Below are 58,048 nucleotides of genomic sequence, written 5' to 3'. Positions count from 1 at the left end.
TGGGGGCTATATATAATTATGGACCGATATGGACCAATTCTGTCACGGTTGCTAAAGATCATATACTAACACCATGTTCCAAATTAGAACCGGATTGGATGAAATTTGCTTCTCTTGGAGACTTCGCAAGCTAAATCTGGGGATCGGTTTATATGGGGGCTATATATAATTATGAACCGATGTGGACCAATTTTTGCATGGTTGTTAGAGACCATATACCAATTTCATGTACCAAATTTCAGGCGGATCGGATGAAATTTGTTTCTCTTTGAGGCTCCGCAACCCAAATCTGGGGATCGGTCTATATGGGCGCTGTATATAATTATGGACCGATGTGGACCAATTTTTGCACGGTTATTAAAGACCATATACCAACACCATGTACCAAATTTCAGCCGGATCGGATGAAATTTGCTTCTCTTTTAGGCTCCGCAAGCCAAATCTGGGGATCGGTTTATATGGGGGCTATATATAATTATGGACCGATGTGGACCAATTTTTGCATGGTTGTTAGAGACCATATACCAACACCATATACCAAATTTCAGCCGGATCGGATGAAATATGCTTCTGTTAGAGGCTCTACAAGCCAAATCTGAGGGTCCCTTTATATGGGGGCTATACGTAAAAGTGTACCGATATGGCCCATTTTCAATACCATCCGACCTACATCGATAACAACTACTTGTGCCAAGTTTCAAGTCGATAGCTTGTTTCGTTCGGAAGTTAGCGTGATTTCAACAGACGGACGGACGGACGGACGGACGGACGGACGGACGGACATGCTTAGATCGACTCAGAATTTCACCACGACCCAGAATATATATACTTTATGGGGTCTTAGAGCAATATTTCGATGTGTTACAAACGGAATGACAAAGTTAATATACCCCCATCCTATGATGGAGGGTATAAAAATATCTATAGGAATAAAATTTTGAAAAAATTTTCTATAGAAATAAAATTTTGAAGAAATTTTCTATACAACTAAACTTTTGGCAAATTTTTCTCTTAAAAAAAAAAAACATTTTTACCAAAATTTTACAATACAATACAAATAAAATTTTGAAAAAATTTTCTATAGAAATCTATACTTTCTATAAGAATGTAATTTGGAGAAAATTTTTCAGTAGTACTTAAATTAAAAAAAAAATTTATAGGAATACAATTTTGAAAAAATTTTCTATTGAAATAAAATTTTGAAAAAATTTTCTATAGAAATACAATTTTTACAAAATTTTCTATAGAAATAAAATTTTCAAATAATTGTTCAATAAAAAAAATTTTTTAAATCTATAGAAATAAAGTTTAGAAAAAAATTTCTATAGAAATAAAATTGTGACAAAATATTGTATACAAATACAATTTTGACAGAATTTTCTATACAAATAAAAATTTGACAAAATTTTCTATAGCAATAAACTTTTGACAAATTTTTCTATAGAAATCAAATTTTGACAAAATTTTCTATAGAAATCATTTATCGACAATTTTTTCTATAGGAATAAAATTTTGAGAACAAGTTTCAATAGAAATAAAATTTTGAAAAAAAATCTATAGAAATAAAATTTTGAAAAAAATTTCTATAGATATAAAATTTTGAAAAAATTCTCTATGGACATAAAATTTTGACAAAACTTTCTATAGAAATAAAATTGTGACAACATTTTCCATAAAAATAAAATTGTGACAACATTTTCTATAGAAATAAAATTTTGATTAAATTTTTAATAGAAATAAAATTTTGACAAAATTTTCTATACAAATAAACTTTTGACAAAATTTTCTATGCAAATAAACTTTTGACAATTTTTTCTATACAAATAACATTTTGACAAAACTTTCTATACAAATAAAATTTTGGGAAAAATTTCTATACAAATAAAGTTTTGGCAAAAATTTCTATACAAATAAAGTTTTGACAAAATTTTTTATAGAAACTAAATTTTGACAAAATTTTCTATAAAAATAAAATTTTGACAAAATTTTCTATAGAAATAAAATTTTGACAAAATTTTCTATACAACTAAACTTTTGACAAATTTTTCTCTAAAAATTGAAAATTTAAAAACAAAATTGTATACAAATAAAAGTTTGAGAAAATTTTCAATAGAAATAGAATTTTGACAAAATTTTCTATAGAAATAAATCTTTAACAAAATTTTCTATACAAAAAAACTTTTGACAAATTTTCCTATACAAATAAAACTTTGTCAAAATTTTCTCTACAAATAAACTTTTGACAAATTTTTCTATACAAATAAAATCTTGACAAAATTTTCTATACAAATAAAATTTTCCAGACAAATGAAATTTTGACAAAATTTTCTATAGAAATAAAATTTTGAGAAAATGTTTTATAGATATAAAATTTAGTTTGCTAGTTTTTGTAAATTTTATCCAAATTTTGTTAGAATATTTATGGCTCGAGTGGTAACCGTGGTCCTGGACCAAATATCAAAATAATTTCGGCGGTGGTTATTCCCTCTCAGAACTGCTGGCGACATTTCATAGTGTTTCAAGTCTTCTCTAAGTACTTTCACCGTAATGTGAAACGCCTTTCTTACTCGACTATAAAAATGGTGAAAGGAAATTGAAAAGGCTATCACTATGGACATAGACAAGTAGGTTTGGGTTGTTTTTTTTTCTGCAGGTAGATCAAATTCTATGATGGGATATTTTGGCCCTTGTTACGCAACCATCTAAACCGGCCCCCGATTTGATTTATTGAGCATAAAAACGCCGGTACTTTTATATGCCAAACTTGGTATATATCGGACCATATTTAGATGAGACCCAATCTTGAGATTTTACTTTTTGAGGGTGTCGAATCTGCAATTTTCATCAAATTTGCACGAAAGTTTAAATGTTTAAAGTTTCTTGTTTTATGTTAAATTTGCTTTATACCGATCCATAGTAACAATTCTTAATGTAGTAATCTTTTAGTCGACTCCATTTAATTTTAGCTGTTTCTTTCTGGTTTTTATAACGCCGAATTATAACGAATTATGATTTCTCAGGAAGGATGTAATAAAGAACTGATTTCCATGAGTATTGTTTGCCAATTGTCTGACAGATGCTGGTTAAGGCCTAAAGGATGATGGCTTTAAGATGCAAAAAGCAATGATGACAATGGCCTTTCAATTTCTTCTAAAGCAGGTGGAGAAGGCATGAGTTCCCCAAAGGATTGGGGAAAAGAATATTGTAGCTAAAAGGCATAATCTTGGATTTTAATCACATTTTCCAAACCGTTTGCTGTTGAATTACAAAAAGAAAATAAAAACTGTAGAGTTTTATTTGGCCATAAAGCATCATCTAGCTGCCACAAAGTTTCTACTTTTAAACAAATTAACATAATTTATAGAGATATGATGGTAGAATTTGGCCATTCTATACTTCTTCTGCCTTTTTCACTCTTTTACCATGCCATACTTCTTCTATGGCTCTATGTTTAGATGTCAATGACTCAATGAATTCTAGGCATTATTTCTATTTATTTCCAAAACCTTTGGAATTCAGATTTTTTTTTCGTCTACTTAGTTTTCTGTCTGTTGGCATTCATGAAAATTATATGCCTCTCTGGGGTGGATAGCCCAAAATTAAAAGCCTTTGCGGAAACGGAAATGAAGGTGGAATACTGTTGGGTTTCGCATTCTCTTGAAGTTTTGTGCATTTTCATAATTTAATCAACAAAGTCAATATTTGCCCAAGCCAATGATGATGAATTATGAGACGAAAAACAAGGTTTAATTTCATGCAGAAATTTATTTACATATACAGATGAAATGTTTTCTTTTTTATTCACATTCATTTATAAATAGTGAATTTAAATGTAAAACATCCTGTAATAGTAAATAAATCCTGGTCTTTTTAAAATCATCCACCAATGGGTGGATGATTTTATATCTATAGAAAATTTTGTCAAAATTTTATTTCTATAGAAAATTTTGTCAAAATTTTATTTCTATAGAAAATTTTATCAAAATTTTATTTCTATAGAAAATTTTGCCAAAATTTTATTTCTATAGAAAATTTTTGCAAAATAATATTTCTATAGAAAATTTTTTCACAATTGTATATCTATAGAAAATTTTTGCAGACCATTTTGTTAAAATTTTATCTCTATAGAAAATGTTGTCTCTATAGAAAATGTTATCAAAGTTTTATCTCCATAGAAAATTTTTTCAAACTTTTATCTCTATAGAAAATTTTGTCTAAATTTTATCTCTATAGAAGATTTTCTCAAAATTTTATGTCTATAGAAGATTTTGTCAAAATTTTATTTCTATAGAAAATATTCTGAAAATTTAATTTCTTTAGAAAATTTTGTCAAAATTTTTGTTCTATAGAAAATTTTGTCAAAATTTTATTTATATAGAAATTTTTGTGAAAATCTCATTCCAATAGATAATTTTCTCAAATTTTATTTCTTTAAAAAATGTTTGCAAAATTTTATTTCTAAAAAAAAATTTTGTCAAAAATTTTATTTCTATAGAATATTTTGCAAAAATTTTATTTTTATAGAAAATCTTTCAAAATTTTATTTCTATAGATAATATTGTAAACATTTTATTCCTAAAGATAATATTGTCAAGATTTTATTTCTATAGAAAATTTTGTCGAAATTTTATTTCTATAGAACATTTTGTCAAACTTTTATCTCTATCGAAAATTTTGTCAAAATTTTATTTCTATGGAAACTTTTGTCAAAATCTCATTCCTATAGATAATTTTCTCAAATTTTATTTCTTTAGAAAATTTTTGCAAACTTTTATTTCTATAGAAAATTTTTGCAAAATTTTTTCAAAATATTATTTCTATAGAATATTTTGCCAAAATTTTATTTCTATTGAAAATTTTGTCAAAATGTTATTTCTATAGAAAATTTTGTCAAAATTTTATTTCTATAGAAAAATTTGTCTCTATAGAAAATGTTGTCAAAATGTTATTTTTATAGAAAATTTTTTCAAAATTTTATTTCTATAGAAAATTTTGTCAACATTTTATTTCTATAGAAAATTTTAGCAAAATTTTGTTGCCGTAGAGGATTTTGTCAAAATTTTATTTCTATAGAAAATATTCTGAAAATTTAATTTCTTTAGAAAATTTTGTCAAAATTTTTGTTCTATAGAAAATTTTGTCAAAATTTTATTTCTATAGAAACTTTTGTGAAAATCTCATTCCAATAGATAATTTTCTCAAATTTTATTTCTTTAAAAAATGTTTGCAAAATTTTATATCTAAAAAAAATTTTGTCAAAAATTTTATTTCTATAGAATATTTTGCAAAAATTTTATTTTTATAGAAAATCTTGTCAACAAACATTTCATTCCTAAAGATAATATTGTCAAGATTTTATTTCTATAGAAAATTTTGTCGAAATTTTATTTCTATAGAACATTTTGTCAAACTTTTATCTCTATAGAAAATTTTGTCAAAATTTTATTTCTATGGAAACTTTGGTCAAAATCTCATTCCTATAGATAATTTTCTCAAATTTTATTTCTTTAGAAAATTTTTGCAAACTTTTATTTCTATAGAAAATTTTTGCAAAATTTTTTCAAAATATTATTTCTATAGAATATTTTGCCAAAATTTTATTTCTATTGAAAATTTTGTCAAAATGTTATTTCTATAGAAAATTTTGTCAAAATTTTATTTCTATAGAAAAATTTGTCTCTATAGAAAATGTTGTCAAAATGTTATTTTTATAGAAAATTTTTTCAAAATTTTATTTCTATAGAAAATTTTGTCAACATTTTATTTCTATAGAAACTTTTAGCAAAATTTTGTTGCCGTAGAAGATTTTGTCAAAATTTTATTTCTATAGAAAATATTCTGAAAATTTAATTTCTTTAGAAAATTTTGTCAAAATTTTTGTTCTATAGAAAATTTTGTCTAAATTTTATTTCTATAGAAACTTTTGTGAAAATCTCATTCCTATAGATAATTTTCTCAAATTTTATTTCTTTAGCAAATTTTTGCAAACTTTTATTTCTATAGAAAATTTTTGCAAAATTTTTTCAACATATTATTTGTATAGAATACTTTGTCAAAATTTTATTTCTATAAAAAATTTTGTCAAAATTTTATTTCTATAGAAAAATTTGTCTCTATAGAAAATATTGTCAAAATGTTATTTTTATAGAAAAGTTTGTCAACATTTTATTTCTATAGAAAATTTTGTCAACATTTTATTTGTATAGAAAATTTTTGCAAAATTTTGTTTCCATATAAAATTTTGTTAAAATTTTATTTCTATAGAAAATATTCTCAAAACTTTATTTTTTTTAGAAAATTTTTAGCAAAATTTATTATTTTTAGCAAAATTTATTTATTTATTACCATAGAAAATTTTGTCAAAATTTTATTTCTATAGAAATTTTTGTCAGAATTTTATTTCCATAGAAAATTTTGTCTTTATAGAAAATTTTGTCAAAATTTTATTTCTATAGAAAATTTTGTCAAAATTTTATTTCTATAGTAAATTTTGTCAAAATTTTATTTCTAGAGAAAATTTTGTCAAAATTTTATTTCTAGAGAAAAATTTGTACAAATTGTATTTCTATCGAAATTTTTGTCAGAATTTTATTTCCATAGAAAATTTTGTCAAAATTTTATTTCTATAGAAATTTTTGTCAGAATTTTATTTCCATAGAAAATTTTGTCAAAATTTTGTCTCTACAGAAAATTGTGTCAACATTTTATTTCTATAGAAAATTTTGCCAAATTTTATTTCTATAGAAAATTTTGACAAATTTTGATTTCTATAAGAAATTTTATCATAATTTTATTTCTATGGAAACTTTTGTCAAAAATTTATTTCTATAGACAATGTTTTCAAAATGTTATTTTTGCTGAGCACGATGACAAATTATGCTGTCCGACGAACAGCAGTAGGCCACAAGGGATCTATCTCGTTAACCTCTGCATATATTTTTCAATTGCATTACCTTTTAATAATATTACTATTAGGCATTTGTAAAATGAAATTTCTTAATAAAAGTGGTCATTAAATAAATGTCCACATTTAATACCCACATAATACGATATGACCAAACAGATCTGTGAATGCACTGGCAATCAGGGTTCAAAGGACATCATTATCAGTTTTCCACAGAAATGTTAGTGGATGCAATGTATTTAAATGTACCCATTTAATTACAATTGCAATGACAATCTCCAGTGGAAAATACAATATCTCGTCCCCAACATATTCCCATATGGAACCTCAATGTTGCGAGGAGTTTCAGACCATAGGGAGACACCAACAAACATGGCAATAACAAGTGAATATAAAAAGCCTTCACCAAACGCTTGACCGTAATGATTATATATGTGATGTAAGCATATACACTAAAAAAAAATCAGTATGTCTTGATTGTAGTATATGTATTCTCTAACCATGCAAAAATTGGCTCTTATCGGCCCATAATTACATATTGCCACCATACAAACTTATCGCAGATTTTGCTCCTTGAGCCTCCTGGAGCAGGAAATTTGTACCTGTCAGTATATACTCTCAAGTAAATATGCAAAAATTGGTCCATAAACCGACCTCCATGTTTGATTTCTGACCCTAAAACTTAATTTTTTCTTAAAGCACCCGCTAGTGTTACTGAAAATCATTACCAAAATCTTCACATAAGGATTTTGGTATTGTGTATATTTTTGATCCAAAAACAATATTTTTTGAGTGTACCTTCCATTGCTATCTGTGAACATTTTCATCACCACACCCAAGAGGCGGTTCCTCGAGGTCATTTGCAGTTTGTTTCGATTTTTATACCACACTCCAGATAATTTTGGCTGTCATGCAGGTCCAGAGACTGCAAATGGGTAGGGTGTTGTTGCGTAGTCGCTGCTTTTATGGGCACATTCATCCTACATCCTCCATTGTGATAATTTTACGCTCAATTATTATTAAATATTTAATACGTTCATATTGACCATGGGCAGGGTAGACCTCAGTGGGCTTGAAAATGTAGCAAAATGTGGCGAAAATGTATTACTGGAGATAATTTCATCTACGGAGTGTGTTTAGATGAATGCAGGAAATATTGTAAATGTGGATCATAATAAAATTCTAAATAAAACTTTTATAATTTCTAGATAAAAAAAATGCGAAAACTAATGTACAAATATTTTACAATAAATCTACCAAATTTGAAAAAAATATTTTCAAGTTTTTGATCAAAATTTTCTAGAAGTATACTTGTATAGAAAATTGTATCAAAATTTTATTTCTATAGAAAAATTTGTCAAAATTATATTTATATAGAAAAATTTGTCAAAATTATATTTCTATTGAAAATTTTGTGAATATTTGATTTCTATACAAAAATTTTGTGAAAATTTTATTTCTATAGAAAATTTTGTCAAAATTTCATTTTTATAAAGGGTGATTCTTTTGAGGTTAGGATTTTCATGCATTAGTATTTGACAGATCACGTGGGATTTCAGACATGGTGTCAAAGAGAAAGATGCTCAGTATGCTTTGACATTTCATCATGAATAGACTTACTAACGAGCAACGCTTGCAAATCATTGAATTTTATTACCAAAATCAGTGGCAGAAAATCCGCTTTTTTATCGACAAATTTTGTTCAGCGATGAGGCTCATTTCTGGTTGAATGGCTACGTAAATAAGCAAAATTGCCGCATTTGGAGTGAAGAGCAACCAGAAGCCGTTCAAGAACTGCCCATGCATCCCGAAAAATGCACTGTTTGGTGTGGTTTGTACGCTGGTGGAATCATTGGACCGTATTTTTTCAAAGATGCTGTTGGACGCAACGTTACGGTGAATGGCGATCGCTATCGTTCGATGCTAACAAACTTTTTGTTGCCAAAAATGGAAGAACTGAACTTGGTTGACATGTGGTTTCAACAGGATGGCGCTACATGCCACACAGCTCGCGATTCTATGGCCATTTTGAGGGAAAACTTCGGAGAACAATTCATCTCAAGAAATGGACCAGTAAGTTGGCCACCAAGATCATGCGATTTGACGCCTTTAGACTATTTTTTGTGGGGCTACGTCAAGTCTAAAGTCTACAGAAATAAGCCAGCAACTATTCCAGCTTTGGAAGACAACATTTCCGAAGAAATTCGGGCTATTCCGGCCGAAATGCTCGAAAAAGTTGCCCAAAATTGGACTTTCCGAATGGACCACCTAAGACGCAGCCGCGGTCAACATTTAAATGAAATTATCTTCAAAAAGTAAATGTCATGGACCAATCTAACGTTTCAAATAAAGAACCGATGAGATTTTGCAAATTTTATGCGTTTTTTTTAAAAAAAAAAGTTATCAAGCTCTTAACAAATCACCCTTTAGAAGATTTTGTCAAAATTTTATTTCTGTAGAAAATTTTATCAAAAATTAATTTCTATAGAAAATTTGGCAAAATTTCATTTCTATAGAAAAATTTGTCAACATTTTATTTCTAAAGACAATTTAATCAAAATGTTATTTATATAGAGGATTTTGTTAAAATTTTATTTCAATAGAAAGTTTTCTCAAAAATTTATTTCTATAGAAAATTTTGTCAAAATTTTATTTCTATAGAAAATTTTGTCAAAATTTTATTTCTATAGAAAGTTTTGTCAAAGTTTTATTTCTATAGAAAATTTTGTCAAAGTTTTATTTCTATAGAAAATTTTGTCAAAGTTTTATTTCTATAGAAAATTTTGTCAAAATTTTATTTCGATTGAAAATTTTGTCAAAATTTTATTTCTATTGAAAATTTTGTCAAAATTTTATTTCTATTGAAAATTTTGTCAAAATTTTATTTCTATTTATTTATTTTTTATTTTTATTGTATATTTTAATAACCAGCACAACAAGAATTAATTCTTATAATTACAGTACAGGCATTTAGTGTCCAACAATAACATCCTTATATTATTAATTTAAAATTATTAAATTAAAATAAAATAAATTGAACATAAAAAAAAACAGAAATGAACTTAACTACAACAATTGTTTGTTTGAGTAAAAACGAAAATAAAAATGACAAAGTGTATAAATAAATTAAAAAAAAAAATTAAAATAGAAATTAAAGTAATAAATTAAATGAGTGAAAAAGTAATGAATGAATTAATATATTGAACATTTTGTCAAAATTTTATTTCTATAGAAAATTTTGTCAAAATTTTATTTCTTTAGAAAATTTTGTCATAGTTTTACTTCTATAGAAACTTTTTTCAAAATTTTATTTCTATAGAAAATTTTTTTCAAATTTTTATTTCTATAGAAAATTTTCTCAAAATTTTATTTCTATTGAAAATTTTCTCAAAATTTTTTTCTATAGAAAATGTTCTCAAAATTTTATTTCTATTGAAAATTTTGTCAAAATTTTATTTCAATATAAAATTTTATTTCTATAGAAAATTTTGTCAAAATTTTATTTCTATGCAAAATTTTATTTCTATAGAAAATTTTGTCAAAATTTTATTTCTATGCAAAATTTTATTTCTATAGAAAATTTTGTCAAAATTTTATTCTTTAGAAAATTTTGTCAAAATTTTATTTATGTAGAACATTTTGTCAAATTTTATTTCTATAGAAAATTTTGTCAAAGTTTTATTTCTATAGAAAATTTTGTCAAAGTTTTACTTCTATAGAAACTTTTTCAAAATTTTATTTCTATTGAAAATTTTGTCAAAATTTAATTTCTATAGAAAATTTTGTCAAAATTTTATTTTTATTGAAATAAAGTTTTGTCAAAATTTTATTTCTAGAGAAAATTTTGTCGAAGTTTTACTTCTATAGAAACTTTTTCAAAATTTTATTTCTATAGAAAATTTTCTCAAATTTTTATTTCTATAGAAAATTTTCTCAAAATTTTATTTCTATTGAAAATTTTCTCAAGATTTTATTTCTATAGAAAAATTTTTCAAAAATATTATTTCTATTGAAAAATTTCTCAAAATTTTATTTCTATAGAAAATGTTCTCAAAATTTTATTTCTATTGAAAATTTTGTCAAAATTTTATTTCTATAGAAAATTTTGTCAACATTTTATTTCTATAGAAAATTTGTCAAAATGTTATTTCTATAGAAAATTTTGTCAAAAATTTATTTTTATTGAAATAAAATTTTGTCAAAATTTAATTTCTAGAGAAAATTTTGTCAAAGTTTTACTTCTCTAGAAACTTTTTTCAAAATTTTATTTCTATAGAAAATTTTGTCAAAATTGTATTTCTATAGAAAATTTTGTCAAAATTTTATTTCTATAGAAAATTTTGTCAACATTTTATTTCTATACAAAATTGTATACCTCTGTTTACCTAATACAGACTTCCTGGCATCATCTGGTATCTGAGGTTGACCTCTTTTAAAATGTTTAAATATGGACCTCTCTGACTTTCATTGGTTATTCCAATTCAATTTTTCGATTGACCGTAATTTATATACCGTCATGTCCAATATTAAATTTTATGACCTTAACCGCGGAAAAACACACACACAAAAAAGCAACCCCCTCACTCCATGGATTAATGGAAATTGGCGTGTAATGTTGGAAATTTTATGAGAGTGTCGGCCAAAAATGTTGTCCCTCGCTTCAGATCTATGTGTGGAGTTTTGTGATAGCTCCAATATACACCGTATGTGTGAATACTCTTGGATCACCGCACACACACTTACGAATGCACGCACCACAGCTGATGGTCACAGCTATCGCAACGATGGCATACATGGCTATTGCCCTAATGAGATTGCAATTATTTTGTAATAAATTTTTATTATTTCAGATTTAAAAGTTCATGTTTTAACGATAAATTGAGATTTTTTTCCACTAATGGCTGGGGCTATGGTGCTCTGATTATGTTTGCAATATAGATAGCTTCCGTTTTTTTTTATTTTGTCCCGAGGAGCAGTGGTCTCAAAAGGAATGATACCATTGGAATTGGTATGACCTTAGCTATAGTCCAGGATAATAGGCGAGAAGTTTCATTAAACTTTTCATCAGGGTTGCGAAAGTGAGCAAAATTCTATCTATACTTACTATAGAAAATAGCTACTTATGCGGAATATCCTAAGTTTGAGAATTGAAAAGTAGTTTTTTTTTCACTATGTGAAAAATCTACATTCGGTGGTTTACAAAAATTGTTGAAAAAAAAACGTTTTTCACTAAAAAAAATTGAAAAAATAAATTTTCCACTTTCAAAAGAACCTAATACAATTGCCTTTAATATTTTTAATTTGCTTTTAAGGCAAATTTGTTAGCGTCAATAGAAAACTTGTCTTCAGAAAAGAAAACTCTTCTTATAGGGTGTGAGTGTGTAAGATTAATTCAAAAAAGTTGAATTTTTGATTTAATTTTTTGTTAATTCTAAGATCTTGATTTTGACAAAATTTTCTATAGAAATAAAATTTTGACAAAATTTTCTATAGAAATAAAATTTTGACAAAATTTTCTATAGAAATAAAATTTTGACAAAATTTCTATAGAAATAAAATTTTGACAAAATTTTCTATAGAAATAACATTTTCACAAAATTTTCTATAGAAATAAAATTTTGACAAAATTTTCTATAGAAATAAAAATTTGACAAAATTTTCTATAGAAATAAAATTTTGACAAAATTTTCTATAGAAATGAAATTTTGACAAAATTTTCTATAGAAATGAAATTTTGACAAAATTTTCTATAGAAACCAAATTTTGACCTTTTCCAAATTATGTCTGATGAAATGTGCAAACATTTTTCCATCTCTCTACTTTTATTTAAATACCAATATTTTACAGTGTAATGTGGTACAATGTTGGTTGGAAGGTTGGAAGGGATTGCAATGATGCATTTTTAATTGTAGTTGACAAAGGTTACAATTAATTCATTTAAAATACCGGACATGCATTCGTTAATCGAACAGAATTAATTTAATTAATATTATATGTTAATAATTGCAAATTGTGATGGGTTCACCCCCACACCGCATTGGAAGCTCTATTCATCACCATTATCATCATGGTAATGAAGAGCAGATGTAGCATTTGGATAAAGTTGACATGAGCAGCTCATCAAAAACAATTGAAATGACATTTTGATTAAAATTTATTGTAATACTTATGGGGCACGAGCCGTAAAGTCTATATAGAGCTTTACGATGTGAATAATAAAGAATTCAATAGATTACTATAATCTCTGTAAATGAATGATGTGTTAAACATTTTAAAAATTCCATTTTAAGGTAGCAATTTAAATATGATTACCATATATTCGCAGAGTGTTCAAAGTATTTCGTCGAAAATTTGATTTTTTGGAGGTGGTCACGAGTTAAGGTTCTTTTGGCTCTAGGACGCATATTAAAGGAGTTGTGGCCAAAATAAATTTCTCATATAGAAATTTGGATTTTTTGAGGATTTTCGTCGAAATTTGAATTTTCTGGGGGTGGCCACGAATTAAGGTCCCTTTGGTCATTCCAAAAAAGATTTTCATATAATTTTTTTTTTCATTGAAATTTTAAGTTTTTGGGGGAGGCCATGAATTAAAGTCCTTTTGGCTCTAGAACGTATATTTGAGGAGTTATGGCCAAAATAAGTTTTTCATATAAAAATTTGATTTTTTCAGAATTTTAATTTTTTGGGGGTCGTCACGATTTAAAGTCCTTTTGGCTCTAGAATGTATATTTGAGGAGTTATGGTCAAAATAAGTTTTTTATATTTAAAAATTTATTTTTATGGACAATAAACCGCAAGAAATATATCAACAGAATTTAAAGAAAATACAAAACAAACTGCAACAATACACGGATTAAATTGTTCTATTATAAAAGAATTTGTTTTAATAGGTGGCACAATATGAAGAAAAGGTGGCACAAAACTGAATAAGGGTACGAAACTAACATCGATTAAAAGCACGTAACAATTTGGCTTAACATTGTATATCTCACTCACAATAAATTATTGAATACAAAAGTAATCGAATATCTGTTAAGTAGAAAATATGCGACAAAAATCTAAATAAACATTTCACAAAATTTTCTCTAGAAATAAACTTTTGACAAAATTTTCTACAAAAATAAATTTAAAAAAAAAATCTATAGAAATGAACTTTTGACAAAATTTTCTCTAGAAATAAAATTTTGACAAATATTTCTCTAGAAATAAAATTTTGACAAAATGTTCTATAGAAATAAAATTTTAACAAAATTTTCTATAGAAATAAAATTTTGACGAAATTTTCTATAGAAATAAAATTTTGAAAAAAATTTCTATAGAAATAAAATTTTCTATAAAAAAATAAAATTTTGACAAAATTTTCTATAGAAATAAACATTCGACAAATTTTTCTATAAAAATAAAATTAAAAAAAAATTCTATAGAAATAAAATTTTGGCAAAATTTTCTATAGAAATAAACATTTTCTATATAAAAATAAAATTTTGACAAAATTTTCTATAAAAAAATAAAATTTCGACAAAACTTTCTATAGAAATAAAATTTTGACAAAATTTTCCATAGAAATAAAATTTTTACAAAATTTTCTATAGAAATACAATTTTGACAAAATTTGCTACGTTAATAACATTTTGACAAACTTTTCTATAGAAATAAAATTTAAAAAAAAAAATTCTATAGAAATAAAATTTTGACAAAATTTTCTATAGAAATAAAATTTTGACAAAATTTACTACAGAAATAAAATTTTAACAAAATTTTCTATAGAAATAAAATTTTGACAAATTTTTCTATAGAAATAAAATTTTTACAAAATTGCTGTAGAAATAAAATTTTGACAAAATTTCGTATAGAAATAAAATTTTCTATAGAAATAAACATTTGACAAAATTTTCTGTAAAAATAAAATTTTGAAAAATTTTGTATAGAAATACAATTTTGACAAATTTTTCTATAGAAATTAAATTTTGACAAAATATTCTATAGAAATAAAATTTTGACAAAATTTTCTATAGGAATAAAATTTTAACAAAATTTTCTATAGAAATCAAATGTTGACGAAATTTTCTATAGAAATAAAATTTTGACAAATTTTTCTATAGAAATAAAATTTTGACAACATTTTCTATAGAAATGAAATTTTGACAAATTTTTCTATAGAAATTAAATTTTGACAAAATTTTCTCTAGAAATAAAATTTTGACAAATTTTTCTATAGAAATAAAATTTTTACAAAATTGTTGTAGAAATAAAATTTTGACAAAATTTTGTATAGAAATAAAATTTTCTATAGAAATAAACATTTGACAAAATTTTCTGTAAAAATAAAATTTTGAAAAAATTTTCTATAGAAATAAAACTTTGACAAAAGTTTCTATAGAAATAAACTTTTAACAAAATTTTCTATAGAAATAAAATTTTGACAAAATTTTCTATAGAAATAAAACTTTGACAAAAGTTTCTATAGAAATAAACTTTTAACAAAATTTTCTATAGAAATAAAATTTTGACAAAATTTTCTATAGAAATAAAACTTTGACAAAAGTTTCTATAGAAATAAACTTTTAACAAAATTTTCTATAGAAATAAAATTTTGACAAAATTTTCTATAGAAATAAAACTTTGACAAAAGTTTCTATAGAAATAAATTTTTTACAAAATTGCTGTAGAAATAAAATTTTCTATAGAAATAAACATTTGACAAAAGTTTCTATAGAAAAAAACTTTTAACAAAATTTTCTATAGAAATAAAATTTAGACAAAATTTTCTATAGAAATAAAATTTTGACAAAATTTTCTATAGAAATATAATTTTGGCAAAATTTTCTATAGAAATAAAATTTTGACAAAATTTCCTATAGAAATAAAATTTCTATATAAAATTTTGTCAAAATATAATTTTGACAAAATTTTCTATAGAATAAGCTTTTAACAAAATTTTCTGTAGAAATAAACTTTTAACAAAATTTTCTATAGAAATAAAATTTTGACAAAATTTTCTATAGAAATAAAATTTTAACAAAGTTTTCTATAGAAATAAAATTTTGACAAAATTTTCTATAGAAAAAAAATTGTGACAAAATTTTCTAAAGAAATAAAATTTAGACAAAATTTTCTATAGAAATAAACTTTTAACAAAATTTTCTATAGAAATAAACTTTTAACAAAATTTTCTATAGAAATAAACTTTTAACAAAATTTTCTATAGAAATAAACTTTTAACAAAATTTTCTATAGAAATGAAATTTTCTATAAAAATAAAATTTTGACAAAGTTTTTTATAGAAATAAAATTTTGACATGACATTCTATAGTGGAGTTATTACCTTTACGTAGAAGGGGCAATACACCGCAAGAAAAAGGGACAAAACTATAATCGAATAAAAACAGGTAACAAATTATTTCCAATTGCTTTATTTCATCTCAACATTAAAACATTAAAGTTAGCTTTAAAAAATAAATTTCTTATTTTATAGCCAAAAATAATGTTAGATTTCCAATGGAATCCTTTGTGGATCCTAACCGAAAATAGGAATTCATTAAAATCCTGTATTGAGAAGGTGGAAAAAATTGGGGGATTTTGAAGCTATTCGCATCCAAATGCCATGAATAATTTCCCTTTAATTTTATAAAAAAAAATATTAATGAAATGATTTTAATATGACTTTATTTAATCTCTTTTACCTTAGTTATGGGACACTTCCTAGGCATATTGCCTTGTTGAAGAAATGTGTCCGACAAATCCGATATTATTTTATTATCAGTTGTTGCAAAAACTTTGCATAAATTCAAATCATATTTCAATAATGTTCGATATGATTTGGCATTGCGATGTTTTAAGGCAATATCAACCATAGACCATTGATCACGTTTATAATCTTGGGCAACAGTGATGATGAGATCAAGCTTTCCATCTTGACTTATGTCAAAGCGATTATCTGCCAAATACTTGGGATTATAGGAAACTTTTGTGGACAAAAAATGTAGAGATTTTCCATAGATTTGACAAACCGAGAGCAAAAGAAATAGCACAAATTTTACTTCAAATACAATAAACATTTTGATTCTAAATGAATTGTATAAATGCAGAGTTTAGGAAGTTTTTTGACTACCAATCGATTTCTGTCCATAGTTTTAATTGGTCAATTGAAATAAATTATTTAACCAATACAGACCAATACTAACACTAAAATAAATATTGTTTCGTTTTTAATTATTCAAAAAAATGTGGAAAATAATGACCACTTAATTTCATTCACAAATATTTCGGTTATATAAGCTCTTAATGCATTTTTTTGAGTGCAATTATTTTTTTCCAGAATGACAGAACATTTTAATGTGAAAACATTTTATTCTATTATACCATACCTAAACTGCCTCTACTCAGTGTTACGGTCGTGCAACTTTTGTTGCAAATATTCAAAACTTTTGTGGAACATTTTTGTTGTGGCACGGAATGTCATACTTTTTAAATTTTTGTGCCACCTTTTTGCAGGATTGTGCAATCTTTTAATTAGTTTCTTTTCTAGTATTTATTTATTGTTCTTTATCTGTCCATAATTATATATGGCCGCTATATAAACCGATTCCTAAATTTGACATTTTGACACTAATGGAGGAGTACAAAAATATAAAAGCAACCAACAAACAAGTATATAAGACCGTAAGTTCGGCCAGGCCGAATCTTATGTACCCTCCACCATGGATTGCGTAGAAACTTCTACGAAAGACTGTCATCCACAATCGAATTACTTGGGTTGTGGTATGTTAAAACTTCTTAACATCGTTTTCTAAATTGTGAGTTAGTCCATACGCAAGTCTACAAATAATTACGAATCGATATGGACTTTTACACGGTACGTAGAGGGCCAGAATTGAAATATGGGGGTCGCTTATATGGGGGCTATATACAATTATGAACTTGATATGGACCAATTTTTGTGTGATTGGGCATCGATTTATATATAACTATAGACCGATACGGAACTAGTTAGGCATGGTTGTTAACGGCCATATACTAGCACAAAGTACCGGATGAAATTTGCTCCTCCAAGAGGTTCCAAAACCAAATTTGGGGATCGGTTTATATGGGGGCTATATATAATTATGGACCGATTTCGACCAATTTTTGCATGGGTGTTTGAGGCCATATATTAACACCACGTACCAAATTTCAACTGAATCAGATGAATTTTGGTCTTCCAAGAGGCTCCGGGGGTCAAATCTCGTGATCGGCTTATATGGGGGCTATATATAAGTATGGACCGATATGGACCAATTTTTGCACGCTTGTTAGAGACCATATACCAAATTTCAGCCGGATCGGATGCAATTTGCTTCTCTTCGCAAGCCAAATCTGGGGATCGGTTTATATGGGGGCTATATATAATTATTGACCGATGTGAACCAATTTTTGCATAGTTGTTAGAGACAATATACTTACACCATGTACCAAATTTCAGCAGGAGCGGATGAAATTTGCTTCTCTTATAGGCTCCGCAAGCCAAATTTGGGGATCGGTTTATATGGGGGCTATATAGAATTATGAACTGATGTGGACCAATTTGTGCATGGTTATTAGAGACCATATACTAACACCATGTACCAAGTTTCAGCCGAATCGGATCAAATTTGCTTCTTTTAGTGGATCCGAAAGCCAAATTTGGTGGTCCGTTTATATGAGGGCTATACCTAAAAGTGAACCGATATGGCCCATTTGCAATAGCATCGGACCTACATCAATGACAACTACTTTTGTCAAGTTTCAAGTCGATAGCTTGTTTCGTTCGGATGTTAGCGTGATTTAAACAAACGGACGGACGGACGGACATGCTCAGATCGACTCAGAATTTCACCACGACCCAGAATATATATACTTTATGGGGTCTTAGAGCAATATTTCGATATGTTACGAACGGAATGACAAAGTTAATAAACCCCCCCTCCTATGGTGTAGGGTATAAAAACAAAAGCCTAAAAGTAGGCACGGATGGGATGTAGACGAATAACATATGACAATTGTAAAACATCCTACGTATTTATTTCAATAGATTTTTTTTTAATTTTATTTTAATAGAACATTTTGTCAAAATTTTATTTCTATAGAAAATTTTGTTAAAATTTTATTTCTATAGAAAATTTTGCCAACATTTTATTTCTATAGAAAACATATTTGACATTTTGAGACTAATGGAGGAGTACAAAAATACACCTAAAAGTGAACCGATATGGCCCATTTGCAATAGCATCGGACCTACATCAATGACAACTATTTGTGCCAAGTTTCAAGTCGATAGCTTGTTTCGTTCGGAAGTTAGCGTGATTTCAACAAACGGACGGACGGACGGACGGACGGACATGCTCAGATCGACTCAGAATTTCACCACGACCCAGAATATATATACTTTATGGGGTCTTAGAGCAATATTTCGATATTTACGAACGGAATGACAAATAAAAACAAAAGCCTAAAATTAGGCAAGGATGGGATGTAGACGAATAACATATGACAATTGTAAAACATCCTACGTATTTATTTCAATAGATTTTTATACCCTCCATCATAGGATGGGGGTATATTAACTTTGTCATTCCGTTTGTAACACATCGAAATATTGCTCTAAGACCCCATAAAGTATATATATTCTGGGTCGTGGTGAAATACTGAGTCGATCTAAGCATGTCCGTCCGTCCGTCCGTCCGTCCGTCCGTCCGTCCGTCTGTTGAAATCACGCTAACTTCCGAACGAAACAAGCTATCGACTTGAAACTTGGCACAAGTAGTTGTTATCGATGTAGGTCGGATGGTATTGAAAATGGGCCATATCGGTCCACTTTTACGTATAGCCCCCATATAAAGGGACCCTCAGATTTGGCTTGTGGAGCCTCTAACAGAAGCATATTTCATCCGATCCGGCTGAAATTTGGTATATGGTGTTGGTATATGGTCTCTAACAGCCATGCAAAAATTGGTCCACATCGGTCCATAATTATATATAGCCCCCATATAAACCGATCCCCAGATTTGGCTTGCGGAGCCTAAAAGAGAAGCAAATTTCATCCGATCCGGCTGAAATTTGGTATATGGTGTTGGTATATGGTCTCTAAAAACCATGCAAAAACTGGTTCACATCGGTCCATAATTATATATAGTCCCCATATAAACCGATCCCCAAATTTGGCTTGCGGAGCCTCAAAGAGAAGAAAATTTCATCCGATCCGGCTGAAATTTGGTACATGGTGTTGGTATATGGTCTCTACTAATCATGCAAAAATTGGTCCACATCGATCCATAATTATATATAGCCCCCATATAAACCGATCCCCAGATTTGGCTTGCGGAGCCTCAAAGAGAAGCAAATTTCATCCGATCCGGCTGAAATTTGGTACATGATATTGGTATATGGTCTCTAACAATCATGCACAAATTGGTCCACATCGGTCCATAATTATATATAGACCCCATATAAACCGATCTCCAGATTTGACCTCCGGGGCCTCAAAGAGAAGCAAATTGCATCCGATCCGGCTGAAATTTGGTACATGGTATTGGTATATGGTCTCTAACAACCGTGCAAAAATTGGTCCACATCGGTCCATAATTATATATAGCGCCCATATAAACCGATCCCCAGATTTGGGTTACGGAGCCTCAAAGAGAAGCAAATTTCATCCGATCCGCCTGAAATTTGGTACATGATATTGGTATATGGTCTCTAACAACCATGCAAAAATTGGTCCACATCGGTTCATAATTATATATATAGCCCCGTATAAACCGATCCCCAGATTTGGCTTGCGAAGTCTCCAAGAGAAGCAAATTTCATCCAATCCGGTTGTAATTTGGAACATGGTGTTAGTATATGATCTTTAACAACCGTGCCAGAATTGGTCCATATCGGTCCATAATTATATATAGCCTGCATATAAAACGTTCTCCAGATTTGACCTCCGGAGCCTCTTGGAGGAGCAAAATTCATCCGATCCGGTTCAAATTAGGAACGTGGTGTTAGTATATGGTCGCTAACAACCATACCATAATTGGTCCAATCACGCAAAAATTGGTCCATATCGGTTCATAATCATGGTTGCCACTAAAGCCAAAAATAATCTACCAAAATTTTATTTCTATAGAAAATTTTGTCAAAATTTTATTTCTATAGAAAATTTTGTTCAAATTTTATTCGGTTCATAATCATGGTGTCCACTCGAGCCAAAAATAATCTACCAAGATTTTATTTCTATAGAAAATTTTGTCAAAAGTTTATTTCTATAGAAAATTTTGTTAAAATTTTATTTCTGTAGAAATTTTTGTCAAAATTTTCTTTCTATAGAAAATTGTGTCAAAATTTTTATTTCTATAGAAAATTTTGTGAAAATTTTATTTCTATAGAAAATTTTTTTAAAATTTTATTTCTGTAGAAAATTTTGTCAAAATTTTATATTTACTTTGTCAAACTGAATTATATACGTATTGGATCGATCTTTTTTGATTTAATATATACCACGTATGGACTTACATACAATTTAGAAGATGGTGTTAGGAGGTTTTAAGATACCTTGCCATCGGCAAGCGTTACCGTAACTTAAGTAATTCGATTGTGGAGGGCAGTGTTTAGAAGAAGTTTCTACGCAATCCATGATGGAGGGTACATAAGCTTCGGCCTGGCCGAACTTACGGCCGTATATACTTGTTTTAATTTTATTTTAATAGAACATTTTGTCAAAATTGTATTTCTATAGAAAATTTTGTTAAAATTTTATTTCTATAGAACATTATGCCAACATTTTATTTCTATAGAAAACATATTTGACATTTTGAGACTAATGGAGGAGTACAAAAATATAACTGTTTTTAGCAGGCTTTTTTCTATATGTGTAGGAGTTTAAAACGTGATTCAACGCTACATTCTCTTCAATAAAATTTTTAATTTTTTTCCTTTTCGTAAAAGTAAATGTGGACATTTTACCATGCATGGTGATGCCAAAGATGCATTTAAAGTAGATGTGCATAGGATGCCATCGAATGTGATTAAATATTTGAATAGATCCTATATGAAATTCAAAAGGATATAAATGCTTCAAAGCTTTCGTAAGAAATGGCGATATATCTTTATAAATATGAGTCCAGCAGACTTAATCGGATATGGAAGAATGATCGACGATATGGAAGAATAGTAAAGGACATGAATAGTAGTATGGGACTGCAAAAAGTATAACATTTGGTGGTACAAAAATGTCATGTCATGAAAACGGTGGTAAATTGCCCACAAAAGTACCACAGCGTTAAGACTTAAATATGGTATGCAAAGATCTTTATCAGTTAGCTTTAATAGCACACCAGGTAATGCTATTTCAAATTTCAATGTGTTCATCGAGGCGAGCATCACTGATGCGTATCTGTAAACAGCATACCAGTTATAATCCGTTATCTAAATTCCATCAGATATCGGCACTGTAAGCTTCCACATTCAATCATAGGAATTCGTTCAATCATACCTTCCATATATGAGGCAAAATAGTTGTGACAAAATTATTTTTGGTTATTTTTTTCATAGGTCTACTTCCCGGCCATATTGCTATGAATACCGAATAGCTATTGACGATGTGGTATTTGAACATAGAGTTTCTACATTCATTCGTTGATGATTTATTTGAAATTTTGTCACGTAATTCTTGGCACTCTAGAATGCACACACAGACGCATTTGTTATGTCATTTTATTTTCTTACTTTCGTTCGAACAAAACAAGAAAAGCCTAAAAGTAGGCAAGCATGGGATATAGACAAGAAACATGAGAAAATTTTAAAACCTCCTACGTACAAATGGATGTACAGCAGAGATGAAAATTCTATTTCTATAGAAAATTTTGCCAAAATTTTATTTCTATAGAAAATTTTGCCAAAATTTTATTTCTATAGAAATTTTGCCAAATTCTAATTTCTATAGAAAATTTTGCCAAAATTTTATTTCTATAGAAAGTTTTGTCAAAATTTTATTTCTATAGAAATTTTTTTCAAAATTTTATTTCTATAGAAAATTTTGCCAAAATTTTATTTCTATAGAAAATTTTGTCAAATTCTTATTTCTATAGAAAATTTTGTCAAAATTTTATTTCTACAGAAAATTTTGCCAAAATTTTATTTCTATAGAAAATTTTGCCAAATTCTAATTTCTATAGAAAATTTTGCCAAATTCTTATTTCTATAGAAAATGTTGACAAAATTTTATTTCTATAGAAAATGTTGACAAAATTTTATTTCTATTGATAATTTTGTCAAAATTTAATTTGTATAGAAAATTTTGCCAAAATTTTATTTCTATACAAAATTTTTACCAAATTCTATTGCTATAGAAAATTTTGCTAAAATTTTTATTTCTATAGAAAATTTTGCCAAATTCTAATGTCTATAGAAAATTTTGCCAAATTCTTATTTCTATAGAAAATTTTGCCATAATTGTATTTCTATACAAAATTTTGTCAAAATTTTATTTCTATACAAAATTTTTCCCAAATTTTATTGCTATAGAAAATTTTGCTAAAATTTTATTTCTATAGAAAATTTTGCCAAATTCTAATTTCTATAGAAAATTTTGCCAAATTCTTATTTCTATAGAAAATTTTGTCAAAATTTTATTTCTATAGAAAATTTTGTCAAAATTTTATTTCTATAAAATTTTTTGTAAAAATTTTATTTCTATAGAAAATTTTGTCAAAATTTAATTCCTATAGAAAATTTTGTCAAAATTTTATTTCTATAGAAAATTTTGTCAAAATTTTATTTCTATAGAAAATTTTTCCCAAATTTTATTGCTATAGAAAATTTTGCCAAAATTTTATTTCTATAGAAAATTTTGCCAAATTTGTATTGCAATAGAAAATGTTGTCAAAATTTTATTTCTATAGATAATTTTGTCAAATTTTTATTTCAATAGAAAATTTTGTCAAAATTTTATTTCTATAGAAAACTTTGCCAAGATTTTTTTCCATTAACAATTTTTGTCAAAATTTTATTTCTATAAAAAATTTTATCAAAATTTTATTTCTATAAAAAATTTTATCAAAATTTTATTTCTATAGAAAATTTTGTCAAAATTTAATTTCCAATATTTCGGTTGACTTCGTCAAAGCCGTTTTCAAGGATTTGTTCTGGTGTGCACAGCTTCACACTCTGTTTTACACTGAAGCTGTGCACACCAGAACAATTCCTTGAAAACGGTTTTGACGAAGTCAACCGAAATATTGGAAATAAAAATAAAAGAAAAACATCATATCTATGTTTTTTAATCGACCTATAGCCGAAACTATGAAAAATAATTCTTAAAGATAAATAAAAAGGTCAACGATAATCATCCAGAAAAAAAATTTAATTTGTATAGAAAATTTGTCAAAATTTTATTTCTTTCGAAAATTTTTTCTATAGAAAATTTTGCCAAATTTTTATTTCTATAGAAAATTTCAACATTTTATTTCTATAGAAACTTTTATCAAAATTTTATTTCTATAGAAAATTTTGTCAACATTTTATTTCTATAGATATTTTGCTAAAATTTTATTTCATATTTGTTGTTTTGATGCCAACTTAAAACTCTTTATTGTGATAATTGTTTGATAGTTTTGGTACAAGTAAAGGAATGTGGTAATTCCGAAACGGCTTTGCCCAAATAAATTTTACAAATATACTTTTCTTCTGTTGGTTAAGCTACTCTTGTAAGTTAGGCAACGCAATAGCTTTAAGCTGAGATCAAAACAACAAATATGATTGAACATACCAACAAAAAACAAGTATATACGGCCGTAAGTTCGGCCAGGCCGAAGCTTATGTACCCTCCACCATGGATTGCGTAGAAACTTCTACTGAAGACTGTCATCCACAATCGAATTACTTGGGTTGCGGTAACACTTGCCGATGGCAAGGTATCTTAAAACTTCCTAACACCGTCTTCTAAATTACAAGGTAGTCCATACGTAGTATATATTAAACTAAAAAGGGGCGATTAAATACGTATATAATTAAGTTTAAAGTTTCTATAGAAATACAATTTTGACAACATTTTCTATAGAAGTAAAATTTGGAAAAAATTTCTATAGAAATAAAATTTGGAAAAAATTTTCTATAGAAATAAACTTTTGACAAAATTTTCTATAGAAATAAAATGTTGACAAACTTTTCTATAGAAACAAAGTCTTGACAAAATTTTCTATAGAAATAAAATTTTTAAAAATTTTCTATAGAAATAATCTTGTGACGAAATTTTCTATAGAAATAAAATTTTGACGAAATTTTCTATAGAAATAACATTTGACAATGTTTTCCATAAAAATAAAATTTTGGTAGATTATTTTTGGTTCGAGTGGCAACCATGAATATGAACCGATATGAACCAATTTTTGTGTGATTGGCGATCGGATATATATAAATATAGACCGATATGGGGCAATTTTGGCATGGATATTAACGGCCTTATACTAACACCACGTTGCAAATTTCAACTGGATCGGATGAATTTTGCTCCTCCAAGAGGCTCCGGAGATCAAATCTGGGGAACGGTTTATATGGGGGCTATATATAATTATGGACCGATATGGACCAATTCTAGCGTGTTTGTTAGAGACGACATTCTAACACCATGTTTCAAATTTCAACCGGATCGGATGAATTTTGCTCCTCCAAGAGGCTCCGGAGGACAAATCTTGGAATCGATTTATATGAGGGCTATATATAATTATGGACCGATATGGACCAATTTTTGCATGGTCATTAGAGAACATATACCAACACCATGTACCAAATTTCAGCCGGATCGGATGAAAGCTTCGTTTTTTAGAGGCTCCGCAAGCCAAATCGGGGGATCGGTTTATATGGGGGCTATATATAATTATGGACATATGTGCACCAATTTTTGAATGGTCAGTAGAGAACATATACCAATACCAAATTCAAATTTCAGCCGGATCGGATGAAATTTGCTTCTCTTAGAGCGATCGCCAGCCAAATTTGGGGGTCCGTTTATATGGGGGCTATATATAATTATGAACCGATGTGGACCAATTTTTGCATGTTTGTTAGAGACCATATACTAACACCATGTACCAAATTTCAGCCGGATCTGATGAAATTTGCTTCTCTTAGAGCAATCGCAAGCCAAATTTTGGGGTCCGTTTATATGGGGGCTATACGTAAAAGTGGACCGATATGGCCCATTTGCAATACCATCCGACATACATCAATAACAACTACTTGTGCCAAGTTTCAGGTCGATAGCTTGTTTCCTTCGGATGTTAGCGTGATTACAACAGACGGACGGACATGATCAGATCGACTCAAAATTTCACCACGACCCAGAATATATATACTCTATGGGGTCTTAGGGCAATATTTCGATGTGTTACAAACGGAATGACAAAGTTAATATACCCCCATCCTATGGTGGAGGGTATAAAAAAATAATTCTACAGAAAATTTTGCCAAAATTTTTTGGCTTGAAATCAATACCAAAATCCTTAAGGGAAGGTCAACGACTTTGGATCCAAGTAAACTTTTTTTTGATTGCATGTATCAAATTTCAACCAGATCGGCTGATATTACGCCAGTACAACAAAAATAGTACTTTTCGACAAATTCAAGAAAATTGATTAGACACAGTTATTTTTTCCACTTGTCAAAAAATGCCCTGGTTCGAAAAAATTGGACTTCAAAATTTCAAAACTGTATTTAGTGGCACACTAAATACAAAATGGGAAAAATTTTAAAATGTAATCAAATTCTGAAGTATTTTGTGGAAAATGTAAATTTCTTAGCTCCCCAGCAATAAAACAAAAAAAAAAAAAAAAAACAATTGGAAGTTGTTCTAAAGGCATAATTTTGTAAGCCCTTCCAAAAATGACCTCCCAAAATTGTTCTTTGTTTTAACTACACAGGAAGTTTTTTTAATTCCATTGTTTATAACTCGGTGTTTATTTTTTCAATGAGTAACTTCAACTTTTTTTGCCCCAAATATGTTAAAACAGAGTAAGAATTAATAAAATTATGCGTATTATTAAAATCTTGTCGAAAATTTAAATTCAATGTGGAAAAATTTTTGAAAATATTTGAGGTCAAACGTTTAAGACAAGCCTTATAATGCACTAAAAATTATAAAAAAATATAAAAATTATTTTTGCAAAATATTACAAAGATTTTTTAAATCACATCCAAAACACTGAATTCGAATCACACCGTAAGAAGTGATGTAAATTCAATGCTACGGCTTTAGAAATGGTGGACATCCGTCTTGTGACAAGCTCATGTTAAATTGATCCAAAAACAAAAAAAACATTTTCACTATTTTTTTGGCGACGCTTTTTATACCCTGCGCCACACTGTGGAACAGGGTATTATAAGTTAGTGCATATGTTTGTAACACCCAGAAGGAGACGAGATAGACACATGGTGTCTTTGGCAATAATGCTCAGGGTGGGTCCCTGCGTCGATATAACCATGTCCGTCTGTCCGTCCGTCTGTCTGTGAACACATTTTTGTGATCAAAGTCTAGGTCGCAATTTAAGTCCAATCGCCTTCAAATTAAGCACATGTTCCTAATTGGGTCAGAATAGAACCCTATTGATTTTGGACGAAATCGGTTCAAATTTAGATATAGCTCCCATATATATCTTTCGCCAGATATGGACTAATATGGTCCTAAAAGCCAGAGTTTTGGCGCAATTTGTTTGAAATTTTGCACTCGGAGTACAATTAGTAGTGCAGTTAAGTGTGCAAAATTTGATTGAAATCGGTTCAGATTTAGATATAGCTCCCATATATATCTTTCGCCCGATATGGACTAATATGGTTCTAATAGCCAGAGTTTTGGCCCAATTTGGTTGGAATTTTGCACTCGGAGTACAATTAGTAGTGCAGTTAAGTGTGCAAAATTTGATTGAAATCGGTTCAGATTTAGATATAGCTCCCATATATATCTTTCGCCCGATATGGACTAATATGGTTCTAATAGCCAGAGTTTTGGCCCAATTTGGTTGGAATTTTGCACAGGGAGTAGATTTAGCTTTGTAGCTATGCGTGCCAAATTTGATTGAAATCGGTTCAGATTTATATATAGCTTCTATATATAGCTTTCGCCCGATTTACACTCATATGACCACAGAGGCCAATTTTTTATTCCGATTTAGTTGAAATTTTGCACAGGGAGTAGAATTAGCATTGTAGCTATGCGTGCCCAATTTGGTTGAAATCGGTTCAGATTTAGATATAGCTCCCATATATATGTTTTTCTGATTTCGACAAAAATGGTCAAAATACCAACATTTTCCTTGTAAAATCGCCACTGCTTAGTCGAAAAGTTGTAAAAATTACTCTAATTTTCCTAAACTTCTAGTACATATATATCGAGCGATAAATCTTAAATGAACTGCTTTAGCCGACTTAAATTTTGAGTCTATAGATGCTATGCGTGCCCAATTTGGTTGAAATCGGTTCAGATTTAGATATAGCTCCCATATATATGTTTTTCTGATTTCGACAAAAATGGTCAAAATACCAACATTTTCCTTGTAAAATCGCCACTGCTTAGTCGAAAAGTTGTAAAAATTACTCTAATTTTCCTAAACTTCTAGTACATATATATCGAGCGATAAATCTTAAATGAACTGCTTTAGCCGACTTAAATTTTGAGTCTATAGATTTTGTAGAAGTCTATCAAATTCTGTCCAGATCGAGTGATATTTAAATGTATGTATTTGGGACAAACCTTTATATATAGCACCCAACACATTTGACGGATGTGATATGGTATCGGAAATTTAGATCTACAAAGTGGTGCAGGGTATAATATAGTCGGCCCCGCTCGACTTTAGACTTTCCTTACTTGTTTTCTGCTGGGTTATAATACACAAAAAACGTAAACCCAACCGGAAGGAAAATGTAGGACAATTTTGGAAAACTAAAAAAAAAGTGGAAACTAACTAAAACCACAAAACCCCATTACAGTATTTGTCATAAAATTTAAAAAATTTAAAGAATTCTGAATTATTTTGTAGAATGTATTATTGTGCTGCATTTGTGTATAATTTGTCATTTCTAAGTTTTTAGTTAATTTAATTATCGTATGGAAATTTTTTTTTAAATCAAGGAAACATATTAATTTCCATGAACTAAAAAAGAGTTAATGTTGTCTTAATGTCCTATAGGGTTCATTTTTTTCAGTGCATTCCATCCTATGGTGAAGAGTATTAAAAGGGTACCAAAAAATGAACATAAGTATTAACTCTATCAACCCTGTTACATACTCGTATTGCTAAACAACATAACTAGCATATAGGACATTTTGAAAATCTCTCTCATCGTTGGTAATTGCCATATAAAATAATTGACCAATTAATTTAACTCCTACATTGGGTTAGTTTTACACTACCCTTAATGCACCTGTTCCACAAAACATGCTAGCAATCAGGGCCATTTTGAAGTGCTTAAAACCCACATTTATTCATTTACACGACAAAAACGAGTAAAACATGCATCTAACAAAAAAAATATATAAAATAAAAAATAATTAATCTAAATAAATTTGTTTTTGACCAAAGCCTAGCCAATACGAAAATCACGTTGAAACCACAAAACATTTTCGAAACGACACTGCAATCCGGACATGGAAATTAAATGGATTCCTATGACACAGTCAAAAACAACTGGCAGGAGGATAGGTTATGTGGCAGCCCGATGTATCAGGCTCACTTAGACTATTCAGTCCATTGTGATATGGCAGGAGGATAACCGGCAGTCATGCAACGAGGACAACCACAACGGAGACCCGCTAGACCTTTTGCCAAACATATTGTTCACTGATAAATCGCCTATAAAATATTCAAATGAAATGTACTCCACAAACCAGCTATCCACTGCAACTACAACTACACCACTATTCAAAATGGTATCTGGAAATAACTATTTAATAAAATAAATTAATTGCTGTAAAAATTACAATTAAAAATAAAAAATAAAAACAAGTATATACGGCCGTAAGTTCGGCCAGGCCGAAGCTTATGTATCCTCCACCATGGATTGCGTAGAAACTTCTTCTAAACACTGCCATCCACGATCGAATTGCTTGAGTTGCGGTAACGCTTGCCGATGGCAAGGTATCTTAAAACCTCCTAACACCGTCTTCTAAATTGTAAGTTAGTCCATACGTGGTATATATTGAATCAAAAAATACCGATTAAATACGTATATAATTCAGTTTGACAAAGTTTTCTATAGAAATAAAATTTTGATAAAAAATTTTATAGAAATAAAATTTTAACAAAATTTTCAATAGAAATAAAATTTTAACATAATTTCTATAGAAATAAAATTTTGACAAAATTTTCTATAGAAATAAAGTTTTGACAAAATTTGCTATAGAAATGAAATTTTAACAAAATATTCTATAGAATTAAAAATTTTGACAAAATTTTCTATAGAAAGAAAATTTTGACAAAAATTTCTACAGAAATAAAATTTTGACAAAATTTTCTAGGGAAATAAAATTTTGACAAAAGTTTCTATAGAAATAAAATTTTGGTAGATTATTTTTGGCTCGAGTGGCAACCATGATTTTGAACCGATATGGACCAATTTTTGTGTGATTGGAGATCGGCTATATACAACTATAGACCGATATGGACTAATTTTGGTATGGTTGTTAGCGGCCATATACTAACACCACGTTCCACATTTGAACCAGATCGGATGAATTTTGCTCTTCCAGGAGGCTCCGGAGGTCAAATCTGGAAAAGGTTTATATGGGGGCTATATATAATTATGGACCGATATGGACCAATTCTGGCACAGTTGTTAGAGACCATATACTAACACCATGTTGGAAATTACAACCGGATTGGGTGAAATTTGCTTCTCTTGGAGACTTCGCAAGCCAAATCTGGGGATCGGCTTATATGGGGGCTATATATAATTATGAACCGATGTGGACCAATTTTTGCATGGTTATTAGAGACCATATAACAATACCAAGTACCAAATTTCAGCCGGATCGGATGCAATTTGCTTTTCTTTGGGGCTTCGCAAGCCAAATCTGGAGATCGGTTTATATGGGGTCCATATATAATTATGGACCGATGTGGACCAATTTTTGCATGGTTATTAGAGACCATATACCAACATCATGTACCAAATTTCAGCCGGATCGGATGAAATTTGCTTCGTTTAGAGCAATCGCAAGCCAAATTTGGGGGTCCGTTTATATGGGGGCTATAGGTAAAAGTTGACCGATATGGCCCAATTTTTGCATGGTTGTTAGAGACCATATACTAACACCATGTACCAAATTTCAGCCGGATCGGATGCAATTTGCTTCTCTTAGAGCAATCGCAAGCCAAATTTGGGGGTCCGTTTATATGGGGCTATACGTTAAAGTGGACCGATATGGACCAATTTTTGCATGGTTGTTAGAGACCATATACAAACACCATGTACCAAATTTCAGCCGGATCGGATGCAATTTGCTTCTCTTAGAGCAATCGCAAGCCAAATTTGGGGGTCCGTTTATATGGGGCTATACGTTAAAGTGGACCGATATGGACCAATTTTTGCATGGTTGTTAGAGTCCATATACTAACACCATGTACTAAATTTCAGCCGGATCGGATGAAATTTGCTTCTTTTAGAGCAATCGCAAGCCAAATTTGGGGGTCCGTTTATATGGGGGCTATAGGTAAAAGTTGACCGATATGGACCAATTTTTGCATGGTTGTTAGAGACCATATACTAACACCATGTACCAAATTTCAGCCGGATCGGATGAAATTTGCTTCTCTTAGAGCAATCGCAAGCCAAATTTGGGGGTCCGTTTATATGGGGGCTATACGTAAAAGTGGACCGATATGGCCCATTTGCAATACCATCCGACCTACATCAATAACAACTACTTGTGCCAAGTTTCAAGTCGATAGCTTGTTTCGTTCGGAAGTAAGCGTGATTTCAACAGACGGACGGACGGACGGACGGACATGCTCAGATCGACTCAGAATTTCACCACGACCCAGAATATATATACTTTATGGGGTCTTAGAGCAATATTTCGATGTGTTACAAACGGAATGTCAAAGTTAATATACCCCCATCCTATGGTGGAGAGTATAAAAAAACTAACGACACATATACTCCTATAATAAGCCAACGACATCGGTGGACTATCCCGGATATAAGGCTAAAACCCTCTCTCTCTCTCTGGCTCCGTCTCTCTCTTTCTCTGAAAACGCCATAACAATGTGGCTGTGTTGACCAATCATACCCACCACACACACCATTTCGTATAATATTCACTGTGTGCTGTGAGTATGGACCTAAAGTGTGTGCGCGCGCGTTCGCTCGTTCGTTTGTCGTTAGCCCTATCGTTAATCCTTTTTTCCGGCATGCAACGGCGATGAGGACAACCGACCATCAAGTTGAAAACGGAAACAGGGCAATTAATTTAACACATACGGTTTCATTGTATTTGCGGTTAAGGCCATTTAAAAGTACAGCACACATATTTTGGTAAGAGCTTAAATGGAGCAAGCCCAGGCCTTACACATAAGGTAAGGCGAAAGGCATGGATTGGATTTCACTCTACAACCCACCAGGATAATGGGAAGAGATGGCTAACCTTTTTCGAAGTTAGGGATGTTACGAGAAAAAATTTTCAAATTTTACTATTTTAGATGGAGTGGAGACTATACCTTAGCCGATTTATGAAGAATTTACACTGAAAAAAAAATTACGTAAAGATTTTTTAATCCACAACCACAAGCCAATAAACCTTTCAGTACCCAGCAAAAAAACAATTGAAGTTCTTCTAAAGGCACAACTTTAAAAGCACTTCAAAAAACTAGTTTTTTTCATATTTGTAATTTAAATTTTTGTTTGTTTTGAATAGGTTAAAGACAGAGTAAGAAGTAATTATTAAAATTTTGTCGAAAAAAAATACAATATCCATTCTAAAAAAATTCCGAAAATTTTTTAAGTGAAACGTTTCAGTTAAGCGTTAGAATGCATAAAAAATTATGTAAATTATTTATTTGTCAAAATATCACAATTTGTTTATTAATGAATCCCATAAGCAGGGATGCAAATTCTGTGCAATGGCTGTTGAAAAGGTGTACATCCATCCTATGACAAGTGCATGTTAAATTTATCGCTTCTGCTCCAACTTTTCACCACTTCCAGATCCAAAAAGAAAACTTTTTGGCCATGCTTTTTAGTAGGGACAGACCAGGAAAAATATCAGAGTCAGAAATGTTGACCTTTTGTCGATATACCAATGTATAAATTAAATTAAAATTCCTGCAAATTCAAAATATAAAATTTTGCATATATCTGAATTACTAAAAATTCTATACAGGGTGTCTGATATGTAATGCAACAAAGTAAAGCTTCATATTGTTTTTCAGTTTTATTTTTATACCCTCCACCTTAGGATGGGGGGTATATTCACGTTGTCATTCCGTTTTTAACACATTGAAATATAGCTCTAGGACCCCATATAGTATATATATTCTGGGTCGTGGTGAAATTCTGAGTCGATCTGAACATGACCATCCGTCCGTCCGTCCGTCTGTTGAAATCACGCTAACTTCCGAACGAAACAAGCTATCGACTTGAAACTTGGCACAAGTAGTTGTTATTGATGTAAGTCGGATGGTATTGCAAATGGGCCATATCGGTCCACTTTTACGTATAGCCCCCATATAAACGGACCCCCAAATTTGGCTTGGTACATGGTGTTAGTATATGGTCTCTACTAACCATGCAAAAATTAGTCCACATCGGTCCATAATTACATATAGCCCCCATATAAACCGATCCCCAGATTTGGCTTTCGGAGCCTCTAAGAGAAGCAAATTTCATCCGATCCGTCTGAAATTTGGTACATGGTGTTAGTATATGGTCTTTAACAACCATGGTCCACGTCGGTCCGTAATTATATATAGCCCCCATATAATCCGATCCCCAGATTTGGGTTGCGGAGCCTCTAAGAGAAGCAAATTTCATCCGATCCGGCTGAAATTTGGTACATGGTGTTAGTATATGGTCTCTAACATCCATACAAAAATTGGTCCACATCGGCCCATAATTATATATAGACCCCATATAAACCGATCCCCCGATTTGGCTTGCGGAGCCTCTAAGAGAAGCAAATTTCATCCGATCTGGAAATTTGGTACATGGTGTTGGTATATGTTCTCTAATGACCATGCAAAAATTGGTTCACATCGGTCCATAATTATATATAGCCCCATATAAACCGATCCCCCGATTTGGCTTGCGGAGCCTCTAAGAGAAGCAAATTTGATTTGATCTGACTGAAATTTGGTACATGGTGTTGGTATATGTTCTCTAATGACCATGCAAAAATTGTTTCACATCGGTCCATAATTATATATAGCCCCATATAAACCGATCCCCCGATTTGGCTTGCGGAGACTCTAAGAGAAGCAAATTTCATCCAATCTGGCTGAAATTTGGTACATGGTGTTGGTATATGTTCTCTAATGACCATGCAAAAATTGGTTCACATCGGCCCATAGTTATATATAGCCCCCATATAAACCGATCCCCAGATTTGACCTCTGTAGCCTCTTAGAGGAGCAAAAGTCTTCCGATCCGATTGAAATTTGGTACGTGGTGTTAGTATATGGTCTCTAACAACCATGCAAGAATTGGTCCATATCGGTCCACAATTATATATAGCCCCCATATAAATCGATCCCCAGATTTGTCCTCCGGAGCCTATTGCAGGAGCAAAATTCATCCGATCCGGTTGAAATTTGGAACATGGTGTTAGAATGTGGTCTCTAAGAAACACGCAAGAATTGGTCCATATCGGTCCATATTATATATAGCCCCCATATAAACCGTTCCCCAGATTTGATCTCCGGAGCCTCTTGGAGGAGCAAAATTAATCCGATCCTGTTGAAATTTGCAACGTGGTGTTAGTATAAGGCCGCTAATAACCATGCCAAAATTGGTCCATATCGGTCTATAGTTATATATAGCCGATCCCCAATCACACAAAAATTGGTCCATAGGTTCATAATCATGGTTGCCACTCGAGCAATCTGCCAACATTTTATTTCTATAGAAAATTTCGTCAAAATTTTATTTCTATAGAAAATTTTGTCAAAATTTTATTTCTATAGAAAATTTTATCAAAATTTTATTTCTATAGAAAATTTTGTCAAAATTTTATTTCTGAATTATATACGTATTCAATCGGCCCTTTTTGTTTAATATATACCCCGTATGGACTAACTTACTATTTAGAAGAAGTGAAGAAGTTTTAAGATACCTTGCTATTGGTAAGTGTTACCACAACCCGAGTAATTCGATTGTGGATGACATTCTTTACTAGAAGTTTCGGAGCAATCCATGGTGGAGGCGAAATAAGATTTGGCCTGGCCGAACTTACGGTCGTATATACTTTTTTTATCAAATATTTTTCTACAAAATTATTTTTTATGTTAAAGATCGGTTTTATTTTGCTACTTTCGGTTTATATTTTTTCCATTTAAAATCGACAAAAAAAAGTTAAAAATTATAGTAATTTACAAAACCTTCTCAAAAAAATTTTTATGAAATTGAAAAAGTCAATCGGCACAAGTTTAAATTCCAGCAGGGATAAAATTTAATTTTTTATTTTATTTATTTTTTTTTTTTTTAATTTTTTTATTGATTATATATTTTGATGGAATTTAATTGTCCAGAACTAAAATTGTTACTTAAAATAGCCTAATTGCGTACATCCATTTCTTTTTTTGCTGTGTGGGATGTTGGCCTTACGTCGATATATCAAACGGTTACGCCAATACATAAATTTGTGCTAAAATTTAAAGTAAAATTCCTGCTAATTTAAAATATAAAAATTTTGCATATATCTGAATTACTAAAATTTCTATACAGGATGGCTGGTATGCAATGCAATTAAGTAAAGCTCTATATTGTTTCTACATTGTTCACTGTATTTTGACTATAGCGTTTTTTATTCGCTTTAAAAAATTTTTTTTGCTTTAAAAATAAATTTCGTTTCTCTAAAATGTCGTTCCTCAGAAAAAAAAATTTTTCTTTCATTGTCTATATAGACATAATCATTAAAATCGCACCTCCTTTTTAACATTTGACATCACGGAAATGACATAACCATGAACTCTTTGCATACAACAGTGGATATGTGGCAGTGAGACAGCATTACTTATTTGGTGGATAAGAACTTAATTGATCGTTGGTGTTTGGTTAAATTCCACTTTGCCCAAAATGCCGATGCAAACAAATTAATGTGTGGTGCAGCGAGTTGCAATCATCAATTCCATACTCCTTGTCACCCCTTTGAGTTCCCTTCTTCGCCCCAAAAAATAGAAATAACACTTAAATTTCACAAAAGTTTATGGTTAAAAATCTTAATTTGAGATAACTTGCGATATACGCTTAAGATTTATATACAAAATGGATATAGCAAGATACTTAATTCTTAAGAAAAAACAAAAAAACTGAAAAAATAAACAAAAACAAAACTTAATTATATACAACAATAATCAGCTCCATTGCCATGAGAAATTTTCAATTAAATTTTCTTTGGCTTATGTTTGCTTCCATATAATTGTTCTGGTGTTGGTATATCCTCAACAAAGAAATTCGCCGGAATGTAATGGAAAATTTTTCTCAGAACATCCAGAAGAATATCTTCAATTGTCTGCGTGATTACGGTATATAAGGCATCGGTCAACATGCGCCAATTATCATTGAAGAATTTATTTGTACTATCCTCTGTAATGATACAATTTTGAGAGGAAAATAAAAAATCATTTAATTAAATTAAATAAATAAAATAAAATGTTTGGTTAGTTTGAAGAGAAGATTCAAGATTCCCAGTCTCTGTATGGCTAACATACACCTAAATCAATATTCGATTTTATTCCCTAGAGTGATCAAAAATCAATTTTTGCGATCGGTTTCGTTGGTTTTAAACAAGTATATACGGCCGTAAGTTCGGCCAGGTCGAATCTTATGTACCCTCCACCATGGATTGCGTAGAAACTTCTAGGAACGATTGTCATCCACAATCGAAATACTTGGGTTGTGGTATCTTAAAACTTCTTAACATCGTTTTCTAAATTGTGAGTTAGTCCATACGTGATATATATTAGACAAAAAAGTTATGTATAGTTAAGTCCACAAATAATTACGAATCGATATGGACTTTTTGCAGGGTACGTAGAGAGCCAGAATTGAAATATGGGGGTCGCTTATATGGGGGCTATATACAATTATGAACTTGATATGGACCAATTTGTGTGTGATTGGGAATCGATTTATCTGAGGGATATATATAACTATAGACCGATATGGACCTAGTTAGGTATGGTTGTTAATGACCATATACTAGCACAATGTACCAAATTTCAACTCACTCGGATGAAATTTGCTCCTCCAAGAGGCTCCAAAACCAAATCTCGAGATCGGTTTATATGGGGCTATATATGATTATGGACTGATATGGACCACTTTTGGCATGGTTGTTAAATATCATATATAATTATGGGCTGATAGGTATCAATTCCTGCATGGTTGTTGGATACCATATACTAATATCACGTACTAAATTTCAACCGAATGGGAAGAATTTTGCTCTTCCAAGGGGCTCTGGAGGTCAAATCTGGGCCTATATATGATTATGGACCGATTTATATGGGGGCTATATATAATTATGGACCGATGTGGACCAATTTTTGCATAGTTGTTAAAGACCATATACTAACACCATGTACCAAATTTCAGCCGGATCGGATGAAATTTGCTTCTCTTAGAGGCCTCGCAAGCCAAATCTGGGGATCGGTTTATATGGGGGCTATATATAATTATGGACCGATGTGGACCAATTTTTGCATGGTTATTAGAGACCATATACTAACACCATGTACCAAATTTCAGCCGGATCGGATGAAATGTGCTTCTTTTAGAGGCCTCGCAAGCCAAATCGGGGGATCGGTTTATATGGGGGCTATATATAATTATGGACCGATATGGAACAATTCTTGCGTGTTTGTTAGAGACCACATTCTAACATCATGTTCCAAATTTCAACCGGATCGGATGAATTTTGCTCCTCTAAGAGGCTCCGGAGGTCAAATCGGGGGATCGGCTTATATGCGGGCTATATGTCCGATATGGACCAATTTTGGAATGGTTGTTAGAGACAATATACTAACACCATGTACCAAATTTCAATCGGATCGTATGACTTTTGCTCGGCTAAGAGGCTCCGGAGGTCAAATCTGGGGATCGGTTTATATGGGGGCTATATATAATTATGGGCCGATGTGGACCAATTTTTCCATGGTCATTAGAGAACATATACCAACACCACGAAACAAATTTCAGCTGGATCGGATGAAATTTGCTTCTCTTAGAGGCTCCGCAAGCCAAATCGGGGGATCGGTTTATATGGGGGCTACATATAATTATGGGCCGATGTGGACCAATTTTTGCATGGTCATTAGAGAACATATACCAACACCACGTACTAAATTTCAGCCAGATCGGATTAAATTTGTTTCTCTTAGAGGCTCCGCAAGCCAAATCGGGGGATCGGTTTATATGGGGGCTATATATAATTATGGACCGATGTGGACCAATTTTTGCATGGTTGTTAGAGACCATATACTAACATAATGTACCAAAATTCAGCCGGATCCGATGAAATTTGCTTCTCTTAGCGGCCTCGCAAGCCAAATTTGGGGGTCCGTTTATATGGGGGCTATACGTAAAAGTTTACCGATATGGCCCATTTGCAATACCGACCTACATCAATAGCAACTACTTGTGCCAAGTTTCAAGTCGATAGCTGGTTTCGTTCGGAAGTTAGCGTGATTTCAACAGACGGACGGACATGCTCAGATCGACTCAGAATTTCACCACGACCCGGAATATATATACTTTATGGGGTCTTAGAACAATATTTCGATGTGTTACAAACGGAATGACAAAGTTAATATACCCCCATCCTATGGTGGAGGGTATAAAAATGCAAAAAAAAATAATTTAGTGTAAACCTAATTTTTTTATATTGAACCAAAAAAAATTCCCCTAAAAATCTCAAGTCCCCATCACAAAATTTCATCAACGAAAATTTCCCCAATTTGGGGAAAATCTCCAATAGTGGAAAGACTGACCGTGATCTTGGATTCGCAAGATGTGATGCCCATCGACTACCTGAAGAAGGAAAGGAAATGTAATGTTTACAGACCTATACTATGCTGTATTATTACGGTGATGTGCCTTGCAGATCCCGAATAAACATATTCATATTTGTGATTTAGCTCTTCTTAAATGTTAATGTTAAAGTTTAATATATAACATTCTAATTAAAAACTCTTACCCAATTGTTTTTGTCCATTGAAAAGATTTGAGAAATATGATCTCAGTCCATCTAAGGTAAAATCAACATCCGTATTGGTAACATTATAGAATGTAAATCCGCCTTTTGAATACAATTTGGTTTTCGTACGCATCACTACGGTCATATTTTCTTATGAAGAGAGATGGGAATATTTGAAAAAAAAGAACAAAAAAAATGAAATGTTTTAAAACTTACCAGCATCTAAGAATACCTCTCCTTTACCATTCAATGGAATCAATAGAATACGACCAAATAAACTATAATCGCCCTTTAATTTCATAACAGGCAGCATGAAGGTGGTCTTCCAACTATAGTCTTTGGGGTATACTCTATGTTTTAATAATAAAAAAATATTTAAAAATATTGTAGTCTTTTCGATACACTCTAATTTTGAATAAATAAATAAAAACAAGTATATACAGCAGTAAGTTCGGCCGGGCCGAATCTTAAATACCCACCACCATGAACCAAATAAAGGGTGATTCTTTTGAGGTTAGGATTTTCATGCATTAGTATTTGACAGATCACGTGGGATTTCAGACATGGTGTCAAAGAGAAAGATGCTCAGTATGCTTTGACATTTCATCATGAATAGACTTACTAACGAGCAACGCTTGCAAATCATTGAATTTTATTACCAAAATCAGTGTTCGGTTCGAAATGTGTTTCGCGCTTTACGTCCGATTTATGGTCTATATAATCGACCAAGTGAGCAATACGTAAATAAGCAAAATTGCCGCATTTGGAGTGAAGAGCAACCAGAAGCCGTTCAAGAACTGCCCATGCATCCCGAAAAATGCACTGTTTGGTGTGGGGTGTACGCTGGTGGAATCATTGGACCGTATTTTTTCAAAGATGCTGTTGGACGCAACGTTACGGTGAATGGCGATCGCTATCGTTCGATGCTAACAAACTTTTTGTTGCCAAAAATGGAAGAACTGAACTTGGTTGACATGTGGTTTCAACAAGATGGCGCTACATGCCACACAGCTCGCGATTCTATGGCCATTTTGAGGGAAAACTTCGGAGAACAATTCATCTCAAGAAATGGACCGGTAAGTTGGCCACCAAGATCATGCGATTTGACGCCTTTAGACTATTTTTTGTGGGGCTACGTCAAGTCTAAAGTCTACAGAAATAAGCCAGCAACTATTCCAGCTTTGGAAGACAACATTTCCGAAGAAATTCGGGCTATTCCGGCCGAAATGCTCGAAAAAGTTGCCCAAAATTGGACTTTCCGAATGGACCACCTAAGACGCAGCCGCGGTCAACATTTAAATGAAATTATCTTCAAAAAGTAAATGTCATGGACCAATCTAACGTTTCAAATAAAGAACCGATGAGATTTTGCAAATTTTATGCGTTTTTTTTTTTTTAAAAAGTTATCAAGCTCTTAACAAATCACCCTTTATTAGGGTTTCCTTTGACAATTCAGGAGGGCTTGAGGACTTGAGGACACTTCCCGAAGATAATTTTAAAGATTTCACCTATGAGGACTATATCAGATTCTGGATTTATAAGAACCACTTTTGTTTGAGTTTTAGAGGAATCATTAACATCTCTTGTAAGTGTGCAAGAAAATTTTTAAATAACGTCTTGATTTGAAATCTTGAATCTGTAGATTTTCACCCGAGAAGTAAAATCTGGAAATTTTACATTGAGTTTCAAGCAATTTTCATGATCAGTGCGCCTCATTAAGTGAAGTCGGTCTATATGGAGGCATTACCAAATGGACCGATAAAAACTTAATCCGATACACGTTTTTGTGAGCGGATAAAAACTACGGTTTCTAGAAACCCAAGGAGTTAAATCGGGAGATCATTCTTATGGGGGCTATACTAGAATATGGACCGAAAACGGTGAGTTTTCTGCACACTTCTTCATGGCCCGAAAATACCTCTAGATTTCCAATTTCAGGCAAATTGGATAAAAACTTCGGATTCTAGAAGCCCAAGAAGTAAAATCGGGATATCGGTCTATATGGGGGCTATACACAAACATGGACCGATACTCACCATTTGTGGCACACCCCTTTATGGTACCAAAATACCTATAAATTTCAAATTTCAGGCAAATTGTATATAAACTACGGATTCTATAAACCCAAAATGTAAAATCGGGAGATCGGTCTATATGGGGGCTATACCAAAACGTGGAACGATACGGACCATTTTCGGCACACCTTTTGATGGTCCTCAAGTACCACTAGATTTTCAATTTTAGGCAAATTGGATAACAACTACGGTTTCTATAAGCCCAAGACCCCAAATCGGGAGGTCGGTTTATATGGGGACCATACTAAAACATGGACCGATGCTCACCATTTTTGGCACACCTCTTTACGGTTCTAAAGTACCTCTCGATTTCCAATTTCAGGTAAATTGGATAAAAACTGCGGTTTCTATAAGCCCAAGAAGTAAAATCGGGAGATCGGTCTATATGGGGGCTATGCCAAAACATGGACCGATACTCACCATTTTTGGCACACCTCTTTATGGTCATAAAATACCCCTAGATTTCAAATTTCAGGCAAATTGGATAAAAACTACGATTTCTATAAGCCCAAGACCCCAAATCGGGAGGTCGGTTTATATGGGGACTATATCAAAACCTGGGCCGATATAGCCCATCTTCGAACTTGACCTGCCTGCAGACAAAAGACGAGTTTATGCAAATTTTCAGCACGATTGCTTCATTATTGAAGACTGTAGCGTTATTACAACAGACAGACAGACAGACAGACAGACAGACAGACAGACGGACAGACGGACATCGTTATATGGTCTTAGAATTTCTCCCTGATCAAGAATATATATACTTTATATAGTCGGAAATCGATATTTCGATGTGTTACAAACGGAATGACAAACTTATTATACCCCCGTCACCATTCTATGGTGGTGGGTATAAAAATTATTTTAAAATATTCTAATAAGGATATAAATGCTTTTAAATTTCAAATGAAATCAAACCAAATAAAACGTTTTTCAAGTCAAATGAAGCCGTTTTCACATCAAACGAAACCGTTTTCATATTCAATGGAACTTTTGCCCGCCTTGCATATACAAGGTCGTGGGTTCGATTCCTGCTTCGACCGAACACCAAAAAGTATATCGGTTTGGACCGATATATCCCATCTTCGAACTTGACCTGTCTGCAAACAAAAGATGAATCTGTGCCAAATTTCAGTACGATAGCACCATTATTGAAGGCTGTAGCATGATTACAACAGACAGACAGACGGACAGACGGACATGCTTATATCGTCTTAGAATTTCTCCCTGATCAAGAATATATACTTTATATGTCGGAAATCGATATTTCGATGTGTTACAAACGTAATGACAAAACTTATTATAGCCCCACCACCATTCTATGGTGGTGGGTATAAAAATTCTTTGAAAAATGCAACTGAAGCATTTTTCAATTCAAATGAAACCGTATAGAATATATTACCTTTGCTTCTAAATTTTCATGTCATATTTTATTTTTATTTATTTTCTTAAGGACCATATATACCCGATTTTATGACATACGATGTTTTTTATTTGCTTTTAAAGAAAATTCCATTCCATCAGGAAAACTTCGCTTGTCTAAAATTTCGTTTCTCAGAAATGAAAACTCTTCTACCATTGTACTGTTTATTGTACTTACATACTCTCCAGAACATTGGTATGACCAAATCCTTCAATTTTCACATTAGCCAACTCCACTTTAAGATTAATGGCATTACTGTTACCCTGAGTGATTTTAATGCGATTCAACAGGAAGGGATCAAAACTTTTGATGCTATCCAAACCGGGTATACCTGACGATAAAAGAGATTTCAATTTTCAACATTAATTTTCAAAATTCTAAACTCTAAAAATTAAATTCTAAAATTACGATTTTCTTCAACTTACCAGTATTGAGTTTGTCAAAAAGTTTTTGTATACTCTCCGTGGAACAGTTAACAAAATTTTTTTCGGCAATTTTGCATGTTTTGATGTAATCTGCTGTGGAAGAAGTGTTAATAATTTTTACAAAATCTTAGTAAAGGGATAGGGTTTGCAAATTTTAACTTTAAATGATGGGTATTCAAGCATAGGGAATTTTTTGAAAGCTGTGTTCGAGACTATGCAATCTATACTGGAAAAAAGCTTAGCTTAAATGAAATTTTGACAAAATTTCCTATAGAAATAAAATTTTCTATTGAAATAGAAATAGAAATAGAGCCACCGTGGTGCAATGGTTAGCATGCCCGCCTTGCATACACAAGGTCGTAGGTTCGATTCCTGCTACGACCGAACACCAAAAAATGTTTTTCAGCGGTGGATTATCCCACCTCAGTAATGCTGGTGACATTTCTGAGGGTTTCAAAGCTTCTCTAAGTGGTTTCACTGGAATGTGGAACGCCGTTCGGACTCGGCTATAAAAAGGAGGTCCCTTGTCATTGAGCTTAACATGGAATCGGGCAGCACTCAGTGATAAGAGAGAAGTTCACCACTGTGGTATCACAATGGACTGAATAGTCTAAGTGAGCTTGATACATCGGGCTGCCACATAACCTAACCTAACCTAACCTTCTATTGAAATAAAATTTTGACAAAATTTTCTATAGAAATAAAATTTTGACAAAAATTTCTATAGAAATAAAATTTTGACAAAAATTTCTATAGAAATGAAAAAAAAATCTATAGAAATAAAATTTTGACAAAATTTTCTATAGAAACAATGGTTTGACAGAATTTTCTATAGAAATGAAATTTTGACAAAATTTTGGAAAAGTTTTCTATTGAAATAAAAATTCGACACAATTTTGACATAATAAAATAATAAAATGTTGACAAAATTTTCTAGAGAAAACAAATTGGCAAAATTTTCTAATAATAAAATTTTGATAACATTTTCTATTGAAATAAAATTTTGATAAAATTTTCTAAGAAATAAAATTTTGACAAAATTTTCTATAGAAATAAAATTATGAAAAAATTTTCTAGAGAAATGAAATTTTGGACAAATTCTACATAGAAATAAAAGTTTCTATAGAAATTAAATTTTGACAAAATTTTCTATAGAAATAAAATTATGAAAAAATTTTCTAGAGAAATGAAATTTTGAAAAAATTCTATATAGAAATAAAATTTGCTAAAGAAATAAAATTTTGACAAAATTCGATAATTTCTATAGAAATAATTTTTTTCTATAGAAATAAAATTTTGACCGAATTTTCTATAGATATAAAATTTTGACAAAATATTCTATAGAAATAAAACTTTGGCAACATTTTCTGCTGAAATAAAAATTTGACAAAATGTTCTATTGAAATAAAAATTCGACACAATTTTGACACAATAAAATAATAAAATGTTGAAAAAATTTTCTAGAGAAAACAAATTGGCAAAAATTTCTATAGAAATAAAATTTTGATAAGATTTTCTATTGAAATAAAATTTTGATAAAATTTTCTATAGAAATAAAATTTTGACAAAATTCTATATAGAAATAAAAGTTTCTATAGAAATGAAATTTTGACAAAATTTTCTATAGAAGTAAAATTATGAAAAAAATTTTCTAGTGAAATGAAATTTGGAAAAATTCTATATAGAAATAAGAAATAAAATTTTGAAAAAAATTTTCTATAGAAATAAAATTGTGACAAAATTTTCTGTAGGAATAAAATTTTGACAAAATGTCCTAAATTTTGACAAAATTTTCTTTATAGAATAAAATTTTGACTAAATTTTCTATAGAAATAAAATTTTGACCATATTTTCTATAGAAATAAAATTTTTAAATTTTTTTTATAGAAATAAAATTTTGACAAAATTTTCTATAGAAATAAAATTTTGACAAAATTTTCTATAGAAATAAAATTTTTACAAAATTTTCTATAGAAATAAAATTGTGATAAAATTTTCTATAGGAATAAAATTTTGAGAAAATTTTCTATAGAAATAAAATTTTGACAAAATTTTCTCTAGAAATAAAATTTTGACAAAATTTTCTATAAAAATAAAATTTTGACAAAATTTTCTTTAGAAATAAAATTTTGACAACATTTGCTATAGAAATAAAATTTTGGAAAATTTTCTGTAGAATTAAAATGTTGACAAAATTTTCTATAGAAATAAAATTTTGACAAAATTATGCATAGAAATACAATTTTTACGTTTTTTATAGAAATAACATTTTATCAAAATATATTTTTTTTTTATTTTTAAAATTTCGGTTATACTATCGAAGTCCGTAGTAAGTTCTACGTTTTTGTAGAAGTAGTAACTTTCCCTTGTTGTAACTACAAAGATGTGAACAAAATTTTAAAATAAGATTTGTTGTAATTTGTTAAAATTTTCTTCAAATTTTGGTACATTATTTTAGGTACGAGTGGCAACCGTTTATGTAACTCCTTTAATCATAAACACATAAATTTTGCTATAGCAAAGTAATTCTATTTATATATCAGATTGTAGAGCACACACAAACAGATTCAAAAGAACTTAATGTAAAGAAAAAGTTACATATCTGATGACCTTTTTTAAACGACACCAACGACAAATTTTGGTTCGATTAGAATTGCACATAAATTCCAAAAACTTTATCATGATTTCCAAATTATTACTTCGAAATCTCAAAATATGTAGCAACATAAGAAAACGCTGGATATGAGTAATTCGATTTTGACTTTGGAATATTTTTTTTTTTTTGCAAAAATCAAATTGTTATATTTTTTGGGTTTTTTTTCGAGTTAATTAAAAAATGTAACATAAACAACGTTTGCGATAAGCGTCTTCCAAACGTTTTAGTTTTAATTTTTTAGTGCTGCATCGTGTGATAAGGGGGTTTCTTTGTCAAAGGAGCTGGAGTTTTGAAATGATTCTACCAATAAGATCTATTACTTTTTCATCCCACTTACGCGGATCGGTAAGAAATTTATCTTCACATTTCACAAAATTGCATAAGAACAATAATAAAATCGTAGATTTCAAATACATTTTCAAAAAATCAACCAAATCTTTTAGCAAGACTAGAAAAACCAACAACTTTGCCCGACAACGATCAACGGATAACTGATTTACCATTCAATTGAAATCGAAACGCTAGAATTTGCCTAAGAAAGAAGTCTTAGAGACTTGCAAAAAGTTTCCATTGAAACTACGGCAGTTGGCCACAATTCAATAGAAAAATCATCAGCACACAACATTGAAAAGCTGCATACGATACATAGTGAAAAGTAGCAACACCAAATAGTGTCGCAATAATCATGTTCATCAAGTTGCATGCTGTTTGGTATGGAATAGGATGGTGGCGCATGCGTACAACTTGGTGAATTCGTCACAATCAACCATCGATCTCATAAGCGTAGAGCAATGCTGAATGGGCCAACTAAAGTTGCAGCTACCTCAGATATATCAGTGGCTAACCGGCTACCACTTGGATAAATCGTTGTGTGAACTAGCAATATCAGTCACTGGAACAACAGCCATGGCAAGACGACAGCAACAAATCTCTGGCAAATTACCCTGAATGAAAATCAAAAGTTAAGCAGAGCGAGTGAGTAAGTGAATAACTTGGTACCACGGTTGCCACTCGAGCCAAAAATAATCTACCAAAATTTGGAGTAAAAAACTACCAAACACAAAAAAAAAAATATTTTCTCAAAATCTTATTTCTATAAACATTTTGTCAGCATTTTATTTCTATAGAAATTTTAGTCGTAATCTAGTGTAAATTTTGTCAAACTTTTGTTTCTATAGAAAATTTTGTCAAAATTTTATTTCTATAGACAATTTTGTCCAAATTTTATTGTTACAGAAAATTTTGTGCAAATTTTGTTTTTCTTTTAAATTTTCTCAAAATTTTATTTTTATAGAAAATTTTTTCAAAATTTTATTTGTATAGAAAATTTTTATTTTTTTGTCAAATTTTATTTCTATAGAAAATTTTTAAAAATTTTATTTCTATAGAAAATTTTGTGTAAATTTTATTTCTGTAGAAAATGTTGTCGAAATTTTATTTCTATATAACTTTTAGTCCTAATTTTATTTCTATAGTAAATTTGGTAAAAATTTTATTTCTGTAGAAAGTTTTGTCAAAATGTTATTTTTATAGAAATTTTTGTAAAAATTTTATTTCTATAGAAAATTGTGTCAAAATTTTAGTTTTACAAAAAATGTTGTCAACATTTTGTATAGAAAATTTAGTCAAAATTTTATTTTTATAGAAAATTTAGTCAAAATTTTATTTTTATGGAAAATTTTTATTTTCATAAAAAATTTTGTCAACATTTTATTTCATGTTATTGTTTGTGATTGATTTTAAGCTGAAATCAAAAACAACAAAATAATTGAAGAATAAGCCAACAATAACAAAACAAAAATTTTATTTCTATAGAAAATTTTATTAACATTTTGTCAAAATTTTATTTCTATAGAAAATTTTATTATTTCTTTTTATAGATTTTTTTATTTATTATTTTTATACCCACCACCATAGAATGGTGACGGGGGTATAATAAGTTTGTCATTCCGTTTGTAACACATCGAAATATCGATTTCCGACTATATAAAGTATATATATTCTTGATCAGGGAGAAATTCTAAGACCATATAACGATGTCCGTCTGTCCGTCTGTCTGTCTGTCTGTCTGTCTGTCTGTCTGTCTGTTGTAATAACGCTACAGTCTTCAATAATGAAGCAATCGTGCTGAAAATTTGCATAAACTCGTCTTTTGTCTGCAGGCAGGTCAAGTTCGAAGATGGGCTATATCGGCCCAGGTTTTGATATAGTCCCCATATAAACCGACCTTCCGATTTGGGGTCTTGGGCTTATAGAAATCGTAGTTTTTATCCAATTTGCCTGAAATTTGAAATCTAGGGGTATTTTATGACCATAAAGAGGTGTGCCAAAAATGGTGAGTATCGGTCCATGTTTTGGCATAGCCCCCATATAGACCGATCTCCCGATTTTACTTCTTGGGCTTATAGAAACCGCAGTTTTTATCCAATTTACCTGAAATTGGAAATCGAGAGGTACTTTAGAACCGTAAAGAGGTGTGCCAAAAATGGTGAGCATCGGTCCATGTTTTAGTATGGTCCCCATATAAACCGACCTCCCGATTTGGGGTCTTGGGCTTATAGAAACCGTAGTTGTTATCCAATTTGCCTAAAATTGAAAATCTAGTGGTACTTGAGGACCATCAAAAGGTGTGCCGAAAATGGTCCGTATCGTTCCACGTTTTGGTATAGCCCCCATATAGACCGATCTCCCGATTTTACATTTTGGGTTTATAGAATCCGTAGTTTATATACAATTTGCCTGAAATTTGAAATTTATAGGTATTTTGGTACCATAAAGGGGTGTGCCACAAATGGTGAGTATCGGTCCATGTTTGTGTATAGCCCCCATATAGACCGATATCCCGATTTTACTTCTTGGGCTTCTAGAATCCGAAGTTTTTATCCAATTTGCCTGAAATTGGAAATCTAGAGGTATTTTCGGGCCATGAAGAAGTGTGCAGAAAACTCACCGTTTTCGGTCCATATTCTAGTATAGCCCCCATAAGAATGATCTCCCGATTTAACTCCTTGGGTTTCTAGAAACCGTAGTTTTTATCCGCTCACAAAAACGTGTATCGGATTAAGTTTTTATCGGTCCATTTGGTAATGCCTCCATATAGACCGACTTCACTTAATGAGGCGCACTGATCATGAAAATTGCTTGAAACTCAATGTAAAATTTCCAGATTTTACTTCTCGGGTGAAAATCTACAGATTCAAGATTTCAAATCAAGACGTTATTTAAAAATTTTCTTGCACACTTACAAGAGATGTTAATGATTCCTCTAAAACTCAAACAAAAGTGGTTCTTATAAATCCAGAATCTGATATAGTCCTCATAGGTGAAATCTTTAAAATTATCTTCGGGAAGTGTCCTCAAGTCCTCAAGCCCTCCTGAATTGTCAAAGGAAACCCTAATAAAGGGTGATTTGTTAAGAGCTTGATAACTTTTTAAAAAAAAAAAAACGCATAAAATTTGCAAAATCTCATCGGTTCTTTATTTGAAACGTTAGATTGGTCCATGACATTTACTTTTTGAAGATAATTTCATTTAAATGTTGACCGCGGCTGCGTCTTAGGTGGTCCATTCGGAAAGTCCAATTTTGGGCAACTTTTTCGAGCATTTCGGCCGGAATAGCCCGAATTTCTTCGGAAATGTTGTCTTCCAAAGCTGGAATAGTTGCTGGCTTATTTCTGTAGACTTTAGACTTGACGTAGCCCCACAAAAAATAGTCTAAAGGCGTCAAATCGCATGATCTTGGTGGCCAACTTACCGGTCCATTTCTTGAGATGAATTGTTCTCCGAAGTTTTCCCTCAAAATGGCCATAGAATCGCGAGCTGTGTGGCATGTAGCGCCATCTTGTTGAAACCACATGTCAACCAAGTTCAGTTCTTCCATTTTTGGCAACAAAAAGTTTGTTAGCATCGAACGATAGCGATCGCCATTCACCGTAACGTTGCGTCCAACAGCATCTTTGAAAAAATACGGTCCAATGATTCCACCAGCGTACACCCCACACCAAACAGTGCATTTTTCGGGATGCATGGGCAGTTCTTGAACGGCTTCTGGTTGCTCTTCACTCCAAATGCGGCAATTTTGCTTATTTACGTATTGCTCACTTGGTCGATTATATAGACCATAAATCGGACGTAAAGCGCGAAACACATTTCGAACCGAACACTGATTTTGGTAATAAAATTCAATGATTTGCAAGCGTTGCTCGTTAGTAAGTCTATTCATGATGAAATGTCAAAGCATACTGAGCATCTTTCTCTTTGACACCATGTCTGAAATCCCACGTGATCTGTCAAATACTAATGCATGAAAATCCTAACCTCAAAAGAATCACCCTTTATTTGGTTCATGGTGGTGGGTATTTAAGATTCGGCCCGGCCGAACTTACTGCTGTATATACTTGTTATAGTAAATTTTGTCAAAATTTTATTTTTATAGAAAATTTTGTCAAAATTTTATTTTTATAGAAAATTTTGTCAAAATTTTATTTTTAAAGAAAATTTTGTCAAGATTTTATTTTTATAGTAAATTTTGTCAAATCTTTTTTCTATAAAAAATTTCTAGAATTTTTTTTTTAAATTTTATTTCTAGAAAAAATTTTTTCAAAATTTTATTTCTAGAAAAAATTTTGTCAAAATTTTATTTCTATAGAAAATTTTGTTTGCATTTTATTTATATAGAAAATTTTGGACCTCTATAACAATTTGTCAAAATTTTATTTCTATAGAAAAATTTATTATTTATTTTTATAGTCATTTTTTATTTATTATTTTTATAGAAAATTTTGTCAAAATGTTATTTTTATAGAAAATTTTGTCAAAATTTTATTTTTAAAGAAAATTTTGTCAAAATTTTATTTTTAAAGAAAATTTTGTCAAGATTTTACTTTTATAGTAACTTTTGTCAAAATTATTTTTCCATAAAAAATTTTGTCAAAATTTTATTTCTAGAAAAAATTTTTTCAAAACTTTATTTCTAGAAAAAATTTTGTCAAAATTTTATTTCTATAGAAAATTTTGTTAGCATTTTATTTATATAGAAAATTTTGGACCTCTATAACATTTTGTCAAAATTTTATTTCTATAGAAAATTGTATTATTTATTTTTATAGACATTTTTTTTATTTATTATTTTTATAGAAAATTTTGTCAAAATTTTATTTTTGAAGAAAATTTTGTCAAAACTTCATTTTGATAGTAACTTTTGTAAAATTTTTTTCTATATAAAATTTTGCCTAAATTTTATTTCTAGAAAAAATTTTTTCATTTTTTTTTTAAATTTTATTTCTAGAAAAATTTTTTTCAAAATTTTATTTCTAGAAAATTTTTTTTCAAAATTTTATTTCTAGAAAAAATTTTGTCAAAATTTTATTTCTATAAAAAATTTTGTTAGCATTTTATTTATATAGAAAATTTTGGACCTTTATGTTGAAGAGGAATATTTCGCAAAATCTACCAAAACATTAAGAATTCTACCAATCTACCAAACAGTAAAAAATTCAGCACTTTTTGGTAGAATTCCACCAACTGTGGCAACTGTGCTTGGTACTCGTGCATATTTGACGAGGTTGTAAGTTGTTTTATTACTTCATCATCATTGACCAGACGAAGAATAAGGAAAAATAGCGTTCGACTTGCATCATAATAACACGAAGTTAAGGCTGTGTTATGACTTGAATATGGGGCTTTCCTTACGTTATATATAAATATAGTGAAGCAAAATCATATCCAGTTTCAAAGATCTTAATGATAATGATTGCGAGCCAAAGAAGCGAAGAATTATTAAGAAACAGTTCACTTTTAAATGTAGATTTTGCGTAGTTGGTACTGGTAAAGAAATCTTGGTCTCAGACCCCATAAAGTGTATACATTCTTGATCGTGGTGAAATTCTGGCCAGACAGAAAAAATATTTTTTATCTTCAATCACAAAATTAATTGATCTAATAAATTTTTAATTGAAATGTCTTCAATCACAGAAACGATAGTATCAATCACCAAAGCCAATTAAAAAATTAATTGATACAATTAATTTTTGTTATTTCGATTAATAAATTTGTAAAATCAATTATATATTTAATTGAATATTTTTTTTTTTTTAATTTAATTAAAAATTTTATTGGAAAAATTTTGGTGATTATTTTTTTCTGTGCGTCTGTTGAACTCATGCTAATACCCGAACAAAATAAGCTATCGTCTTAAAACCCAACCCAAGTAGTTGTATACGCAAAAAGGAACGTTTGGAAAACAAATATTGGTCCATATTGCCCAAAATAATCTACCAAAATGTTGTCAAAAATTTATCACTATAGAAAATTTTGTCAAATTTTTATTTCTATAGAAAATTTTGTCAAACTGAATTATATATGTCGGCCTTTTTATACCGACCACCATAGAATGGTGACGGGGGTATATAAAGTTGTCATTCCGTTTGTAACACATCGAAATATCGATTTCCGACTATATAAAGTATATATATTCTTGATCAGGGAGAAATTCTAAGACGATATAAGCATGTCCGTCTGTCTGTCTGTTGTAATCACGCTACAGCCTTCAATAATGGCGCTATAGTCCTGAAATTTGGCACAGATTCGTCTTTTGTTTGCAGGCAGGTCAAGTTCGAAGATGGGCTATATCGGTCCAAGTTTTGATATAGTCCCCATATAAACCCACCTCCCGATTTGTCTTGGGCTTATAAAAACTGTAGTTTTTATCCAATTTGCCTGAAATTGGAAAGCTGGAAGTTTTTTTGGGACCATCAAAAAGTGTACCGCAAATGGTTCCTATCGGTTCATGTTTTGGTATAGCCCCCATATGGACCGATTTCCAGATTTTCCTTCTTGGGCGTCTAGAAAGCGTATTTTCTATCCGAATTGCCTAAAATTAGAAATCTAGAGGTATTCTTGGACCATAAAGAGGTGTGCCGAAAATGGAGTGTATCGGTCCATGTTTTTATATAGCTCCCATATAGACCGATCTCCCGATTTTACTTCTTGGGCTTTTAGAATCCATAGTTTTAATCCAATTTACCTGAAATTTGAAATCTAGGGGTACTCTGGAACCCTAAAGACGTGTGCTGTAAATGGTGAGTACCGGTCCATATTTTGATATAGCCCCCATATAGACCGATCTCCCGATTTTACTTCTTGGGCTTCTAGAATCTGTAATTTTTAACCAATTTGCCTGAAATTGGAAATCTAGAAGTATTCTAGGACCTTAAAGAGGTGTGCCGAAAATGGTGAGTATCGGTCCATGTTTTGACATAGCCCCCATATAGACCGATCTCCCGATTTTAGTTCTTGGTCTTCTAGAATTTGTAATTTTTAACCAATTTGCCTGAAATTGGAAATCTAGAAGTATTCTAGGACCTTAAAGAGGTGTGCCGAAAATGGTGAGTATCGGTCCATGTTTTGACATAGCCCCCATATAGACCGATCTCCCGATTTTATTTTATGGGCTTCTATAATCCGTAGTTTTTATCCAATTTGCCTGAAATTGGAAATATAGAGGTATTCTAAGAAAATAAAGAAATGTGTCGAAAGTGGTGATTATCGGTCCATGTTTTGATATAGGCCCCATATAGTCCGATCTCCCGATTTTATTTCTTGGGCTTCTAGAATCCGTAGTTTTTACCCAATTTGCCTCAAATCAGAAATCTAGAGGTATTCTAGGACCTTAAGGAGGTGAGCCGAATATGGTGAGTATAGGTCCATGTTTTGATATAGCCCCCATATAGACCGATCTCCCGATTTTACTTCTTGGGCTTCTATAATCCGTAGTTGTTATCCAATTTGCCTGAAATTGGAAATCTAGAGGTATTCTAGGAAAATAAAGAGATGCGCCGAAAATGGTGATTATCGGACCATGTTTTGATATAGTCCCCATATAAACTGATCTCCCGATTTTAGTTCTTGGTCTTCTACAATCCGTAATTTTTACCCAATTTGCCTCAAATCGGAAATCTAGAGGTATTCTAGGACCTTAAGGAGGTGAGCCGAATATGGTGAGTATAGGTCCATGTTTTGATATAGCCCCCATATAAACTGATCTCCCAATTTTAGTTCTTGGTCTTCTACAATTCGTAATTTTTACCCAATTTGCCTCAAATCGGAAATCTAGAGGTATTCTAGGACCTTAAGAAGGTGAGCCGAATATGGTGAGTATCGGTCCATGTTTTGATATACCCCCCATATAGACCGATCTCCCGATTTTACTTCTTGGGCTTCTAGAATCCGTAGCTTTTACCCAATTTGCCTGAAATTGGAAATCTAGAGTAATTCTAGGAAATAAAAAGATGTGCCGAAAATGGTGAGTACCGGTCTATGTTTGATATAGCCCCCATATAGACCGATCTCCCGATTTTATTTCTTGGGCTTCGAGAATCCGTTGTTTTTACCCAATTTGCCTGAAATTGGAAATGTGGAGGTACTCTGGGACCCTAAAGACGTGCGCTGCAAATGGTGAGTACCGGTCTATGTTTTGATATATCCCCCATATATACCGATCTCCCGATTTTATTTCTTGGGCTTCTAGAATCCGTAGTTTTTACCCAATTTGCCTGAAATTGGAAATGTAGAGGTATTCTAGGAAAATGAAGAGATGTGCCGAAAATGGTGATTATCGATCCATGTTTTGTTATAGCCCCCATTACAACGAACTCCCGATTTAACTCCTAGGGTTTCTAGAAATTGTAGTTTTTATCAGATTTGCCACAAATTGAAAATATGTTATACTGGCATTTTAGACCCATAACAAAGTATATACGATTTAGTTTTATCGGTTCATATTGAGGGTATAGACGGCGCACTGATCATGAATTCATCATTTTCTTGCACACTTACAAGACATGTTTATGATTCCTCTAAACTCAAACAAAAAATGGTTCTTATAAATTCAGAATCTGATCTAGTCTTCATAGGTAAAATCTTTACATTTATCTGTGGGAAGCGTACTGGTTGAACTGATCTGCTTGGGAAAATATCTGTCATCAAACCCCCCTGAAATTTTCAAAGGAAACTATTATGTTTGATTCATGGTGGTGGGTATTTAAGATTCGGCCCGGCCGAACTTACTACTGTATATACTTGTTTTTGTTTAATATATACCCCGTATGGACTAAGTTACAATTTAGAAGACGGTGTTAAGAAATTTTAAGATACCTTGCTATCGGCAAGTGTTACCGCAACCCAAGTATTTCGATTGTGGATGACAGTCTTTAGTAGAAGTTTCTACGCAATCCATGGTGGAGGGTTCATAAGATTCAGCCTGGCCGAACTTACGGCCGTATATACTTGTTTTTATTTAAAAAAGAAAATATTTTGTTTATTGTTTACTAATATTTTGAAAATACGAAATCCGTAGTGCTGCTATAGCATTACGTACATCTGAATAATTAGTGGGAAATCAATACAGCGGATGTTTTTTTAGCATCCGATGACTTCCCCCTTTTCATGGCTTCTGATCCGTTTTTGTATTACTTACGGATTCAAGTAGAACATTTCCAATGCTACCTTTTGTTTGTTGCGCAGTGGCGTGTTAGAAAGTTGTGCAGGGTATGATGTAGTCGGTCCCTCACGATTTTAGGCTTTCCTCGCTTGTTGGTAATTTATCATTTGTCGACGAAACCATAAACATTCTATTTCCAATCTAAATATTTTAATTGGGGGATTTAATAATTACTTTTGTTTGACTGTGATTGACACTGATGTCGATACAAATGATACATTTTTAATAATTATATTTAAATAGACTATATACAAATTAAAAAAAAAAAAAACAAGTATATACGGCCGTAAGTTCGGCCAGGCCGAACCCTCCATCATGGATTGCGTAGAAACTTCTTCTAAACATTGCCATCCACAATCGAATTACTTAAATTGCTGTAACGCTTGCCGATGGCAAGGTATCTTAAAACCTCCTAACACCATCTTCTAAATTGTATGTAAGTCCATACGTGTTATATATTAAATCAAAAAAGATCGATCCAATACGTATATAATTCAGTTTGACAAAGTAGACATAAAATTTTGACAACATTTTCTCTAGAAATAAAATGTGAACAAAATTTTCTACAGAAATAAAATTTTAACAAAATTTTCTATAGAAATAAACTTTTGACAAAATTTCCTATACAAATAAAATCTTGGTAGATTATTTTTGGCTCGAGTGGCAACCATGATTATGAACCGAATAAAATGTTAACAAAATTTTCTCTAGAAATAAAATTTTGACAAAATTTTCTATAGAAATAAAATTTTGGTAGATTAATTTTGGCTCTAGTGGCAACCATGATTATGAACCGATATGGACCAATTTTTGTGTGATTGGACCAATTTTGGTATGGTTTTCAGCGACCATATACTAACACCACGTTCCTAATTTTAACCGGATCGGATGAATTTTGCTCCTCCAAGAGGCTCCGGAGGTCAAATCTGGAGAACGTTTTATATGGGGGCTATATATAATTATGGGCCGATATGGACCAATTGTGGCACGGTTGTTAAATATCATATACTAAAACCATGTTCCAAATTACAACCAGATTGGATGAAATTTTCTTCTCTTGGAGACTTCGCAAGCCAAATCTGGGGATGGGTTTATATGGGGGCTATATATAATTATGAACCGATGTGGACCAATTTTTGCATGGTTGTTAGAGACCATATACCAACATCATGTACCAAATTTCAGGTGGATCGGATGAAATTTGTTTCTCTTTGACGCACCGCAACCCAAATCTGGGGATCGGTTTATATGGGCGCTATATATAATTATGGACCGATGTAGACCAATTTTTGCACGGTTGCTAGAGACCATATACCAATACCATGTACCAAATTTCAGCCGGATCGGATGCAATTTGCTTCTCTTTGAGGCTTCGCAAGCCAAATCTGGAGATCGGTTTATATGGGGTCTATATATAATTATGGACCGATGTGGACCAATTTTTGCATGGTTGTTAGAGACCATATACCAACACCATGTACCAAATTTCAGGCGGATCGGATGAAATTTGCTTCTCTTTTAGGCTCCGCAAGCCAAATCTGGGGATCGGTTTATATGGGGGCTATATATAATTATGGACCGATGTGGACCAATTTTTGCACGATTGTTAGAGACCATATACCAACACCATGTACCAAATTTCAGCCGGATCGGATGAAAGATGCTTCTGTTAGAGGCTCCACAAGCCAAATCTGAGGGTCCCTTTATATGGGGGCTATACGTAAAAGTGGACCGATATGGCCCATTTTCAATACCATCCGACCTACATCTATATCAACTACTTGCGCCAAGTTTCAAGTCGATAGCTTGTTTCGTTCGGAAGTTAGCGTGATTTCAACAGACGGACGGACGGACGGACGGACATGCTTAGATCGACTCAGAATTTCACCACGACCCAGAATATATATACTTTATGGGGTCTTAGAGCAATATTTCGATGTGTTACAAACGGAATGACAAAGTTAATATACCCCCATCCTATGATGGAGGGTATAAAAATATTTCAGTTTCAGCTAACACTTCTCTCAAATGAAGTCCATAAAAGCTATGTGGAGTTTTTCTGCAAATGTCCTATTTTAATATTGACATTTTGCCTATTACTTTTGGATATCTCCGAATGCAAACGTCTGATGGGCCATGATAGATTTTGCCATAAAGAAACCTCTAGGCAAGGGTTATCGAACATTGCTTTACTACGATATAAATCTTTGTAATATTTTCTTAAAATCCCAGAGCAAACTAATGACCGATATAACCACTGGCATATATAAAAAAGGAAATCTTTCAATGTATTGTCCTGTCCTTGAGGTGAGTATGGAAATTTGAATATGGTCAATAGGGTGCTTAAGATGATTTTCATATTTTTGTTTTTCTATAGGGAACTGAACTTATGTTTGGTATCTTTCAATTTCCATAATTTTTTGCTAGCAGTTTTTATCGGGCAATGTACAATACCTATTTTCGTTTAAGATCTGGCAAGAAGCTAATTGGAAATAATACAAGTTTCTTTAGAATTGTTGATAAGATTTGAAAAAAAAAATTAAAAAGGAACATTTCAAGATTATTTTTCGTTTACATCATCAAACCGTGGAGTTCAGTACCGGAACACATTAAACAAATATATATGACCGTAAGTTCGGCCACGCCGAATCTTATATACCCT

General features: G+C 31.0%; 2 protein-coding genes across 3 annotated transcripts; both read right to left on the bottom strand.

The window, feature by feature from the left end:
* Positions 1-16,368: 16,368 nt before the first annotated feature.
* On the bottom strand, positions 16,369-16,962 carry LOC142235299 (uncharacterized). Its single transcript, XM_075306550.1, has 2 exons — positions 16,588-16,962; positions 16,369-16,521 (listed from the first exon to the last, which is right to left on the bottom strand). The coding sequence occupies exons 1-2, from the start codon at positions 16,960-16,962 to the stop codon at positions 16,369-16,371; spliced, it is 528 nt and encodes a 175-aa protein (XP_075162665.1).
* Positions 16,963-36,298: 19,336 nt separating this feature from the next.
* On the bottom strand, positions 36,299-46,360 carry Jhbp6 (Juvenile hormone binding protein 6). 2 transcript variants are annotated; one of them, XM_075305019.1, is made up of 6 exons: positions 46,225-46,360; positions 43,232-43,324; positions 42,984-43,137; positions 39,525-39,658; positions 39,309-39,458; positions 36,299-36,697 (listed from the first exon to the last, which is right to left on the bottom strand). In XM_075305019.1, the coding sequence occupies exons 1-6, from the start codon at positions 46,301-46,303 to the stop codon at positions 36,495-36,497; spliced, it is 813 nt and encodes a 270-aa protein (XP_075161134.1). In that variant the 5' UTR covers positions 46,304-46,360; the 3' UTR covers positions 36,299-36,494. The 2 variants fall into 2 exon arrangements, with proteins under 2 accessions (XP_075161134.1, XP_075161135.1); XM_075305020.1 differs by having other exon boundaries at positions 43,232-43,321.
* Between the last annotated feature and the right edge of the window lie 11,688 nt (positions 46,361-58,048).

The sequence above is a fragment of the Haematobia irritans genome, chromosome 4, assembly GCF_050003625.1.
Source record: "Haematobia irritans isolate KBUSLIRL chromosome 4, ASM5000362v1, whole genome shotgun sequence".
NCBI classification, from domain to species: domain Eukaryota; kingdom Metazoa; phylum Arthropoda; class Insecta; order Diptera; family Muscidae; genus Haematobia; species Haematobia irritans.
Note: the sequence above shows the minus strand (reverse complement) of the source record. Positions and strands in the feature narration are given on the sequence as shown.

Excerpts from the sequence above, each read along its gene's own strand:
- LOC142235299 (XM_075306550.1), bottom strand. The coding sequence starts at position 16,962 with ATGTTTATTGTATTTGAAGTAAAATTTGTGCTATTTCTTTTGCTCTCG. Across the intron at positions 16,522-16,587 it reads GGAAGTGTCCCATAACTAAG|GGAAATTATTCATGGCATTT; the intron begins GTAAAAGAGATT and ends ATAAAATTAAAG.
- Jhbp6 (XM_075305019.1), bottom strand. The coding sequence starts at position 46,303 with ATGTATTTGAAATCTACGATTTTATTATTGTTCTTATGCAATTTTGTG. Across the intron at positions 43,138-43,231 it reads TTTTGACAAACTCAATACTG|GTATACCCGGTTTGGATAGC; the intron begins GTAAGTTGAAGA and ends TTTTATCGTCAG. Across the intron at positions 39,459-39,524 it reads AGAGGTATTCTTAGATGCTG|AAAATATGACCGTAGTGATG; the intron begins GTAAGTTTTAAA and ends TCTCTTCATAAG.